This window comes from Lygodium microphyllum, chromosome 3 (genome assembly GCF_053477565.2).
Source record: "Lygodium microphyllum isolate KBCC chromosome 3, Lygodium_microphyllum_v1.1.10, whole genome shotgun sequence".
Taxonomy (NCBI): domain Eukaryota; kingdom Viridiplantae; phylum Streptophyta; class Polypodiopsida; order Schizaeales; family Lygodiaceae; genus Lygodium; species Lygodium microphyllum.
The window spans coordinates 128,408,234-128,480,322 of NC_141137.1; the positions used below are offsets into that span (position 1 = coordinate 128,408,234).

Sequence of the window (72,089 nt, forward strand, 5' to 3'; positions counted from 1 at the left end):
TTGGATTCCCAGTATAGCAGCAATGACGGGAGCTAGCTCCCACTAGCAGTTGGACCAAGTATGGATTACGCATGTATTATATCGAACCATTAACCGATCATAAAAAATATGAGCTCCTTCAGGTTGGAAAGAATTGTAGGGCAGCATGAACCTCTAGTCATGAATGCCCACCATTTCAATCAGCTGGATTCACTTGCTTGATTGAGGGGGCCATTGAAAATCTCAAGGCGTCAATTGCCAACGGAACTCTTGACCCTTGGGGAGACTTCTCTGACCTAGTACAACAATGTATTTAGTTGTTGCAAGGTATATGGCTTTGCAACCATGAGAAGCAGGAGCTTGATTGGGCAGAGAACATGATAAAGTTGTCCAATATAGCCACAGGTAGGAGGCATATTGGAGCGGAGATGCAACTAATGCAGAGAGCTTAGTCAATATGGCAAGGAGCGTTGCAAAAGGAGTGTGAGAAATTAAGCCTCCTATTCAATAAGAGGCTTACCCTAGATCCAAACTGCACTACACCTGAGCTCATTCAAGGTCTGAAAAGAAAACAGCTAAAAGAAAGCCTAGTTGCACTTAAGGCTCAAGATGGGAACTAGACCACTAGTTGCACTTAAGGCTCCCACTCATGTTAGGAGAAGAGGCTGAAGCACTGATATCAATGAAAGACAAGCTTCTTGAACCATTGTTTGTCAAAAGGGGGGTTAGATAGGGGTGTCCTGTGAGACCCCTGTCATTTGCATTAGCCACACACCTTTTATTCTGCCGAATAGATCATTGCACAAAGCAAAATTAGCTTCAAGAGATTAGAGACTGGAACAGGCAGCTAGCCATGCAAGGCTTTGCAGATGAGCTACTCATGATCAACTGGAAAAACATTGAATCTGTTCTGTGGATGCTAGAATAGTATAAAAAGGCTATAGGTCTAAAAATAAACATCCTCAAATCATCGTTACTTAGTGTGACTGAAGAACGCCTGGACAGATTAGGCTAGAAAGGCAAGATCATCCCAAGAGGCGTGGCATTCCAGTACCTTGGTTTCCCTGTTGGAACAGGGCTTGGTGAAGTTGAGAGAACAGATGATAGTGGAGAAAATAAGGAAAAAGATTAGTAGTTGGTCTACTATCACCTGGCCATTGCATGTAGGACTCAAAATACTGAGGCTTTTCATTTACCTAGCCATGAGATTTTATATACCTCTCATCTCCTGGAACTCCAGCCTGCAGAAAGTGTGGGATTCTATCATACATATTCCTTTGGAATAAGTTGAAGAAATACAAGTACATGGCTCCCATTTCCATGAACTCTCTGAAGAAAGAATTGGTATGTGGGGGATGGCATCTAATGGATATCAAGAAGGAATCCATGCTTTCCAAACCGAGGCTCTTGAAAATGTTCTACAATCAAAGGCCACCATAGGTGGAAATGTTGGTCGATTGGATCCATTGCAAGGACCGGAAACTGTGCTCCAATTGGAAATTTGGAGGGAGAGAAAGTCATTACTACTCACGCATTGGGAATTATTAAGTTGGATGGGGTATTTACCAGCATACTTGACGACTGGGCCCAAGCAGTGACTTTGATTGCAAAGGAGGTGGCCCATGTCAAACTTGAGCCTAAGAACAATATTTTTTTATCACAGTTGCACTCACTGCTACTTGCAATGATTTTAGGAAGGGGATCAATCTTGTTAAGGCTGGAGCTTACAAGTATAAACAGAGGCTTGATGGCATTGGACAAGTCAGAAATTTTGAGGAATTCAAGCATTAGGATGTTCTCGAGCATGCATTCAAACCTGCTTGGGAGTTCATTAAATCGGTTATAGTGAATGAACGGACTCGGGGCACATCAATGTACCCAACAGTCATGGAGCAAAAGCTTGCCAGGAAACGAATGAAGGCAACAGTGAGTATAGGGGAACATGAGCTTACTGGAGTCAATAAAGCATGGGAAATTAGCATCTCTATGAAACAACTCAAACAGATCCTAGCAGGCATGTGGTCACTAGAAGTCCCATTGAAAGATGGGATCTTTGCATGGAAGGATGTGCTAGGAGTTTTTGACTATGGATCAAAACTGAAGAAAAAGAGTATTTCCAATGGTTTATGCTCCTGTGGGGAGGAGGAATCTATCAGGCATGCTCTATGGGATGTCTGCATTGCCAAAAGCCTTTGGCTAGAAGTAGCCAGGGGGTGGACAATCAAGAATAGCACACAAGGCCCTTTTGTTCTGTATATTTGGGTTACAGTATCAGCTAACCCAAGTCAGAATCTCTTGGCCATCAACTCGCACACATCTTTGGTCTTCAAGTTATTCATCGAGCCAGATCGAAGCTAGTTTCAGAGGGACAAAGGTATATTTGGCTTATAGTATCAGCTAATCCAAGTCAGAATCGCTTGGCCATTAACTCACACACATCTTTGGCCTTCAAGTTATTTATCAAGCCAGATTGAAGCTAGTTTTAGAAGGACAAAGGTAGGAAGTCAAAAGGGATAATGTAGAGACAGAGAGAGATTCTGAGCAAGGCATTTGTACAGTGATGCGCTCCGCTCTTCTTCTGCTGTGTACAGTGAAAGTGACCTGTTTCTGACCTAGGACATGTGTACAGACAAGGTGTTACTCACAGTTTGACCTTCAGATTTGAGCTCCAATACAGTGCAGATCTGCAGTTATTACCTCAAACAGTGCTTGCCATGTCTGCTATTCTGTACAGCACTCGCAAAGATTGGGCTTTTATTATGGCTAATATGTAGGTGTTAAGTGGTATTGATGTGGCTTTTCTTGACCAGCATATTGGGTATGGGGATGAGAAAGAATTAGTTGAGTTGGATCATGACTCTTTGGCTAAGGATTCTGGTCAGCTGTTGATGGAAGGGGATGAGATGGGAAAACGTCATAAGATGATGGTTGATGAACCAGTTTTGTGTGCTCCGGATTTGCCTCAACAAAGTGTTCATGTTTCTTCTTCACAAGCTGATGAGTTTTTCCAATTCATGTTTGCCATTGCCAACAATCTTATGTTTCATTATGTTCATGCTAATGAGGGTAAAGCGAGCTCTTTACCAAAAGGAGATCATGTGATTGCTGTCATGGGAATTGACCTAGTTTTATAGCAGATTGCTACCTCTCATGAGAGGGCAGCCATCCTTTATTTTATGGGCAGGACTCCTTTGATTGCTTGGATTTGCGCTTGGCTGCAGTCCATGCTTGTAAGTGATGATGCACGTCATGATGATGCTCTTGGGCAAGTGCAGGCTCCTCTCATGGAAGAGATTTATGATGGACCGAAGGGGTTTTTTGAGATCCTTTTTCATACTCTAGATGTGTGTGCTCGTATTATGCAACATATTCCTTTGTTTTTGGATGGTCAGCTGGTCCATATGGTCCTATGGAGGCCTATGGCTGAGTTTAAAGAGGTTCTTAGATAGGCATGCCCAATCTGGATAGAGGTAGTTAATTTTCCTACACATCTTTGGAGACTTCTTCATTTGGTTTTGAGATCCCTTGGCGAGGTGTTGGTAGAGCTCCGTTGGGTCTCCCGTAATAGGAATAGGGCTTATATGCTTTGGGACGCTGGGAAACCTCAACCTACTAAAATTCATTTTGAGATCCCCAGGTTGCAAACGTTAATTTTTTAGCTCAAATGGGGGACATTTGCTAGACACTACTTTTGATATGGCAAGAGCATGATCCCCAGCCTTTGACTCAGCAGCAAGATGTTGCTCCTTTTGTGCCTCTTGCCCTGCATGAACATGATAATGGAAATAAGGATGTTTCCCAGGTTGGCATTGAGCGTGAGTCGCATTGAGCTTGTCGGGATCTACCTTCTCAAGATGATTCCTAGATCAATGTGATTAGACGAATGCTCCACAGGAATCTCATTCGACTCCTGCTCACCCATCTCCTTATCCTGTTACTCAGACTTTTCAACGTAGAGGTAAGGGTTTTTACATCAAACCTTAATCTTTGTGTGTATCTACACTGCAGTTGGTGTGGTTGATAAAAGTGCTTCTGATTCTACTTTGTGCTTTGATGCTCGTGGGAGACTTTTGCCTCCTTGAGATGTTTTCTGTTCTTAGCAATAGCAATTTCCTTCTCGTGCTTTGATTGGTAGTTTGCAAAGGGTGGATCTTATGGATGTGATCCGTAGTGAGATGGAGAGATTTGATACTGCTAAAGCTATTGATGTTAAAGGGAAAGTGGTGATTCAATAGTTCCCTCTCTTTTTGTTTATCATGAGACTTGCTTTATGAAATGTTAAAGGCATTTCTTTTGGCAGTAAGCAGTATTGATTGTGGAGAATTGTTTTTTCTGGTAATTGGAATGTTTTTTGTGCCGTGGATCACAATCAACATGCTTTAGCAGGTTCTTATGTATATAAGGATTATACAATGTTCTTTAATGGACAGGTTTCACATAAATCTAGAGTTATGTTGGTTGTTCCTTGCAACCATCCTTTTTTTCTCGAGATGTTTACGGTAGATTTCTCATGCTGGAAATCATATATGAGGGTGAGTTTTGTGGTTGGTGGGTGTGTATGTTGCTTCTACTGCTCGGGAACGTCGTCAACTTTGGGATGAATTGCACTGCCTTTCCATGGCTCGTCAAGGTTTTGTTATGGGTGATTTTAATGCAAGCATATCTACGGATCAGGTGACTTCACCTCACTCGATCATGGATGGTCCTAAGCGCAAAGCTTGGGATGCACTAGCAGTTGTGTCTTTGAAACAAAGCATGGTCTTGGACGCATCCTTCATAGTCTCGATATACTTATTGCTCTCTTTAGAATCCAGATGCTTGGGCCAAACTTGATAGGATATACATTTGTCAAAGCGATTCCTTTCTTCCAGCAATGATTGATATGTGGATGGAGCAACACCATGTCTTGTTAGATCACTATCCCTTGGCTTTGGAATTGATTCATAGGCCAGTTCATGCCTTCTAAGGCTCTACTTGCTCATTTGCCTCTACGTTTCAATCAATCTTTTTTACTGCAAGATCGGTTTTTGGAGTGTATCCAGCAATTGATTGCTTCTTTTAGCTAGAGGGTTCTATCTCAAGGTATAGAAGCATGGACTATTTTTAGCGATAATACACGTGCGTTGATTGCTTCTTTTAGCTAGAGGGTTCTATCTTGAGGTATAGAAGCATGGACTATTTTTAGGGATAATACACGTGCGTTGTCCCGATAATATAGTATTCATCATGTTTCTTTTTTAGCTAAATTGCAGCATTCACAACCTTTGTTGGCTCACTCGCCTCTATATCAATCAAGAGATACTATTAATGACTTACTTACAGACATTGTATGGTTGAAATGTAGAGTTCAATCTCTTCAAGAGGAGGAATATGCTAAATACAAATTGTTGGCCCGAGCAAAAGCTTTGCATGATAATAACTCTGTCAATTTCATTAGTTCTTTGCTTGTTTATGCCAAAAATATGCTCGAGAAAATATAATGCGTTTGTTGAATGAGCAAGTGATATGGTTACTGAATTTGTCTCCATCATTCATATGTGCATCGACTGTTACAAATCTTTGTTGGGTTCACATGAGATTTTTTTTATGTTCTCTCTGCTTGTTGATACATTTGTGACTTGGTTAGTAATTAGGTTATGCATGAACAGGTTGATTTGATGGAGGTTGATATCTCAAAGGCTGAACTAGAGGATGTGTTGTCCCATTTACCACATAGGAAAAGCCCTAGCTGGGATGGGCTTCCTAATGAGCTGTTTTTAGCCCATGAGCAACAGATTCAGGACCCATTAATTCGCCTGTGTCAACAAGTCTAAAATTCTAGTTTAATGCCTCCAAATTGAAAGATTGCAATGATTCAGTTGTTGCCCAAGGTTCCTCCTCTGACTTCCTTGAAACAATGAAGATCCATTTCTATTTTGGGTTCTTTGTATAAAATCTTTTCTAAAATCATTGCCAATAGATTACAGAATGTATTCCGGCACTTGGAGATCCATTTCTATTTTGGGTTCTTTGTATAAAATCTTTTCTAAAATCATTGCCAATAGATTACAGAATGTATTCCGGCACTTGGTTTATCCATGTCAATATGGTTTCATTAAGGGATGGAATCTCATGCATAATGTTTTGAATGTTCAATTGGGGATTGATTATGCCAAAGTCTCTTCCCAGCAGGTTGTTATGCTTCACCTTGATCTTGAAAAGACATTTGATCATGTCAGTTGGTCTTTCTTACGACAACTAATGTCTACCATGGACTTTGGTCCTTGCATGACTTCTCTTGTTGATACCATTAGTCAGGGTGATGTGGCACGTATTGTACTTAATGGGGGAATCACTGATGCAATTGCCTTGTCTCATTCTCTTCAGCAAGGTTGCCCTCTCAATCCTTTGCTATTTGCCTTAGTCACTCACCCAATGCTCTCTTTGTTGGATAAGTTGGCTTATGGATGTGAGATTGTTGGTTTGTCTCTTCCAAGTGGTGCACAACTTTTGGGTCAATCTTTGGATGATGATTCCTTTATGTTTCTCAAGACTGATCGAACTAATGTAAATCGGGCAATGGTTACATGGAATCTCTTTGCTTTAGCTTCGAGACTTCACATTAATGCTAAAAAATTTACACTAATTTCTTATACGAAGAGTGATTTGCAAGCTTTGGGTTAGCAAGGAGTTGTGATTTCTAAAGGAGATGTTACCCAACACTTGGGTTATCCTATCGGTGTGCATGTAGCTCCTCGTACCTGTTGAGAAACCCTTTACCCGTAATTTGCGTTTTGCATTTAGGGTTTGCAGCCCCAAAAAGGCACGCTATCCTAGACTGACTATGCATATTTATAGGTCACTCTCTCATTCATTCCTAACGGCTGATTCATTCAATCCGTCACCTCTTCTCTCCAGCCTCTCAACTACCCTCACACCCCTTCAAGAGGACATTGCGGTTCGTGGTTCGTGGTTGTCTTCATTATCTTCCTTATGTTACGGCATCCTTATTTCCTTGTATCACATTCACTCCATGATTCAAATCTTCATCATTCCATTCATCAGAATTTCTTCTCTCTTCTCTTCTGTTCTCCATGTTTACCAAGTTCACTCCGTGTTCCTCTCCGCAAACCCTACTATCTCACTAGTACGTCATCTTTTGACATGGTATCAGAGTTGGATCTGCTCACCTAGCAGCAAAGATCCTCCACTCCAGTGAAGGCAAAGACCAGTGGCGGGTTCGGTATCCACTTCTCTTCTTCTTCCGCTGCATCAAAATCTCGTTTTTGCAGGTTTCAGGTGTTTTCAGCTTGCTGTCCACACCCTTTCGAGGAGGACATCGCACTCTCAGCTGTCCCTGCTATCATCTACAGTCTGGCACCTGTTTCCAACCTTCCACCCACAGTTCGCAACTGTTTATAGCAGAACGACTGTTGTTGATCACTCTCCATTCAGAAAACAAGCTCGTTTTTACATATTTCAGGTATTTCAGCTTGCTGCCCACACCCCAAACGTGAAGGACATCACGGTCCAAGCTGGCCATTGCTGTCTACAACAATCTGACGCTTGTTTCCAGCCTATCACTCACTATTCAAAGCTAATTCAGCATATTGACTGCTGCTGTTGTTTTTTCCTGCGTTTTTAGTCTCTCTCTCTCCTGCAGCCTAGGTTTTGTCTTAAAACTCTCCTCACCTGCGTTTTTTATCTTTCTCTCTCCTCACCTACGTTTTTCTACTGGTTGCAACCTCTTACTGCTGGCCGCATCCTCCTCCCACTGGCAGCTCACATCCAACCCTTCCACTGCCCTCCCACCCCTTGAGGCGCACATTGCTATTCGTGCTTCACACTGCCCTCACACCCCTTGAGGCGAACATTGCGGTTCGTGGTTCATTGTGGCTGACCTCTTCCTTCTTCGACAAGGCACACTAGTATTCATGGCTTCTTTACCAACAGATGTCCAGACTAATGGGTGCTCCTACTGTGGCATCACCGGACACACCACCGAGGCTTGCCAACTTCGACCTTTGCTCCCCACCCCCTGGAGTATATGCATTTTCCACCAAGCATTCCTTGTGCCACCTCTCCTTTCTAGGCCACAGAGAACGTTCTGCATCGGCTATCAAAGTACTATGCTCAAGGCAATAAGACGCATCTGATGCCCACTAAGTCCTTTCGAGCACATGGAGGATAGATTGGCGCTATGACCTCCTGGAGATCGTCGCAATGCCAACTGCAATCTTCTTCCACTTATTTTTAGGTACAGTGGCTTCCACGACCTATGGATCTACAGTCCGCTCCATCGAGAGACAGTGATTGTTTGATACCGTCTCCTCGTCAGTCTGCTCCTTCGAGAGACTAGCTGCTCCACTCCTTCCTCTTCTTCGGCTACCCATTCTTCAGCATGTAGCATTGCATCTCCACCTCACTCTTCTCTTGTTCCCCTTTTTGGGCTTGAGAGGGAGTGTTGAGAAACCCTTCACCCGCAGTTTCTGCGTTTTTTGCGTTTCTGCGTTTTGCATTTAGGGTTTGCAGTCCTAAAAAGGCGCGCCATCCTAGACTGACTATGCCTATTTATAGGCCACTCTCTCATTCATTCCTCACGGTTGATTCATTCAATCCGTCGCCTCTTCTCTCCAGTCTCTCCACTACCCTCACACCCCTTCAGGAGGACATTGCGGTTCGTGGTTCGTGGTTCGTGGTTGTCTTTATCATCTTCCTTGTGCTACACCACCCTTATTCCCTTGTATCACATTCACTCCATGATTCAAATGTTCATCATTCCAATCATCAAAATTTCTTCTCTCTTCTCTTCCGTTCTCCATGTTTGCGGAGTTCACTCCGTTTTCCTCCCCACAAACCCTACTGTCTCGCTGATACGTCATCTTTTGACAGCGCCTTGCTTGATTGGATGTCATCCCATACACATGATCGGTTTATGTACTAGAAATCTTAAGGTTGGCCTCTTCATGTGAGACTTAAAGTTATTCAATGCGCCATGATCAGTATGGTCTCATTTTTTCTGCCCTTACTTCCTTGGACAAAGAATTCTCTTTTGGAACTGGTTCAATCTATCCGCTTCATGTTGTGGAAAAAGAAAGGAAATCGTTTGGGCCGGGTGGATTTCTTGGTAGCATGTGACTACTCCTAAAAGAATGGGGGGAGCAACTTTATTGGATATTAATTTCCATATGGTTGTTTTGAGATTGGCAATTTTGCAAGCTTTATGTGTGCAGAGTCATCCCTAGACAGATATTGCAAAATTTTTCATTGAAAGGATTGGTATCTCGCATGGTCGCACGGTTATTCAAGTTTCTTAGTGGCATGTGTTGAATTTCACGAGGTCTATTAACGTCTCCTAATCTTTTCTCCTTTCTCACTTGATTGCATCTTGGCAAGAGATTTTGTGTTATGCAGTTTAGCACTCTCTTGATCTTCGTAAGGAGAAGAATTCGTTACAAGGAGAAGTATTGACTACCTTCAAGTTGTTGGACTCGCCTGATAAAGACTTGCAATGAGATAAGTTTAATTGGATGGCTCGCTTGGGGTTGCAGACAATCCATGACGATGTCATTCTTGGGCAGCCCCGTCTTTATTCTTTCTGGTGCATTTTTCAGTATTTTCAAGTGCCTCGTGGCTATCAAGACATTTGGTCATCCTTGCAAGAGCAGCTTCTGAGGTACTCTCCATTGCTTGCTTTACAACCCTCGTCTCCTTAGCATGATTGGATGTTTGTGCTATCTAATGATTTCGAGAACAGGTAAGCTAATCACATTTATCATGAGATGGATCACTAAAAATGCCAATAAATATGCCATATTCAGAATAGCAAAAAAAAGTGGCAAGAAATATTTCTCCAACTCTAGAAGTTTCCTTATTAGGATAAAGTTTTCATATGGAGGTTGCTTATTGGGGGTCTTCCAATTGGAGATGTGTTGTATCTTGCAAGATCTCCCGTGGTTGCTATATATTTTGCACTACATGCGATGAGACATTGCTTCATCTCTTCGTCTCTTGCCTTGTTGCCCGATAGATTTGGAGTTTTGTTTCTTGTGTGGTCCTCAATGACTCAACAGCAGATATCAGCTTGTTCATAAATCATTCCTTCTTTTTCCATTTCCTTAGTTGGACAGCTCTATAGCATATTTGGCGTACTCGAAATGCCTTCATTTTTTATTCTACCTCAAGTAACCATGGTCATGAGACCCGTGTTCGTGGTTTATTGTTATGGCATATCTCCTTTATGCTTTCAACCGACCTAGTTCTTCCTGGCATTGCTGCTCCTTGGTTGGATATTGTTTACTCCACTCTGACTATCCTTTCTATGTGATATTTGTGTGTTATGTTTTTAGAGACCTTTCGGTTTGATTTGTGTTTGTTTTGTTTTTCTTAGCTAACTTGATGGTTTGATGTAAATATTTCCATTTAATTCAATTATCTTTACAAAAAAAAAAAATGTAATATCAAAAGTCAAATGCTTTCTTAGCATGTCTTGTTCACTAGGGAAACTAGAAAGGGAAAAAATGGCCAAAATCTTAGCTTCACTTGGCTAGACCCACATACTTTGTAAAAAGTAATCTTTATTATTCATATATAGACTGTCTGTGCGCATCTAATAACTACACATCAGCTAACATATTAATTGAACTACATAACTATATATTAGCTAAACTATTAATTAGACTGCCTTATCATGAGCAATGTTGTGCCTGTGGTGCTCATTATCCTCTTGGGAAGTCAAAGGCTCCTTGGGCACTAGTGGACCTTGTGCATGCTCGACAGTTACCTCTGATATCTACTTGCTAAGCACGCTAGGCTGAGGATCTAATTTTTGATAGGTCATGTTTGGTTTCTTGATTTCAATCGTGAGGGGCTCAATCACTCCAATATTTTTGGTTCGAGACTTGGATTTTCGTTTAGGTTTCCTTCTACGCCTCTTTAATTTTGACATAATTTGGGCTTCTGACAGAGGTGGTTTAGCAGGGGGTTTTGGTTTTTTAAATAAGCTTACTATTAACTACAATTAAACTAGTATATGTCAGTTAATTAACTGTTAGCTATATGTCAACAAAACTATCAAGTAAATTATATACTGTATTATTAATAATTTTAACTAAGCCAACTATTAGTTACAAGCTAATTTGACTATGCTGTTAAACCTAGTTGTGTCCTACTCGTAAAGATCGAGTAAATTAATTTCACTTTCACCAAGCATACCATTAGTTACTAGCTAAAAAAGTTTGATTACTTAATAAACATTAATTTAAAGGTTAAATAAAATTATTTAACTATACTGTTAAACCTAATCAATCATGAAATAAAAATTCTAGTAGTTAATTAATTGTCACTTGGACACGTTGCAGCACATTTTGGATGCAACATGCCCCACAACACACCGTTTAACTATAACTAACCTATTAACTATATGACACTGCAACTATGAAGTAAAAACTGATGACTTTAACTAAGCTTACTATTAATCACTAGCTAATGAATGGTAATTACTCATATACATTAATTAACTATTAACCATCAGTTACTAGCTAATAAACGTTTATCTATAATTTACTATCAACTGTAACTGAACCATTAACTAGATGTCAAGCTAGACTATTAAGTAAACTATATACATTCAGTGTTAATTAAACTAATTTAACTACATTATTAAACCTAGTTCATTATGAAATAAATGTTAATCAAATACTAATAAACATTAGTTACACACACGTCATTTTGGTAAAAGTCTTCTTCTAAATAGCTTCGCACAGCATGCAGCTACAAATAAAAGTATGAAGAAGAGAGAACAGAACACAACTCTCAACATAAAGAACTCTCTGCATTTATCAAAGCATATGCCATATTTATGCAGGACCAAAGTATCAGAAAGAGCACCCAAGGGAGGGGGACTCTGTGAATTATCGTTGTTGAATTATTATTTTACCTACATCAGAGTTGGCAACAAAACTTTGGTAAGGCAAATCTGGCTGGTCCTGAGATGAAAACTGTACTGGTCCCCGGTAGGAAAGGGGCTGGGCTCTCTGCTTGGGGTTGTGCTCTCGTATCTACAATGAACGGTGGTGTTGGCAAAATCCCTGGGGTGGTCAAGCAGATACAAGACTTTCAAGCCTCATCAAGAGCTGCCACACCAGGAAGAGTCTTTCCTTCCAACAGCTCCAAGCTTGCACCACCTCCAGTTGAAATGTGGCTCATTTTGTCTGCCACCCCAACTTTCTCCACAGCAGCAACAGAGTCACCCCCACCAATTATTGTAGTGACTCCTTTCCCACTCAAGTCAGCTAGCTTCTTTGCAATAGCCTATTAAAGTAGAAGTTAAAGTAAATTGAGCAAGGTCAGAACAAGGCAAAGGCCAGAAACAGGCCACAAGCTGACTTGGAAATCAATCACTAATATCTAGTTCTAGACATACCTCAGTTCCAGTAGCAAACTTTTCGAATTCAAACACGCCCATGGGACCATTCCAAATTACAGTCTTGGTGTGTTCCAAAGCCTCACTAAAGGTTTTAATGGAGTCAGGACCAACGTCCAAACCCATCCAACCATCAGGAATAGCAGATGCAGGAACTACCTGCAGTTCCAAAACCAATATTGCATCAATAAAGTGCCAACTTGCACCCACTTAACAGCACAGGTGCAACTTGACAGCCAATGCACCTTACTGTTGGCATCCGGGGCAAATTTATCAGCAATCACTACATCAGTTGGAAGTAGGAGGGACACCCCCTTCAACTTGGCTTTCTCCATGAGACTAGCAGCAAGTTCCAGCTTATCTTCCTCTACTAGAGAAGAACCAACCGACAAACCTTGTGCTTTGTAGAATGTGAAGATCATCCCACCACCAAGTAAAAGGATGTCACATTTTTCCAGCAGAGATTCAATGACACCAATCTTAGAAGACACTTTTGACCCTCCAACAATAGCCGCAAAAGGTCGGGTAGGGTTGGATATGGCACCTACCAAGTAGTCAAGCTCCTGCAATCAGAAAACAGATATGGGCAATTATCTTAAAGCTGGCACAATTTCAGAGAAAACTGAAAGGAACCATCAGCAGCAAACCTACAAAGGAAAATATTTTATCTATGAACAAATCTCAATATTGAATAAGTTTGTGTACCTTCTGTAAAAGGAAACCAGCCACTGCTGGTCTCAAATACTTTGTGACCCCCTCTGTTGATGCGTGCGCTCGATGAGCAGTACCAAAAGCATCATTTACATACAGATCTGCCAGTGATGCTAGCTTCTTTGCATACTCTGGATCATTTTTCTCCTCTTCCTTGTAAAACCTCACATTTTCTAAAAGCAGAACCCCACCATTAGGCAGAGCAGCTACCTTCTTTTCTACCTCTTCACCAATAGAATCATCTGCTTTCTCAACCTATCCATAAAGAATAAAATGTAAACTCTTCTCCAGAATAGTAATCTTATTTTGGGATCTGCAAGGATTGAGAGAGAGAACCTTAACACCAAGGAGTTCCGAGAGCCTGGGGACTAAAGGTGTTAGTCGATACTTCTCAGTAACACCTTTCGGTCGGCCCTGAGAAAAATCCAATGATGCATTACATTTACAAAGCCAGATTCACAGAGCCCAATTGACAAAAGAAAAATCAACAAATTGTGGTATGAAGATCAACCACAAACAGGCCCTGCAGGCCTGGTTCCAATCAAGCCCAAAATAAATCTAATTTACGTAAACTCACCTCCAGACATGTTAATTTAATGGATTACAACCTCAAGAAACCAGAGAAGATATAGAGTATGACACACTAAATTTTAGACTGCTCATTTCACACGCTTCATATATAAGAAAGCCAACTGAACGAAGCACAAAGAGGCTAAATCAGGAAGGTCATATATTAGCAGACACCACTGGGATAAGTTACATTGGTTTGTTCATTTAATCAATCAAAAGTTTTGGCACTCTGCCCTCCTTCACACACTTGCTCATCTTTACTGCGACTCAATTCATATTTCATGACTTCAGTTGGGGACGCATGCTTAGATATTGCATGCAACATTTTCAGCTAGCTAACAAGGAAATAGATGCAGCCATTTTGAGATCTCCTGCTCTTGGGCAGCCCTATGAAAAAGTACATAAAAAGTTCTGGCACATGCAAAAGACACAACCTCAAGGTGACTTCGTTTTATCAGCACAGCACAGTGCCAAGTGCTTCGTGTACTTCTACTTCATTTTCTACCGGTTTGGTTAACTTTTTAATAAGCTTTCCACAAAATACTGTGTTTAAGAGTAAATGGTCTGGGTGCACAATGGAGAGCCTCTCTTTTTCTCGATTTGTGTGTCATCCTTGCACAGCGGCCATGCCAATCTTCTCCATGTCATTCCAATTTTACCAGAATGGAGAGGCCCTCTGTCTTTTTCTCTCTCTCAAGTGGCTACCCTAGTGGTAAGCCACTTGTTTTATCAACCTGCTGACCTGGGTTCAAACCTCCTGTGTTCTAAAATTGCTATTCTAAATAACTGTGCAGATGTTGGAATTGAACTCATGACCATCTGGTCACCATGTGTTCCACTTAACCAACTGAGCTACACCCATTTGGTTGAGCCTCTCTCTCTTTTTTTTTTGTAAAAGGTAATTGTATTAATTACGAAAAAAAGGTACAAGTTTGCATGATTACAAGATACACGATGCCTCTAAGCCACCGTGTGTAAACCGTCAGTACAAAACGCGGACAGAGATACACAAGTCATGGCAAAGACACAAAGGAAATTGCCATATGCCAGGGAAGTAAGTCTTCCCGAGGGAGCAAGTCAGAGTGCCGAATGAGATCTATCTGCCAAAGCAAGAGGCCTTTAAGCCTGGCAATGTGTCCCGGAACATTAGAGGCCAAATCAAAAAGAAAGGCATTCCGAGTGGTCCAATTGTGCCAGCATCCCCAGTATCTAAGAAAATGGAACAAGATCTTCATATGCAATTGTGCCGATGTGGGGTATTTTGGGCGTACAAAAACCCAATCGAAAAGGCTCATCGAGAAACCAACCACAGCTTGCCAAACCACTGACAAAAGTGACCAGATTTTCTTAGCGAGAGGGCAAGAGATAAATCGATGACACGCCAATTCCACAGTAGTGGTGCAGAAGAAACAATTGCCGTTAGAGATTCGACGCTTGGAAAGGGCCGAGGCAAGAGGAAGACCACCAATCATTACCCTCCAAAGAAAGACCTTGCATTTGAAAGGTGTCTTGTTCACCCAGCCCTCCATCACAGTTGCCTTCCACCATGACTGAGATTTCCACAACCCCCATACAATATTAGCTTTAGTAACCAGCCATTGATGATCTTTAATCAGAAGATGGTACACCTGGTTAGCCGAGGCCTTTTCCAAATTCAACCGACCTACAAGGACCCAATCCTGCCAAGGGCAATCCACAGCAAGGGCAAGAAAGGGTTGCCTGCTCTGGAGCACTAACAAAAGTTGTTCCCATAAATCATGGTATCCACGAGGGATTCGGAAAAGCCTCCTGGTAGTACGAAACGATATGAAGACATTACGACTGGCAAGGGTGGCATCTACAACTGAAGTCAAGCCCAAACGCGCCATGCGGTTAAATTTTGGTCTGAGCTCATGTTTGCCTTCCCATGAAAGTAATCTCGAGGCTACCAACAATTCCAGTTAAAAAGAGTTAGTATGTAAGCGGTCCTCCGCTGGATACCAACGCGTCTTCTGGAGAACCAATTGCCAAGAGCCGACCAAATGAACAAGCAGGGATGAGGAAGGACTCGAAAACCAAGAGTCTGCATTACGAACATGCCACCAGGAGCTTCGAATTTGTGTATTCCCATGTAGAGCGCGCGGTCCTCAAGAAAATAATGGGCTATAACGCCCCACGGGTGATGCTCCACACACATGGCACGAAAAAGAGACCAACGAAGTGCCAGCATGAGTTTCAGCATCCAAAATAGCCCCACCACCCAGGCGTTTAGGGGTACATGTATGCGACCACGAAATCCACGAAATACTTGCATGCAATGAATCCTTCTTCCATAACATGAAACAAATGGGCCAAGTGAGAGCATTCAAAGTAGTAGGAGTCCAAGGCAGCAATGGCAAGAAATATGGGAGCATTGGCAACATAATTGTTTGAGCCACTTTGAGGAGAACATGGAAGGGCCAAGCTTGCGACTTCCAATATAGAAACTTCGCTGCCAGTTTCTGTGAAATCCACTGTAGTAGTTGTTTTGGCCGAACATCAACACCCAAAGGGTACCCAAGATTCCTGACAATGGAACCACGGGGAACAACCTGTCCCTGCCAACCCAATGACTGTAAATCGAACTCCGTGCAACTGAGAATGGCTGATTTGAAAGTATTGATACGAATACCAGAAGCATGACCAAAGAGCGTCCAAACATCTAATGCCTTGCGAATATTGACCTTGTCCGCACGTAAAATCATAAAGCTGTCATCAGCCAAAGATTGACTAATGAAGTGCTGACCAAAAGGAAGAGACAATCCGGCCAACTGGGCAGAAGCTGCCATGGAAGATAACATCGAAAGAACCGGATGAGTCGCCAGGGCAAAGAAGAGAGGACTCAAAGGACAACCCTATCTCATAGAGCGTGCAAGGACAAAGGGCTCTGTACACCACCATTTAGCATAACTCGCAAAGAAGCCGCTGCACTAATGGTGTAGATCAAGCGGGACATCCAAGTGCCAAAGCCCATAGTAGACATATGTTCTGCAATGAAAGACCACTCTAAATAGTCAAAAGCCTTTTCCAGATCCAATTGGATCAATACCACTTCCTGACTAGAGTGCCTTGCATAGTCAATAGCCATTTGCACATTTAAGATATTATGCAGAATGTTGCGGCTCTTAATGAAACCATATCGAAGAGGATGCACAATGGCCGGGAGATGTTTGTGGAGCCGATTCGCCAGCACTTTGGAAAAGATTTTATACATCGAACCCATCAAAGAGATTGGTCTCCAATATTGCAACATTGACGGCGAAGGAACCTTTGGAAGCAATTTGATAAGCCCTTCTTTCCATGAGGAAGGCACGAACCCTGTTTCCCAAACCTGCTGAAACATAGCCGTCAATGGCTTCACCAGTTGGGTAGCAGAACTCTCAAAGAATTCATTGGTGAGACCATCCCAACCGGGACTTTTATCCTTAGGCAGACGCAACAAAACATCCATAACCTCCTCCTCACAAATATCTGTCTCCAAAGTAGTTTGCATATCAAGTGGAACCTGATGTCAGACCAGATCATAGAAGACTGAACGTGCATGCGTAACCTGGTCAAAAGGTGACTGAGAAGAACCAAGAAGATCTAGAAAATAATTCCTGCACATATTAACAATAGTCTGAGGGTTAGTGACCATTTGACCCTTTGAATTCTGGAGTCTAGTCATATTTTCTCAAGCAAGAGAGGCATGCAAAGCACGAAAGAACTTATGAGTTTGACAAGCACTATCTTGCAAATTCTCAGTCAAATTTTGCAATTTGGCCTGCTGATAAGATTTCAACTGAAACTCTTTAATAAGATCAGCCAAACCCATCGCCAATGATAGCAGAAATTCATCATCCGGAGTGTCTACCAACAGAGAACGAACCAAAGCCAATAAGTCCTCTGCTGCGTATCGACGCCGCCGACAAAGAGAGGCATGGTGGATCCCATACTGCCGAGCAATCCGCTGCACATTAGAGAGCAATCGTTCAAAGGAAGCAGTGCCCTCAGAGGCAAAGTCCAATAAAAATCTATCAATCAATTGCTGCATATAGCCCCAAAAGAGTGAATGCTTCAAATAAAAGGAGTTGAAACGTAAAGGGAGCCTATCCAGCAATTGCATAAAAGGTGCAATGGGTTGTGCAAGTATCTCAAGCTGGAGAGGGAAATGGTCCGACAAGGCATATTGCTGCAAGACTGTCATTTCCAGCATCTCAGGAAGAAAATCATCATCCTGCATGATGTACATTCGGTCCAACCGCGACCATGTAGTTGCATACTGCGCCGAATGGAAAGTAAACCCTGTAGAAGAAGGATGTAGCCAGGACCATAGATCTTGCTTAAGTACAACAAGAGCAAACACATTCCACACCCGACTTTCCGAAGCGTCCATCACCGAATGCCCTGAAGTGGACTGTGAAGAATCAACACACATATTATAATCCCCCATCAAAAAACCCCGTCTGCCAAGTGACAAGGAGGTCTTCAAGGTATTCCAAAGATCCCGATGGGATAAAGGGTCATTCGGATCATATAGGCCCAGCAACCATAAGATCTCTCCTTCAAATAAAACTTCCACCACCACAAAGCAGCCATGTACATCATTTTTAATAAGAACTAGATGATATTTCTCATGTACAATCATAAGCACACCAGAATAATGTCTGGCGTGTGTCCCTGCATAAAACAAGCGAAACCCATGGCAATCCATAACTTTTCCTGCTTCACCGTGACTCTTGTGCTCTACCACACACAAGACATCCCACCGATTCTCATGCAATACAGTCCACATGGTATGTTGCTTATGGCGAGAACAAATGCCTCACACATTCCACATGGCTATCTTCATGTGTATTTAAAAAGAAAATCAAGAACGAGGCACCACTTGCCTCGATTTAACCTTTTCTGCTAGAATATCAAGGACACCCTCATCCAAAAAATCAGCTAACACGGCAAAAGAGTTCTGACGGCCAACTTTAGAGGTAGATGGAATATCCACTGTCTTGGGGATGGAACGGGGATAACGACGATCCCATGGTGTAATCACATTCCCTCAAGTATCAAAAGCCAACTTAGCGGGTGGGCCCTTTGGACCGTCGGTATATACTTTCCGTGTAGACTGATTACGAGGAGCAGAAGGAACCATAGTACGCGCAACGTGCTCTGAAGACAACATTTCTTTCCTGCGCATATACGTGCGCATGGAATCTTGTGAAACATTATGCCCAGTAACCGCCAGGCCAGCATCAACCTTTTTACCTTTTTTGGGACATGCCTCTACCTAGTCATTGCCACGGGAATCCAAACCCAAAACAGGTTGTTTACCTTTATCCAGAACTTTAGGTGGCTGGGTTGTGACGGAGCATCAAGCACCATGTCTTCCATAGGCAGCACAACATGCTCATCATCTGAAGATGGTTGCTTCTCTCGGCATTCTGCCATAAAATGCCCCAATTTTCCACACGAAAAGTAGTGTCCTGCAAAGTTGCCCCATTTCAAACGAAAGTGCAAAGGATGCATGCCAAAGCAATTAATACGAAGCCATGAAGGCCTTTTCCTAGCAGTGTCCCATAACATACACAAACGGTTGCGATTCATGGCCCTTAGGCTCGGGGGGACCAGAACAGTTCCCACAACGGCCATGGCATCCTTTAACAAAAGCCAATAGACAGCCAGGCAATTTTCCACTTCAACCCACACCGGGCATTCACATTGAAGCAGGCGCTAAAAGTCTACCATAGAGCGCCATGGCACAACATGGACCAAACGGCGATCAAAGAACAATGGCAATTTAGACAGAAGATCAGCCCGATGCTTCTCAGATTTCAACAGCACCTCATAGAAGCTTCGGGGCCCAACAAAAATCTCCTCAACACACTCTCCCTGTAGTAAATAGTGCAGCCACTGGCAAATATGGGAAAGCACTGGAATCCTGCCAGTGAAGAAGAGTATAACTGCACGGTCATAAAACATCGAAAAAGAGCGCAAGACATTTTTCGATCCACCGTGGCTTCCAGAACATCTTCAGTTTCAGAGTCAAAAAAAGCTTCATGATTATGTTGGACATACTCGCCAAGCAGAGTGTTGGCAAACTCCAGTAAATGCTCCCAGTCAATATCCTGAGAATCCACAGAGTCAGAGGCAACCTGAGCATAAGAACGTTCCTGATGGCCCATTGTCTCTTCTGACATATGCTTGGAGCGTTTGCCCGCAAGCTGGAAGTCCGGACCAGGGAGCATCTCCTCCGTACAAGGAACCATATCCTTTGGCTCCTCTGTATCAGAATCCGGACCAAGGGCTGCCACCGTTTGGTCGACAAAAGCCATATCCACGCCAGCCATATTGTATCACTACTTGTGCAGGTCGGATGCAACGCCCGGAGCTCACGGAAGATAGATCTCCCTCCCTCCCTCCCTCCCTCCCTCCCTCCCTCTCTCTCTCTCTCTCTCTCTCTCTCTCTCTCTCTCTCTCTCTCTCTCTCTCTCTCTCTCTCTCTCTCTCTCTCTCTCTCTCTCTCTCTCTCTCAACAGGGTATTTACAGGTAGGCAGGTGCGGGGATCACTGATATGCGTGGACAGAACGGACCTAGCACCTCTCGCACAAAACAGGGCACCAGTGGACGGAAGGTCACAGCCAGCAAGCACCACGGGTCGACAGGTATTTACAGGTAGGCAGAAGCGAGGATCACTGATACGCGTGGGCAAAATGGACCCGGCACAAGTCTAAGGGGCAAACTCAGGCAGGGCGCAGGGCAAGGAAAAACGTCTTGTAGATTAGCACTCTACAAGTTGGCTCCTGCAAGAACTAATCCTCAGAGGCTTGCTCTTGTAAACACACACCTGGGGCGAGCAGAACGTCGGCTAACAAGCGACGGCGGGCAGGTCGGACAGCGGGCGGGTCTGATGGTGAGAAGGACCGATGAGCAGGTCTGATGGCGGGCAGGTTTGACGGCGGGCAGGTCTAACGGGCACCGACGGCGAGCAAGACCCGCAGGTCTGACGGCCGACGGCGAGCAGGAGCGATGGCGGGCAGGGCCAACAGGTCAGACGACCAACAGCAGGGCGGAACACACACACACACTCTCTCTCTCTCTCTCTCTCTCTCTCTCTCTCTCTAGGTAGGCAGGTGCGGGGATCACTGATATGCGTGGGCAGAACGGACCTAGCACCTCTCGCACAAAACAGGGCACCAGTGTGGACGGAAGGTCACGGCCAGCAAGCACCACGGGTCGACAGGGTATTTACAGGTAGGCAGAAGCGAGGATCACTGATACGCGTGGGCAAAATGGACCCGGCACAAGTCTAAGGGGCGAACTCAGGCAGGGCGCAGGGCAAGGAAAAACGTCTTGTAGATTAGCACTCTACAAGTTGGCTCCTGCAAGAACTAATCCTCGGAGGCTTGCTCTTGTAAACACACACCTAGGGCGAGCAGAACGTCGGCTGACAAGCGACGAAGGGCAGGTCGGACAGCGGGCGGATCTGATGGTGAGAAGGACCGACGAGCAGGTCTGATGGCGGGCAAGTTTGACGGCGGGCAGGTCTAACGGGCACCGACGGCGAGCAAGACCCGCAGGTCTGATGGCCGACGGCGAGCAGGAGCGATGGCGGGCAGGGCCAACAGGTCAGACGACCAACGGCAGGGCGGAACTCTCTCTCTCTCTCTCTCTCTCTCTCTCTCTCTCTCTCTCTCTCTGTGCACGCACACGTGCACGTGTGAGTGTGTTCTTATGATATTTGATCTAAAAACACCTCATTTGTTCATAATCAAAGAAAGCAACAATTTGTTTGCATACAGCATATTGTAAAAGAACCAAGCATACATGAGGCCATCAAGCCCACTTGTAAGTACCATCATGTAAGTACCATCATTAAACCTCAACAAACCTGAATGAAAAAAAGCAACACAATGTGGTCATCTAGCAATTGTAGTTTAGAGCCTCTCCATTGTGACAAGAATAAAAATTCAGAGCTTAGAGCCATCATTGAAAAGGAGTTATCATCATAATACACTGGAATTTCCAAAAGATAGAAAAACTGTTACAATTCCAAGTAAACAAGATGTATCAAACTCTCCTTGGATCTATTCTCTTGAGTTACAAAACCTACAGACAAACATGCTTGTGAGGTATATATGATTTAGTGTTTGCCTCTACATCATAATTTTTATTTTTCCAAAGCAGATCAAAAAAAATTTTATTCTTGTGAATATGTTGTGAATAATGAATTATGTGCATTGTTAAATAAATATAAAGATATCTTTCCTGTTGGGTATGGAGCTCATGCGTAACCAGTAGGCTATGGCAGATGGAACTCCATGGAGATGTCTGTGAGAGAGAGAGAATGCTCTTGCACATACACAAACTAGAAGAAACAGATTGATAATGATAGATGAGATATATGGGGATGAAAGAACGAGTGATAGGGCCTGAATATATAAGCTAAGGTATCCACATCTTGCACCTTTGATCCTTATTTAATGCTAAGTAATGTAAAAGGTGTTCACACCTAAATATGCACTTTTACACAATGTGTGTTCACACATGAGGATAAACAAAGCTAACAGAACCCCCCTTCGGGTCATGGTGACTGAACCCGCCACACTAAGTATATGAAAAAGGAAAAGGAAAGGTCTTACCTCAAAGAGCCAATGTCTAGTCTTGTACAATGATTATAAAAAGGAGATACATAAATAACAAAGATGCAACATGAGGTAGGTCATGGCATGGTCTACTGACAAGCCCAAGGACCCGATGTAAGACAAGGTTCAAAGGTGCGTGTGCATGGCTTAGAGACTGATCAAAAGCCAACATGGCTCAAAGGCACTAGACACATGACTAGAGGCCAAATACGTGGGTATAGATTTCGAATCAACTCAGAGCAAAGTGGTTAGAGTTAGAGTCCCCCTTTAAATATAACTCCTTAGTGAATCGGAAGGAAAGCAAATAGAAAGAAATACAACTCATTTTGGATTAAAAACAAGACAAAGAACCCCACACAATTATATAACAAATGATGGAAAGGTCTTAGTGCATGTGTGACCATGCCTAATGTCTAATTCCAACCACATTTTTATTTTTATTTTTCATAATTAAAAAATAATTTTTAAAAAAGTTATCGATATAAAAAACCCCCTCATGTGAGGAACAACGCGATCAATGTCAATAGCTTGCAATGGAATCGCCAAGCACTGGATGCTTGGCAAATCATTTTGCCCACGATGTCGAAAGCGAGCACTCAAGTGGTCTTCAACATGTTGATGGAAGTTTTGATTTGATGGCTCAGCACTTAAACATGAAAAGCCCCAATGTTTGATGATGAAATTTGAAGAAATTTCACTTCAAGTTGAAAATCCCCGAATTGCATGTGAACTGCCCCTTAGAACCCAATATTTGAACTTAACTAATTAAAGTTTAATTGATTAAACTTTAATTTTGGGCTTATGTGGTCAATGATCAACCGGCAAACAGTCTGACGAGCAGCACACATGGCTAGGTTACAAGTAGGATTAGGCACATGGAAGTCAATGGGCAAACAGCAATCATGTAAGGCTAGTGGTTATAGGAAGATGTGTCATTGCGCAAGCACGGCAAGTCAATTGGCAAGAGCAAGACAACTGGCGACAAAGGCAAGTTGATTAGCAAGAAATGGAGAGCAAGTACATGTTTTTCTTTTAATTTTAAAAGGCAAATAATAGTTACCTTAAGTGCCGCTTCATTAAATTTGGATGACATGGCTTGCAAGTGTAGGCACCAATGATCGGATGCAAGATAGGATTTGGCACGACAAGATACATCTTACGTCAGGTGACCTGATAAGGACCTGATAAGGAGTGCATAGGTCCGACAAGTCATGGGACATGGTACAAGGCACGCAAACAAACAAGAAGCGCAACACTTTCTTGAATTGGAGATGGCAACTATCAACTCAACACACACAGTGTAGACAGTAGAGAGGGTGAGAGTGTAGACATTGTACGACTTGATTAGTTCCAAAGTGTGTAAGACCAAGTACAAAAGTACAATCCTTAGACTTTAGGGTTATGTAAGAGCCTTAAGGTGCATTCACACACAAAAGTTTGTAATTTGTGATAAGTGACTGAACTAGGTAACATAAATACACAAATAAAGAGTAATATGATTTAGGGAAAAAACCTCTCTTATGAAGAGTAAAAAGTGCCCAAGTGTCCTACTGCGGATCATTGACACTCCTATGTGAGCATAGGCGTGAGTAAAACCCATGTAAGAGCCTTAAGGTGCGTTCACACACAAAAGTGTATAATGTGTGATAAGTGACTAAATTGTGTAATGTGAATACACAAATAAAGAGTAATATGATTGGGGGAAAAAACCTCTGTTACGGAGAGTAAAAAGTGCCCAAGTGTCCTACTGTGGATCACCAACACTCCTATGTGAGCATAGCCGTGAGTAAAACCCATGTTTGATTTATGATAGAATCAAATTCAGCTAGCATTGATGCCATCCAATGCACACTTTGTTGTGCATCCTAAAAAGAATCACGCTCATCATCATCAAGTATATTTGCTTCCATAACAAACTCCATAGCATTAGCATGATCATGCAAACATGTTTGTCTTCGAGTACGACCAGCAAGAGAAGCATCCAAATGATTGTCTTGTAGAGTCTGCAAGTACCATCTAGGTATTTATATATCTAGCCTCCTAATTATATGCATACTCTTGATGAACTTCAAGTTCAGCATCTTGCTAAATATTCAGATCAGTCATACGCTGGATTTTTGCATTATTTAATGGAGCATAGCGGAACATTTTATTCGTTTAATGAAGCTCCAACTATAACACCAAAAGATATAGGCAGCAGCCCTTCAAACACATCATTTGCAGCCTGATATATATCATAACCAGCAAGAGATAATTCCGATTTTTCATCAAAAATCACGTCTCTACTTACGAAAACTTTCTTGGAAACAAGATCATACAATCCATACCCTTTGCTTTCACTATTGTATCCCACAAATATACACTTGATAGCCTTATGGTCCAACTTGTTTCTCAATACTTTGGGAATATGAACATAAGCAAAACACCCAAAAGCATGAAAGTGACAAACTCAAGGTTTACGGCTATTCCAAGCCTCAAAAGGCATTATATTTTTCAATGCCTTAGTAGGACACCTATTCAAAACGTGACAAGCACACGTTACTGCTTCCATCCAAAATCCATGTGGTAATTTTTTAGCTTTCAGCATACATCTGGCCATCTCCATGAGTAATCAATTCTTCCTTTCTGCAACCCCATTCTTTTGTGGAATATATGCAATAGTTTACTGATGTGCAATACCTTTTTGCTTCAAAATTTTATTTAGCAAGGAAAGCATGTATACCCCCCTTCGCCTTGCCTAACTTACCTATTACATTTTGCTTCTAGATCCGAACGGAGAGTCTTAATCTAACAACCATATTGATTTTCCACAAGTGTAGTAAAAGCCAAAAATGCATCACACACTTTTGACTTTTTCACCAATGAATAAACCCAACAAAAATGAGTAAAGTCATCAATGAAGGTGACGAAATAATAACATCCACCCAAAGACTTTGTCTACATGGATCCACACACATCTGAATGCACAATTTGCAACCTGGCCATAGCTCTAAAAGCAACATCACGAGGAAAAGAAAATCAATGCATTTTTCCCAACATGCATCCCTCACAAATGTGCTCAAGCGGTCTCTCCAAGACAGGTAAGCCTTGCAACAACTGAGTACGTTGCATAAGCATCAAACTATCATAGTTCACATGCCCCATACAAGCATGCCACAACTCTTATGACATAGCAAGAGTAATAGTAGATGCCAAGTAAACTGACCGATCAATTGAATGAGCACCTAACTCACAAAGTCCATGATATAATGTGTCAGTAAGTACCAAAGTCCAAAATTCCTTATCCCTAACCATGCATTTATCATCATCAAATGTGACTTGTATTTCACACTTGGCTAAAGAAGAAACGGATAGCAAATTCTTCTTTATTCCTAGCACATATAATGCATCCTACAGACTGAGAGTAGAGCCATCAATGGCTTTCAAGACAATCTCTCCGACACCTCTAACAAGATAAGATGCATTGTTAGTACATTGCACTAATTTGCCAACACGAGCTGTAACAACAAAGGTAAACAAATCCCTACGAGATATAATGTGCTTAGAAGCACCACTGTCAAAGAATCAAGTATTGGCATCCTCTGTAGAGCTCAATGCTCTATCTACCCAAGAAGAATCATAACTATAAGTGTAAAAACAATACTCACGGTCAATGACGAACCATGCGAACTTTGTAGCAGTAACAAGTGCATCTAAAATAGACATCCCAAACTTCTTTTTTCCTCAGTAATGTGTTTCTTGCATTTTGTGATGTAATGACCTAGTTTTTTATACAATGGCATTTGCCCTTCTTGGCTTGTGTGTCCCCCTACTTCTTGTTGTCTCTGTGAAGTTCCTGGACTTCCAAAACTCTGCAGAGCATTCCTAGACTGACTGCCCTTGCCTTTCTATCTTTGCCATAAAAGCCTGTTCAAAGACTACAACATCCATCCCACTATTCTTCCTTGTTTGATTTTCTTTCAACAACAAACTAACCAACTGAAGAAAGGGAAGTGGCTGCGGAGAAATTCGCATTGTGAGATTCAATGCCGTGTGAAAGGCCAAATAAAAAGGTGGCAAAGAATTCATAGTAGAGATCATCTGAACATCAGAATAATACTCATCTACATTCATCAACTGCTCGCACAAGTCCTAAATTTTATTAAGATAATCGTACATAGCATCGCCTTCTTCCATCTTTACATTTTCAAGCTCCTTTAAGAAAGAAATGTGAGTATCATTTTTTCCAACAAGCATATGCTCAAGTGCAAGCCATGCTACTCATGAAGTAGCCGCAGACTGAATATGCAAGATTGTTGATTATTGATTGCTGAACTGCCAATGCAATGAGTGACAATGCTTGGACATCCCTAGTGTCCCAAGCCTTCTGTGCAACTATTCTTTGGTGTGGTGGTTGAACCAGAGCTTTCCTTTGACCACGACCTTGTGGAGGAGTAGTAGGAGCCATATCTCCAAGACGAACTTCTTCCCCACTAACGTAATTCCAAAGATTTTTGCAACAAGTACATTCTTCATCATCAAAGACCATAGAGAATAGGTATTGCCATTCAATCTATCCTCTTTAGATACATAAGTGAAGACATCACTCTGTCCTTGATTGGCCATGATAAATGTCACTCTTCCAAAAGGCGCAAGAGCAATAACCAAAGCTGGCTTAACATGCAAATCTGCAAATTTCCAGAAATTACAGAAAATGCCAAGCTGTAATTAACTAAATTGTGTCATACTTGACCACTGCTGTCTCAATGTGCTGAATTTTTTACAGATCTCAGCAAGTAGCACGTTGTCCAATGCAGGAACATGTTAGCAAATATATCAGCTCATATATGAGTCTATGCATGTAGAGGCTGGGCACATTATTTAGGATATTTTAGGCATTTTTTATGGTCTTTATTTTGGTCATATTTAGCATTTAGTGCTGGCCGACCTGATCATATTGAGGACATATTTTTGTCCTAAATATTCAAACTCCTCCTCACTCAGTCATTCATCTGCCATCACAAGTGTGAAGACTCCGTGAGAGAGGAGGGAGTGCCGGTGCCCACGTAGCCAGTGACTCACTGTTATATGTGACTGTCTCGTGTTGGATATATGGATTCCATTTCCGAAGCATACATCTAAGTTCTCGTCTGTATTGTGTTCTTCGATGTTCTTTCTTTCCCTTTCTCTTTTGTCTTGTGTTTCAACAATTTATTACAACATATGTTTACGCTTCCATTGTTGCTCCACTTTTGACAGAATAGTGCTCAACAGCACTAAAAACACAAAAGCCCCAAAAATTGCCCGTCCAATGTGCACAATTTCAGTCAATTTCACACTGAAACTTCAATACATATGCCAATGTCTATCAAACATGCAAAAGCCCTAAATTTTCTGAACCAAATTCCAACAAATTTCTGCAATTTTTGCACAAAAGCACCTACTATAGCAAAAATAGACCTTTCCCAGTAGAAGCCCATTGCTGCTCCACTTCTGACAAAATAGTGCTCAACAACACTAAAAACACAAAATCCCCAAAATTTGCCCGTCCAATGTGCACAATTTCAATCAATTTCACACTGAAACTTCAATACATATGCCAATGTCTATCAAACATGCAAAAGCCCTACATATTCTGACCCAAATTCCAACAAATTTCTGCAATTTTTGCACAAAAGCACCTACTATAGCAGAAATAGACCTTTCCCAGTAGAAGCCCCTTGATGTGGGCTCTGATATTTTGAATAAAATGATAAGATGTACCTACGACAAACGAGAACAAGCCGAGCACAAGCTGTGGGCCTTGGGAGTGCAGGCAAGACCACCCATGCTGGCAGGCAATGTCAAAAGATGGCGTACCAACGAGACAATAGGGTTTGCAGGAAGGAACACGGAGTGAACTTGGCAAACATGGAGAAGAGAAGAAAAGAGAAGAGAGAAGAAACTCTGATGAATGGAATGATGAAGATCGGAATCATGGAGTGAATGTGATACAACCACGAACCACGAACCGCAATGTCCCCCTGAAGGGGTGTGAGGGTAGTGGAGAGGCTGGAGAGAAGAGGTAAGGAGAGAGAGAGACTAAAAACGTAGGCAAGTCAGCCTGCAAGAGAGAGAAAAAGTAAAAACGCAAGCAGCAGGAGAGAGAAATACTAAAAACACAAGCAGGATAGCTTGCAAGAGAGAGAAAGACTAAAAACGCAGGCAAGACAGCCTGCAAGAGAGAAAGACTGAAAACGTAGGCAGCAAGACTATGATGACATGGCAGACTGTACGACAGCAGGTCTACACAGGAACAGAAGTTGCCTGATTGAAATCAGCTCCAAGCTGTGTGAAGAGGGCTGGAAATCAGGTGCCAACTGATGGAGACAGCAATGGACAGCTTCGGCTGAGATGTCCTCCACGAACAGGGTGTGGACAGCAAGCTGAAACACCTGAAATCTACAAAAACGAGATGTTGATGCAGCAGAAGAAGAAGAGAAGTGGATGCCGAACCCGCCACCGGTCTTTGCCTTCACTGGAGTGGAGGATCTTTGCCGCTAGGTGAGTAGATCCAGCTCTAATACCATGTCAAAAGATGACGTACCATCAAGACAGTAGGGTTTGCGGAGAGGAACATGGAGTGAACTCGGCAAACATAGAGAACAGAAAAGAAAAGAGAAGAAACTCTGATGAATGGAATGATGAAGATCTGAATCATGGAGTGAATGTGATACAACCACGAACCACGAACCGCAATGTCCTCCTGAAGGGGTGCGAGGGTAGTGGAGAGGCTGGAGAGAAGAGGTGACGAACTGAATGAATCAACCGTAAGGAATGAATGAGAGAGTGGCCTATAAATAGGCATAGTTAGTCTAGGATGGCTCCTCTTTTTGGGGTTGCAAACTCTAAACGCAAAACGCAAAAACGCAAAAACGCAAACTGCAGATGAAGGGTGAAGGGTTTCTCAACAGGTAACGTTGTTCGTATGCAGGTAGACCTGGCGGAGCTAAACACAACCAAGAGGTGTGGACAAGCTGGAGCAGTTGGTGGCCCGAGCGATGGGCAAGCATCAAAACTAGGAGAACTAGAGTAGCTGGTGGCAGCTGCTAGGACAATCAGGCAATGCAAGCTGCACAGCCTGAGCAAGTGACAAATTGGGGGGTGGCAGCAGCACTACAAGACAGGTCAAGATGGCGGCGGCGGCGGCTGCCTGAATAGGGCGGTTGGTGCTACAACTAGCATGGGAGCTATCTGTTTGAACCTTGAGCTCTAATACCAAATGTTGAATCGGAGATGGCAACTATCAGTTCAGCACAGTGTAGACAGTAGAGAGAGTGAAAGTGTAGACAATGCAAGACTTGATTAGTTCCAAAGTGTGTAAGACCAAGTACAAAAGTACAACCCTTAGACTTTAGGGTTGTGTAAGTGCCTTAAGGTGCATTCACACACCAAAGAGTATAATGTGTAATAAGTGACTACACTGTGTAACACAAAAACGCAAATAAAGAGTGGTATGACTGGGGGAAAAAACCTCTCTTACGAGAGAGTAAAAAGTGTCCCCATGTCCTACTACAGATCACCGACACTCCTATATAAGTGTAGGCATGAGTAAAACCCAACACACTTCACTTCCTTCTTCTTCTTCTTCTGTTGCTACTCTTCTTCTTTAATAGTGGTGGGTGAACATGACGAACACACAAGATGGATACGCGAAGAGAATCAACAAAAGATTAGGCAGCCATAGGCAAAGTTGAAGTCAAGCCCACTCTGATACCACTGTTGGGTATGGAGCTCACGTGTGATCAGTAGGCTATGGTGGATGGAACTCCATAGAGGAGAGAGAAAGAGAGAGAGAGAGAGAGAGAGAGAGAGTATAATCTTGCACGTACACAAACTGAAAGAAATAGATTGACAATGATAGATGAGATATGTGGGGATGAAAGTACAAGTAATAAGACTTGAATATATAGGCTAAGGTATCCACCTACACCTTTGGCCCTTACTTAATGTTAAGTGGTATAAAAGGTGTTTACACCTAAACGTGCACTTTTACACACAATAATGTGTGTTCACTCACGAGGATAAATAAAGCTAACATTTCCATTTGATTTATCATATGGCCTACTACCAAAGAGAGGGGATGTTGACAATCCCATAGAACTAGTTAAAGATGCACACCCAATTTCAAAACCTCCATACAGGCCCAATGAATCCCAACACTAAGAAGTGTACAAGCAAATTAAAGAATATTTGGTTAAAGGATTCATTAAATGCAATAATTCCCTATGGGCTTCGTTGATTTTATTGGTAAAGAAAAAAGATGGCTCTATTCGGCTCTGTCAATAATAGAGCACTAAATAAGATTTCAATACAAATAAGTTCCCAAGGCCAAGGATTAAGAATCTTTTTGAACAATTCAAGGGAGCTCAATTACAAAAATAGAATTGAGATCTAGCTATCGTCAAATTAGAATCAAGGCTAAAGATGTTTCCAAAGTAACATTTAAAACCAAGTATAGATACTGTGATTTTTTTTATAATGCATTTTGGCCTTACTAATGCTCTAGCCACTTTAATGAAGCACATGGAATAGAATTTTACAGCCTTACTTGGGTCACTTTGTTGTGGTCTTTCTTTCTGATATCCTTTTTTTTAAACTTGTCCTAGGCAAGGGTGGTGAATGACCTAATGTACCAAAAATTACAATAAGCAATAAATGCACAAATCTGAAAACACAAACTACACCACTCAATCTTGGATAACCGACACCCAATTGACCCCAACAATTGGCACCCCTTCTAATATTTCTTGAACTTTATTGCTCTAGTTTGAAGTACAAAGAGATGCAGGCTGATCCCTCTTCAAATTCAATACAATGGACTTTCATAAATGACAAACTGCCTTGGAATCAATTTGCTCCTTACTCCTTGGTTCAATCACTAATTGGGCACAAATTGGTCTTCAAGTTCTTGCATGCAAGCCACAATAAATTGAAAATAGGCTACCTTTCAAATCAGCTACAAATTTCTTGCCTTAAGCTGCTACACTTAGTATGAGATCTTCAATAATTGGGCACGGATCTTGAGGTGGCTGTGGAAACCCTGGCTTGCTACTGTAAATTAGGGTTTCATCAACAATTTCTGCAATTGCTCTTCACCCAAGCTGATTAAGAACTATCAAGGGAACATGAGAGGATGAGGGGAAATACAACTAAAAGGAGCATCTTTTAAATGGTAGCTCTAATGGTAATTTTGACGGTGCCAACAGCTTCAAAAGGAGGGGTGAACCCTACTACAATTGACGAACATTCCTCTTCTACCGCCACTTTACATTGAGGCAGAGAAGGAAACCTAGTGTCCTTGCCCTGTTGTACTGCGCTATCAAATTCAGCAACTCCTCCTTCCTATCTTAGCCTCTAAATTTTGGAATGACCCTCAATGTTACATTTATGGTGTAATACTTTGGGGAACAAGTGCGAGAGAAGACCGTCTAGGGGCCTTGGGCACCCGAATGGGGTCAAGGGGAGCCTAGGAAGTGAGTGAGTGCAAAAATAATAACTCACTTTAAGGAGACGGCTAGCGAGAGAGACACGAGGAGTGAGAAGTCTAGCCAGCACTTCCTAGACATGGCTGGGAGGAGAAACAGAGAATAGTCTCTCGTGCTTTTAAGACGGAACTCAGGGGGGGGCACTTATGAGAAGTCTCCCGCATCTATTACGGACCGGCATCAAAAGTAACTGCACTTAATACTGGTATCAGAGCGGGTCACGTCAATCATCGTCTTTTCGAAAAGAGCCGTCAGGTCCCGTCTTAGACGTTTCCGTGTTGGCGGACGCTTTCATGTTGGCAACAGCTGTAGGATTGGCGTGGACGGCAAGATTCGAACCTGTGCGGGCGTCACCTGAGAGATTACTTTCGTGTTGGCGTCACGGGCAGAGCCCATGTACTTGGCGTGGACGGCAAGATGGCGCAAGTCGGGCGAAGTCCCATTTTAAATTACAATTGTGGTCACAGCTTGTTCGCACGTGACCTGGTAGGGGGGTGTTTAATCCCCTCCTTATCTTGTGTTCCTGCCCGACATGCCTTATTCCCACGCGACCTGCACAAATTGGAGGTTAGCCACACTGTTCCTCACGTCTTTTGCTATCATTGAGTTGGAAAGGCCATCGACATCTGCCCTATTATTGTAATCAGGGAAGTACCTCATCTTGTATGGAAATTTCTTATATTTGCTTTCTAATTCCATTGTATTAATGGAGGGGAAAAAGAAAGAGGGGGTAACCGAAGGCTCTAGTTCCGAGGACCATCCTATGGTGGATCCCCATGAAACAGAAATTCAAGAAGAACAATAGGAAGAATTTTTTGCTACATGAGAACAATTTGATGATCTAACTGCTCGTGTGCAAGTACAGGGGGTTCAAATGGAGTTGCTAAGTCAAGCACTCACAGAAATAAAATCTCAATTAGCCTTATTACTAGAAAGGGATAAAGGTAAGGTACAGACCTCAAATATTCCATCTTCATCGAAAGATCTTGATGTGACTATGCGAGACCCTAGAGAACCCCACCAAAAGCTGAGGGATAACCTAGTGTTAAAAGATATGAAACCTCCTCAGTTTCATGGGGAGAAAAATGATAGAAATAAAGATACTATCTTTAATTTCCTCCAAAAATGGAAAGATTTGCATAAATTAAAGAATACTCTACCACATCTTCAGGTGCTAGAGGCTAGTTTAACCCAAAGGCATATAAATGGTGGAGAACTTTAAAGGAGGCAAATAAAATACCTGAAAATTGGGCTCAATTTGAATCGGTCTTTTTGAAAGAATTTCTTCTTGAAAATGAAATGGAAAGAAATTGGGAAGATTGGGATTTTGTCAGACAAAAGGGAAGACCTTTGCTAGCATATCTCAAGGAGTATCGTGAGATAATCCTAAAATTGGAGGAAATATATGAATTTCAAAAGACAAGAGGATTCATAAGGAAACTAGATAAGGCCTGTAAAAAGGAAGTGAAAAAGAGTTCACCTAAGACGCTTGAAGAGGCAATTAAATTTGCATTAATCAATGAAGATAATACACGCCCAGGTGCACTCACTAGTCTCACTGATACAGAGCCCAAGGCTAAGAAATTTGAAGCCTCGAAATTTTGTAGACAAATTTAAAAGGAAAATGCCATTCCTTAAGGGTAAGAAACAACCCTTTGAAAAGAAACAATATGTAAGACCGAAGTTAAGTCAAGATGATTTTGATAAGGCTAAAAAAGAAAGGTTGTGTTTCAATTGCCTATCCCCTAACCATGCTGCCTGGAATCGCCCTCGAAGGAAAAAGGGGGAAAATAAAGGAACGGATAAGGACAAGAGCAAGGGAAAAGACAAACAAATCCATGTAGTGCAGACCCTGGAATTAAAGGGACATGAAAAGTATAAATCTTTAGAGGTCTCGCACAAGGATGTACAACACAGGTGTTGTATGTCAACTTCTATGTGGCAGCCTACTTTCAGGGCACAAGATTTAGTTAGAGTGCATGGATTGATAGCTGGAGCCTGGAAAGAGGGTTAGAGTCATGATTGATGACTCTGCCACCCACAACATCATAAATTATGGACTTTCAAAAAATTGAAACTTGCCTAACAAAAGAGTGGGCATCAATATGTTGTTCGTATGATACAAGGTCAGGATAATAAAATATGGGATACAATGGTATCCAATTTGGAAATTGGGATCCAAGGATATAAAGATAAACTTGATTTCCAAATTATGAATATGGAAAGAGCTAATATCGCTTTAGGGAGGGAGTGGCTATGGGGATTGGAACCATCCTTAAAGCGTAATTATCATCATAATACACTGGAATTTGAAAGGGATGGTAAGACTTTTGTGATTCAAGGTGAATATGAAGTATCTGATAACCCTTTGATATGTTCCATTGAAGTTCAGAAGCTGATAAAGAAGGAAGCTTGTGAGGTATATACGTTATGGTTCCTTCCTGTACAGGACACTTTTACTTTTTGTAATATAAAGCAACAATTTTATTATGTTTGTGAGTTGAATGTAAGTAATGAATTAAGCAGTTTGTTAGATGAATGAATAAATTTCCTGTGCCCAGAATGGAAGATCTTTTTTATCAATTACAAGGGGCAAAATTCTTCACAAAGATTGACTTAAGATCAGGCTATTACCAAGTAAGAATTAAGGCACAAGATGTTCCTAAGACAGCATTTCGTACTAGATATGGCATTATGATTTTTTGGTGATGCCTTTTGGCCTCCCTAATGCACCAGCTACTTTTATGAAGCTAATGAATAGTGTATTACGGCCCTATTTAGGACACTTTATGTAGTCTTCTTGGATGATATCTTGATCTTTAGTAAATCAAGAGAAGAACTTTTGAAACACTTACGATTAGTATTCCACTTGGTAAGAACATATTCTCTTTATGCGAAGAAAACTAAATGCGAACTCTTCGCACGAGAGATCAAATATTTGGGGCATATTATCTCAAAAGAGGGAATCAAGATGGATTCAAAAAAAGTAAGGGCAATTATTGAATGGCCATCCAAGGAACCTAGAAGAGCTACAGATCTTCCTAGATTTATCTAGATTTTATCGAAGATTCATTCGAGATTATGCCAAGATGGTTGTTCCAATGACGGACCAACTTAAAGGGAAAGGAAAGCGCTTTAATTGGGGAGCAAACCAAAATGAAAGTTTTCAAAAACTTAAGGTAGCTATTGCTACAGCCCCATTACTATTAATTATGGATCCCAATAAACCATTCGCGGTTAAAGTTGATGCCAATGATAGGGCAGTAGGCGCAATCTTATTACAAAAAGGTCGACCAATTGCTTTTGAAAGCAAGAAATTAGACCGTGCAAAACGGAATTATTCTGTTTATGAGAGGGAGTTGTATACAATAGTACATGCAATGAAGAAATGGAGGCACTATCTGTACGGTGCCAAACTTTTGATCTTGTCGGATCATGAAAGCATTAAGTGGCTTAATGACCAACCGGATCTACAAGGGCGTAAAGCCAGATGGGCCGAACTCCTCCAAGAGTTTGACTACGAAATAGGGTATAGAAAGGGAAAGTACAATATAGTGGCTAATGCACTCAGCAGAATGTCCATCATAAATGAACTGATTTTACTATTATTAAGTGCAGTTACTTTTGATGCCAGTCCGTAATAGATGCGTGAGACTTCTCATAAGTGCCCCCCCCTGAATTCTGTCTTAAAAGCATGAGAGACTATTCTCTGTTTCTCCTCCCAGCCACGTCTAGGAAGTGCTGGCTAGACTTCTCACTCCTTGTGTCTCTCTCGCCAATCGTCTCCTTAAAGTGAGTTATACTATTTTTGCACTCACTCACTTCCTAGGCTCCCCCTTAAACCCATTCGGGTGGCCAAGGCCCCCGGACGGTCTTCTCTCGCACTTGTTCCCCAAAGTAATACACCATAAATGTAACATTTTCTTCCCCCTTAAGAATCGGTTTCGTCCTCGAAAACGATACTTGGAAGGTCCAACTATAAATTGGGAAACCTTTTCCTTAAAGCACTTACTCACTCTCATGTTGAGCTTTCTTCCGAACAATCTTTGCATTTGACCATATATTCTTGATAAATAGTATTCCTTGTTCATCTGTTACAAACGTTTAAAATTCCTTATGATTCATGTGGATTAGATTGGTTACCTAATAGCTCCTCAATATTATCATTTAAGATTAGATTATCTATATCACCCAACTTCTTTCTTAGCTTACTTACATGAAAAATTGGATGTGTCTTACTGCCAACAAGCAGTTGGAGCTTGTAAGCCTTTTCCCCCACTCTCTTAAGTATTGTGAAAGGACCACAATACCTAGGCGAAAGCTTTGGACATCGTCTCGTTTTCATGGTTTTAGTTTGTTCAGGCACCTTAAGATAGACCAATTCTCCTTCCTCAAAGGAGATGTCTCTTCGATGAGGATCTGTATAAGCTCTTGCTCGATTTTGAGCTTTCTTAATATTTTCTTGAGCAAATGTTAACATATTATTCATATCCTCCAAAAAGTCCTTGGCTGCCTGAACCTTTTTCTTATCCAATCCTACTACATGAGGAGCTCTAGGCTAACACCCATACATTAGCATAAATGGACTATATCCAGTGGAAGAGTGCTTGGCACTATTATATACAAACTCTGCTATCGGTAGATACTCTTCCCAATTAGTTTGCACTTACATATACTTTGAGCATATCTTCAAGGATTTGGTTAACCCTTTCAGTTTGCCCATCAGTTTACGGGTGCTCCACCGTACTCATGCTAAGTTTAGTATTCAACTTCCTAAATACAACACGCCAAAATTGACTATCAAATTTTCTATCTCGATCCAAAACTATATTTGCCGGAAGACCATACAATCGGTATATGTTCTCTATGAACAATCTAGCCAATTCTGGTGTTTTAATATCAGTTGAAGTTGGAATAAACCTAGCCATTTTGGTTAACCTATCCACAATCACCCACACAGAGTCATGCCCCCTCTGTGTTCTGGGTAACGCGACAATAAAGTCCATGGAGATACTCTCCCATTTTCCCAAAGGAATCTCTAATGGGTGTGGAGAAGTCCTCCCATTTTCAATCTTTCAGCTTTATTAACCTGGCATTTATTGCATTTGACTACATAGTCAAGGGCGTCCTTATTCATTCCAGGCCAAACTTTTGATCTTCTTAGATCATGAAAGCATTAAGTGGCTTAATGACCAACCAGATCTACAAGGGCGTAAAGCCAGATGGGCTGAACTCCTCCAAGAGTTTGACTACGAAATAAGGTATAGAAAGGGAAAGTACAATATAGTGGCTGATGCACTCAGAAGAATGCCCATCATAAATGAATTGAGTTTTACTCAGTTCACTTCCAATTTACTTGAATCCTTAAAAGGGAAATGCTAGGTTGATCTGGCATATTCCAACATATGGGAACCAATAGAAAATGGGAATCCAAATGGAAAAGCCGCCACTGAGGAAGGAATATCTAAGGCTGTTCAACAAGAAAATGGAGCATCAAGGGTTGCTCAAATGGGATTCAAGTGGAAGAATTTTACCATTGATAATGGTTATTTACTCTACAAGGGTAGGGTATGTGTCCCGAAAGATGAAGAAATAAGGTGCCAGATACTCTTTGAGTGTCATGATACCCCTAGTGCCGGCCATCTAGGAGTTAATAAGACTTATAGTCTTATTAAAAGGCAGTTCTATTGGCCTGGAATGAATAAGGACGTTCTTGACTATGTGGTCAAATGTAATAAATGCTAGGTTAATAAAGCTAAAAGATTGAAATTGGGAGGACTTCTCTACCCATTAGAGATTCCTTCGGGAAAATGGGAGAGCATCTCCATGGACTTTATTGTCGCGTTACCCAAAACACAGAGGGGGCACGACTCTGTGTGGGTGATTGTGAATAGGTTAACCAAAATGGCTAGGTTTATTCCAACTTCAACTTATGTTAAAACACCAGAATTGGCTAGATTGTTTATAGAGAACATATACCGATTGTATGGCCTTCCGGCAAATATAGTTTCTGATTGAGATAGAAAATTTGATAGTCAATTTTGGTGTACTATATATAGGAAGTTGGATACTAAACTTAGCATGAACATGGCAAAGCACCCGTAAACTGATGGGCAAACTGAAAGGGTTAACCAAATCCTTGAAGATATGCTCAAAGCATACGTAAGTAAAAGACAAACTAATTGGAGGTTCAAGCAACCAAGGACTTTTTGGAGGATATGAATAATATGTTAAAATTTGCTCAAGAAAATATTAAGAAAGCTCAAAATCGAGCAAGAGCTTATACAGATCCTAATCGAAGAGACATCTTCTTTGAGGAAGGAGAATTGGTCCACCTTAAGGTGCCTGAACAAACTAAAACCATGAAAACGAGACGATGTCCAAAGCTTTCGCCTAGGTATTGTGGTCCTTTCACAATACTTAAGAGAGTGGGGGAAAAGGCTTACAAGCTCCAACTACCTATTGGTAGTAAAACACATCCAATTTTTCATGTAAGTAAGCTAAAAAAGAAGCTAGGTGATATAGATAATCTAATCTTAAATGATAATATTGAGGAGCTATTAGATGACCAATCTAATCCACAAGAACCAGAAAGAATTTTAAATGTTCGTAACGGACGAACAAGGAATACTATTTATCAAGAATATCTGGTCAAATGGAAAGATTATTCGGAAGAAAGCTCAACATGGGAGCGAGTAAGTACTTTAAGGAAAAGGTTTCCCAATTTACAGTTGGACCTTCCAAGTATTGTTTTCGAGGACGAAACCGATTCTTAAGGGGAAGGAAATGTTACATTTATGGTGTATTACTTTGGGAAACAAGTGCGAGAGAAGACCGTCCGAGGGCCTTGGGCACGCAAATGAAGCCAAGGGGAGCCTAGGAAGTGAGTGAGTGCAAAAATAGTATAACTCACTTTAAGCAGACGGCTGGCGAGAGAGACACGAGGAGTGAGAAGTCTAGCCAGCACTTCCTAGACGTGGCTAGGAGGAGAAACAGAGAATAGTCTCTCATGCTTTTAAGACAGAACTCAAGGGGAGGCGCTTATGAAAAGTCTCCCGCATCTATTACAGACTGGCATCAAAAGTAACTGCATTTAATACTCAACCAACCCCCAAATAGCCTTCTCTCACCTTCCATTAATTTTGACAAGAGAATCTCTTTAGCCACTTGGCAGCCTTCTAATTGTAATTTCCAGCATTAATTAATTAATTTTCAAAAACAAATTAATTATTCATTTGTCCATACCCAAAAACTAGCTAGTGCCTATTCACAATTAATGTGCTAATCCCAATAGGACATCTAATTGCCCCAACATTAATTGGCCTTAGACTAGCATTAACTTATATATTAACACCTAGTCTCCCAATGTTACCCACTAGACATTTAATGGCCCAATTCATGGCCTAGACTCAAACTGACACCAAGCACCCACAAGTATGTAGCATCAATGTCTCTATATCCTACATACAATGGAGCATGACTCCATATCATCACTTTCAGCCTCAATCGCTTTGTAACACATAACCGCCCATGCATCATGAGAAAGCCATCTCTAAGCATAAAATGCAGCCATTCCAAAGTTGATCATACACATCAGCAAAGTCCTCAACAACATATTGATCTTTCATGGCATGCAACTCAATGTGATAGACCATGATAATAGTAGCTGAAATCTAGGGCTTCTTTCAATGCATAACCTAGAAGTGAAACGTAGATCAAAAGTTTGCCCATCTCATATACTTCTCAAATAACCTTGTTTGAGTAAGAAAGTAACGCAATGTCTGATGATCAGACACTACATAGTGAAATCAGCCCCCTCCCCCCAAAAGATAGTGTTTCCATGTGGAAAGTACATGAATTACAGCAAGTAATTCCTTCTTATAAACCTACAAATTCTTTTCAACACCATAGAGAACACAACTCTTATAGGCCACATGTAAGAAGCTAGGAATACATATGTTAGTGAGAGAGTTATTAATAATACCTTGTCACACTGACATAGGTATAAAAGGTATAAGACATGTATTTTTTGGCATCTTTAATCATAATACAATTATTGTCTCTCATCTCACATGCTTGCACTCAGCTTTCATGGCTTCTCTCTTCTTTTCTATCATTTGAGTCTTTCTCTCTCCTCGTCACTCTTTCTCTCCTCTTTTATCTCTCTTCTACTCCTTTCTCTCATCTCTCAACCCTCTCCTTGACAAGTGGTACCAGAGCATTGGTCTTTCATTCATTTGGTATAATCCTTTCTTGGATTTCCTTCTTTGTCTTGTTACTTCTTGGTTACTCAAGGACAGAGTGTTAGTTTAGGAAAATGGATAAGTGTAATGACCAAGGAGACCAAGGACAACTAGTCAGAGCTAACCGAAGTACTTAAAGGCAAAGTTGGAGGCATCTTGGACAAAGTGACAAGTTGTGAATCCATAATAGCCTATTTTGGAGGTAAAATGATTAAAGACAAGGTGAAGACTTAGCTTGGTTAAAAGCCCATTTATTTTTCAAGACAAGGCTTTCTCTTTCCTCTCTCTTTCAAGCTTTTGGCTGAAGCTTTTGTTGGGAATAAAGACCCTCGTGCCTTTTAATGTGCTCAAGGGTGAACACACCCTTAGCACTTATACTTACACATATATATCTATCTAAAAAACCTAAAGAGGTACACTCATCATTATACCCAAAAATTGTGCACACTCTCTACTCTGCTCTCTCTCACTCTCTTTGTCTCTCCGCGCATAAGGAACACCGACTGTCTCAATTTTCGTGCATCCCAGACACTACAAACTAGTATCAAAGGTGCGGTTGAGGCATTTTGTACTTTTCAGAGTTCGTGCAAGTCAACAGGTCACGTCTCTGTTAGACGACAGTTCCAAGGTGCAAGCACAAGACAAAAACGTCATCTCTAGACAGACGACAGGTCATGAGCTACAGAAGGCCGGCCGTGGAGAGTGTGCGACTGGGCCGAGCTCCAACGAGGAGATTGTGCTACAGAGCCAAGCTCCAACGAGGAGACGGGACTAGCAGGGCACTGGGCGCGCAACAACTGACGTGATGCACACGCGACAAGCCTCCACACACAACGGGATGGTGTCAAGCGAGCTATACACGTAATGTAACTGCAGATCTTCCGCGTGACAGGCGTCTAGCTAAGGACAACAACCTTTTTTTTTGTTTACTTCTTCTTCTTTATCCCTTTTGCCGGGTGTTCACACCTACAAGCACAAATAAAAATCTCTCTTAAAAATTGGGGGTTTTTCCAAATTTGTGCCTGACACACATTGCAGTGTTCTCTAGACCAGAAATTGCACACATTGAATGCGCAGACCTCAAAAAAATTTTGGGGATTCTCAAGTGCAAGTGAGATTTTTTTCTTGGATGAGTCAATTTCACTGAAATCTGTGCAATCTTGGCCCGAAAATTTAGGCCTTTTCCCAGACTTGGGGATTGTGCTGCAAGATAAGACAATCTGTCTTAGAAATTGCAAAAATTTTGTGACATCTTGCCTCCAACATTTGGGGCTTTTCATGTACATGCACAAATTGGGCTGAAATATACCCAATTTCTCGACATTGATGCACATTGGACCCCGTGCAATTTGGGGCTTTTGCAATTTGGGTAAAATTTGTGCACCATTTGGTCATTTTATGTGCATGCAAGTCCAATTCCATGTAATTTGGACACCCAAATTTGGAAAATTTGGGGGTTTTGCTGAAATTGGTCTATTTTGGCAAAATTGGCATGTTCTATGCATGATAGAGAAAATGCAAATGTGTGGTTGATGCTTTGATCCAAAAATTTTGGGGCTTTTGACTATGCGTGTCAAATTTTATGCCCATGGGTACATGTACAACAGAAATTGCAGCTAAAATTTGGGATTTCTCATGTAATGTGATGTATATGCCCTTGGAACAGTTGTAATCAATTGTGGAATGCTGTAGCACATGGTTTGGTGCTTCTGAAAATTTAATTACAGATCTGAAATCTCCGCTTCTACGTAGTCATTTATTGCTGGTTGTTACTTGTTTGTACCTCGGTCACTTGTGTGATAGTTTACGCCTGCATTTGCTGATTTTTTTGTCACATTTGGGCTGAAAATCATGGTTGGCAGCAATGACAGCAGTAATCTCATACACATAAAGAAGCTTGAAGGAGCAGATAACTTTGCAGTTTGGCAAAAACAGTGCTACAATATCCTTTTGCAAAAGAAGCAGGCAAAGCCAATTAAAACCTAAGGGGCAAAGCCCGTAGACATGGAACAAGAAGATTGGGATGAGTTAAATGAGCTTGCATGCTCAACCATCGAGCTATCGATTTCTAATGCCTTGCTGTTTAACATTGAAGATTTGGATTCTGCATATGCTATATGGACTCGGCTGGAAGAACTGTATGCATAGAAGAGTGCTGCAACCAAAGTGTATTGGCTGAAAAAGCTTATGGATTTACGTATGAAAGAGGGTACAACAATGTCTACTCACTTGAGTGAGTTTAACTCTATTTTCAGCCAGCTGGTTCCCTTGAAGTTCTTGATTGATGAAGAATTTAAGGCTACGTTCTTGTTTTGCACTCTTCCAGAGAGTTGGGATACATTCAAGCTGCTATGAGCAATTCCAATGCAATTCTTTTGTATGTTGATGTAGAGAGTGCTCTACTCATGGAAGAAATGAATCAGCAAAACAATGCATCCAATAAGTCTTCTAGTGCTTTGCATACTAGGGGCAAATCACAGCAGAAAGACAAATCTAATAGCAAGGGACGCAGTAAATCATGTGGCCAAGATGTTGAATACCATCGTTGTGGCAAGAAGGGTCACTTTAAACGTGATTGCTACAAATGGAAGAAAGAGAAAGGAAAGGGCAAGAAGACAAATGATAGCAAGGAAGACAAGAAAGAGGATCGACCCAAGAAGAGCAGTGTCAAAATTGAAGAGGTGAATGTAGTCACTCATGATAGTCGGGACAATGGGAATGACGTACTTTTGGTTTCTTCACACTTTTGTGCATATGCTTTACTTGCAGATACAGATGAGGACATGCATACTTGGATTCTTGATTTAGGTGCTTCCTTTCATGTCACCCCTCATCGAGAGTGATTCTCCACCTATACAGGGGGTCGACATGGTGATGGCATGTGACATTGTAGGTATTAGTAGTGTGCAGTAACTGTTTCAGCATGGCTCTGTCTTCACACTTCAGCATGTACGGTATGTACCTCAGCTCAATAAGAGCTTGATTATTACAAGATAGCTACATGATGATGGTTTTCATACCACCTTTGGTGATGGAAAATGGAAGATCTGTAAGAGATCTAGAGTGATTGCTAGAGGTTGTAATTTGTAAAAGTAATACTTTGTATCCTCTCCATGTATCTAGTGTAAGGATCATGTTGTTGCCATGACCGAGCAACCAAGCGTTTCTTTGCGGCATGGCCGGTTGGAACACATGAGCCAAACAAGAATGAAAGTGCTTTCTCGTTTGGGTTACTTGCCTTGTCTTCATTATGCTGATTTTGAGCATTGTGATCATTGTATTTATGGTAAACATGCACAAACGTCTCACAAAAAGTCTCTTTCGTTGAAATCTTCTCCTCTAGAGTTAGTATATTCAGATGTATGTCAGATGCCAAGATTATCTTTAGGGGAAAAGAAATATTTTGTCACCTTTGTTGATGATGCTACACTAAAGATATGGGTTTATCCTATTCATAGCAAGGATGAAGTGCTTGACAAGCTTAAAAGATTCTTGGCATTGGTTGAAAATGAAACTGACAAGACACTCAAGTGTCTTCGCTTTGATAATGGTGGGGAATATGTATCCAAGGCCTTTCAGGCATTTTGTGACAGCAAAGGGATAAAGAGGAAGCTCACTGCCCCTCATAATCCACCCCAAAATGGAATTTCAAAGCATATGAATCGGACCATACAAGATAAGGTCTATACGATGCTGTCTCATGCTGCATTACCCCATGGTTTTTGGACAAAGGCTGTTATAACAGCCGTGCACTTGATTAATCAGTCACCAAATAGGTCTTTGGGAGAGAGAGTTCCCTAAGAAACATTGTCGGGCAAGCCACCTTTATATGCTCACTTGAAAGTGTTTGGCTACAAGGCTTTCGTACACATTCGTAAAGAAAAACGCAGCAAACTTGAGCCAAAGTCCTGTAAATGCATTTTCCTAAGACATGGTGATGAGAGTGAAATGGGATATACACTGTGGGATCCCGAGAAAAGAAAAGTAGTACACAACAATGATGTTATCTTCTGGGAAGATTGCATGCATAAACAGCCCGAAAAGACTGAGGAGGTCCGTAGGGTTGTATTCTAGGAAAAAATACCTTGTGGACAGTAAAATGTGCCCGTTGTACAGCAACAAATACATGTTGTAAATGAACCTGTAAATGCAGAAAATAATACTGGAAATGATCAGCCAGCTATTGCCCATGATAATGAGCCACTACATGTGCAGGAACAGCCAGGACACCAAGCTGTTAATGCTGATTTGCAGGCTGAAATGCCAGGACAGCATACTGAAAATGGAAATTTGCAAGAACAGCCAACAAACAATGATCATTGGGTTAGGAGATCGTCTAGGGCTACTAGACAACCTAATAGATTCATTCCTAGTGCAAATAATGTAGCTGATTATTATGTCATGTTGACAGACTGTGGTGCACCGTCTTGCTTCAAGGAAGCAATGGACAGACAGGACAGCAAGAAATGGTATAAAGCCATGTTGTCAAACATAGAATCTCTTCAGAAAAATGGCACTTGGGACTTGGTGCAATTGCCTAAAAGGCAAAAAACACTTCCATGCAAATGGGTTTACAAGATGGTCACTCTTGGTTCCTCACCAAAGTACAAAGCAAGATTGGTTGCAAAGGGGTACAAGCAAGAGCATGGAATTGACTTTGATGAGATTTTCTCTCCTGTAGTCAAGATGACTACATTGAGAACCATTTTGGGCTTGGTTGCAGTTGAAGATATGGATGTAAAGACTGCATTCTTACATGGTGATCTACATAAAGACATATATATGCAGCAGCCTGAAGGGTTTGTTGAAAAAGGTAAAGAAAAGGGTTTGTATGGACTGAAACAAGCACCAAGAGAATGATATCATAAGTTTGATACATTCATGCAGTCTCAAGGTTTCCACAGAAGTCAAGTGGATCACTACTTGTACACTAAGAAGGCAGCAAATACCAACCTAATTATCTTGGTTCTATATGTTGATGACATGCTAATTGCTGACAAGGATACTCATGCCTTGGACTCACTGAAGCAAAGTCTTAATGGCAGCTTTGACATGAAGGATCTTGGTGATGCAAATCACATTCTTGGCATGTGGATACTCAGAGATAGGTCAAAAGGATTACTCTATCTATCTCAACAGGAGTATATCTCCAAAGTTTTGTAGTGTTTCAATATGGAGGGGGGGGAAACAATTGGGGTTCCATTGCCTCCATATGTGAAACTCAATGTAGAGGATAGCCTTATATCTGATGATGAGAAGGCTGAAATGACCAAGATACCATATGATGATGAGAAGGCTGAAATGACCAAGATACCATATGCTTCAGTTGTTGGCAGTTTGATGTATGCCACGGTTGCTACACGTCCTAACATTGCCTTTGCAGCGGGAGTGGTTAGCAGATACATAGCAAACCCTAGCAAAAAGCATTGGGAAGCAGTGAAAGGTATTATGAGATAACTCAAAGGCACAAAGGAGTTGTGCATCTGCCTTGGAAAGCAAAAGGCATCTGTTGTTGACTTTACAGATGCAGACTATGCTGGTCATGTGGATTGCAGAAAGTCCGCTTCTGGGTATGTGTTTACTTTCACAGGAGGAGCCGTCTCTTGGATCTCCAAGCTACAAAAGTGTGTTGCATTGTCTACTACAGAGGCAGAGTATGTAGCTGCCACTTATTGAGTTAAACTATGCATTACTTGATGATTAGCCTCTTAAACAGCCCCAAAACACACTAAAAATGCTCCTTTAGTGTAAAACCCTAAAACGGGGGGCAATTTGAGAGAATTCAGTGGAAACCCTAAAACAGGGAGCGGTTCGAGAGAGTTTAGTAGAAACCCTAATTTTTGGGACGCCCTTCCACATCTATAAATAGACAGGCTGCCCCCATTTAGCCATCGTCCTTGTTTGTAGGTTACACCGGCCCACACACCCTTTGCTGCTGTTGGCGCCCAGTTTCCAGCCTACAGCCCGCCTCCATCTGTTGTCCAACCATCATCGACTGCAGCCTGTTCGCGACTGCTTCAGACTGTTTCAGCTGCTTGCGACTGCTTCAGACTGTTCTAGACTATTGTTCAGCCTGCTATCCATCGTCTCCAAGATTAGCCAGCCTGCGTTTTCAGCATTGCAGGCCCTAACACTCTCAGACATTGTTTCAGCCTGCTGTTTACAACAGACTAGTTTCCAGCCTCCAATCGGTGGTACATTGCTGTGTTTACCAGTTTCCAACCTCCAATCAGTGGTACATTGCTGCGTTTACCAGTTTCCAGCCTCCAAACTGCTGCGATTTGGTGACCAGCCTGCTGTCATTCACTATTCAGCACTCCTACACTCTGACTGGTGGTCACAGACTTGGGATCCATCTTCGGTGGACGTCACACTCCGACATTGCTCTGCCCTTGAGCACATTCTACACTCTTACATTCATTTACAGCATTCATTCACTTCAAAGTTGTGTTCTCTCTCTCCCTTCTTCTGTTTGTGTTTGAGTTTTTGTGTTTGAGTTTTGAGTTTTGTGTTTAGGGTTTGAGTTTTTCCCTCCGTGTCTGTCTCTTTATGTTTTTGTCGTGGTCATACACTCTGTGTGTCCTCAATGCAAACCCTAGCAGTTTCCTTCACACCACTAAGGCATGCAAGGAGGCTTTATGCCTTTCACGTCTGATAGGAGAGCCTGGCATCACAAAGTTACCTCTTCTCCATTGTGATAGTCAAAGTGCTATCATGCTAGCACGGAATCTCGTCTTTCATGCAAAGACGAAGCATATAAAGGTGAAGTACCACTTCATTAGAGATGTACTTGACAGCAAGAGCATTGAGCTTGTCAAAGTGCATACATATGATAATCCTACACACCTTCTCACGAAGGGTCTTCCAACAGAGCAGTTTGCTCATTGCCAACAAATGATGGAGGTTGGATAGATACATGTATTTCGACTTTGTATATACCTAGACTTAGCTAATTTTTTTCTCCTCTTAAGGCACATTGCCTTTAGGTGAAAGATGGTTGGGAATAAAGACCCTCGTGCCTTGTAATGTGCTTGGGTGTGAACACACCCTTAGCACTTGTACTTACACATATATATCTATCTAAAAAAACCTAAAGAGGTACACTCATCATTGTACCCAAAAATCGTGTACACTCTACTTTGCTCTCTCTCACTCTGTCTCTCCGCACGTAAGGAACCCCGACTATCTCGATTTTCATGCCTCTCAGTCACTTTAGCTTTCATGGTGGCTACCAAGAAATCCAATATCTTGCTCTCCAGTGATCTCTTCTCATTCTCTCATCATAGGGCAAGGATCCTGCACCTCCTAACCAGCAAGTAGAGCACCAAAAAAGTAACATTCAGCTATTGACCCAAGATCAAGCCCGCAATTTGCGGCACAAAATGCATTGCCAGGCTTAATCTCCACACCATGGAGAACACGAATCTTATAAACCTACAAATTCTTTTCAGCACTATGGAGAACACGACTCTTATAAGTAATTCCTTCTGATAAACCTACAATTCTTTTCAACACCATGGAGGACACGACTCTTATAGGCCACATGTAAGAAGCTAGGAATACATATGTTAGCAAGAGAGAGTTATTAATAATACCTTGTCACACTGACATAGGTATAAAAGGTGTAAGACATGTATTTTTAGGCATCTTTAATCATAACACAATTACTGTCTCTCATCTCACATGCTTGCACTCAGCTTTCATGGCTTCTCTCTCTTCTTTTCTATCATTCGAGTCTTTCTCTCTCCTCGTCACTCTCTCTCTCTTCTACTCTTCTTTCTCTCATCTCTCAAGCCTCTCCTTGATAAGTGGTATCAAAGCATTGGTCTTTCATTCATTTGGTGTAATCCTTGGGATAGGGTGTTGCAAAATGACATCCAGGCGTCAGTGTTACCTTCCCAAATGCGTCTCCTCCACTTCGGTTGACACTCATAGTCCTTTACTATTTTAGGCACTTTATAGACTTTGTTTTCCCAGTAGTCTGGAGCCTTTGTTCCCCATTGGGTAGGATCACTCACTCTTAAAGGTCCACCTATCTCCCAACCTCCTTCCGACATCAATCACCTCTTCCACCACCTTGGTTGATAATACCTTGCTCAATTCGGTGGGGATTTGAAAATCAAAGTCATCAAATGGCTCACGGTTATTCTCTCTCTGCTCCCAGAATATAAGTTCAACGTTATAGTTTACTGGGAAGCAATCTTCTCTCGATGGGATTCTTTTGCTCAAGAACCTCTGAAAATCCTAAAACACTGCAGGGCAATCATAGCCACAGACTTGGAAGCTTCAATTTCTTCAATATTTGGCTCTTCTCGACCTTTAAGGCTTCTCTACTATCATTTTAAAGTAGGATTAGCTTCAAGATTGAAGACAATTTAAAGATTTCAGCATATTGAGCCTCTTGAAGCTCATATTGGAGTTATATTTTGAGGCTTTTCTTCAAGAAACTTAAATCTTCAACATTCAAGTATTCAAGCAAGCTCAAGCCATTGATTCTTCGCGAATTCAATCTTCTTCAAGTATGCATGGATTGATTTTATGAATTCTTGGGGCTTCATGATAGATTTATGGTAGATTATGAAAGTTTCTTCAAATATTGGACTAAAGCTTGCATCAATTATCTTCTTCAAGCTTGATCAAGATATTTCACTTGCTTAATCTCTAGAATCCCTAAAGATCCACTTGCTTTTAAGCTTTTCCACTTGTTGATGGGAGATTATTGATCAACTACTTCTCTGAATTGATCAATAGATCAGAGATGAGTGCTCTTCTCATTGATCAAAGCCTATTTCATTGAATTTTGACATTTATTTCAATCCTATTCCATCATGGGTATCATTTACATTGTCTTGATGCATAACCCTGATTTAGTTGTATGATTTTATTTCCCTAAAACTAAAATATTGTAAAGGATAAGTACTAGCAATAAGTGAGTCACCGAATTGCATTGGTAAAACCCTCAACCAACACTTATTTTTTCATTCCAATCTTTTATTTATCAATCATGCATATCATTGAAAACTAAAAGAAATTTTCAGTTATGCATTTCATCCTTGGTTGATTAACTAGAATGCTCCTACCATGTTGAAATTCCCACCAAAGAAAAAGGCAAATGTTGAAGGAGATGGTGGGACAATAGAGAAGTGACCCTCCCCCACTATTAAAGATCCTAAAGAGATACAACCAACCGACCCGGGGAAACCTTTGCCCACCTCCCAATGATTCAGAGCCCGTATAGGAAGCTTATCATGCCATTATATCTCTCACCACAAGTACCGTGAGTAGATTCATTGAAGATCTAAAGATTTCAATTGGATAGCATTGTCTAGGACTCCATTGATCAGTTACGGGGATTATATAGGTTATTACAAGTTTGCTACAAGAGGAATTTCAGCCATTTTACTTCCTAAAGCAAGGGTTAGATGCATTTATTGAAAACAAGACATTTGGGCCTTCATTTTGAATTTCCAATCATCTACAAGTATTACAAGTCATTCCAAATTGATTACAAGTCTTACATAAAGTATTGCACTTAAACAATAAATTAAAACCACTCTTGAAAGGCTTTTTACTTGGTTACAAGTATCATAGAGGAATTCAAAGAATTTTCAAGACCTCTACAAGGCATTGCACGTTGTATTCAGCCCTTACAAATCATACATAGGGTACCATCGGGTTGGAAGACCTCATCTTGAACTTAGGGAGGTGGACACACTAAAAATGCTTTTATAGGGTGCAAGATTGTTTTGGACAACAATAAAAGAATATTCCCAAAATATTTTCTTTTAATTTTGAACTTGTTATAGCTCATCCTAAAGAGCTATTCATGGACTTCGATTTCCATCAAAAAATTCTTGATTCCGATATTGGGGTCAAAAGTTATAACCATTGTTGTAACAAGGAATCTACTAGGACTACATTGTACTAGTGAGAAAAAATGGCTAGAAACAAGAAAAAGAACAAGTAGCAACAAACTAGGGAAGCATGTGAGGCAATACCTGAGGCACATCAAGATGATGAAGATTCACAAAAATATGGCACATATAGTACTCTTAATGCCACTCTTTGTAACCATGACTAGGCATTCTATCAGACACATGGACTTGGTTTCTAAATTGGATCAGGTGATTGAACAATTGGTTTAATCAAATATGTAGACCAAGGAAGTTATGGAACACATGGCTCAATCTACCAAGGATTCTTTGGAGAAGTTTGCTTCTTCTACTAGGGATTCTTTGGACAAACTTAGCACTCAGATTTTTATACTTGTGGCAACATAATTGGCAAACAAAGAGAGTAGAGATAAATAGTCCTTTCAACCATCAAACAATAATCCTCAACCAGGTATTATTGGAAAGAAAGAGATACCACACAGCACTTATGAGATAAGGAAAACTTCTTTTAGAGCTGATGAGTCTATTTTAAGCATTCATGGGTCAAATCCTCCTCAAACCACTAGAATCCAGCCACCTATTCCTCCAAGCAGATTTCAAACCAACTATCATAGGAGTGCTTCTAATCTTTCAAACCCCAATGGTAGTTACATGGATATGCAACCCCAAGAAGTAGCGGATCTTATGAGTTGGATTTACCTTCGGAAATCCAAGTTCATCCTGTGTTCCATATGAGTCATTTAAAAGAATAATTGGGGCAAGGTGAATTGATTGTTCCGATTGAGAGAGTCCTATGGCTTGAGGATACTACTCGTTATATTCCACTCGAATCTAAATTGGCTCTTCTCTTGACCATAGGACTTAAAAATCCCATCAAACTATTTATCCCAAGTATTTCATCAAGTGGAAAAATGAGCCAAAGGGAGAGGCTACGTGCGAGTTGGTACGTTCATTGCAGAGTCGTTTTCCTTGCTTTGTCCCTGAGAATATCGCTGAGGACAATAATCATTCGTAAGGGGAAAGTGTTGCATCCCTAGACATCCAGATGGGCACTAGTAGCATTAGTCACGGTGGTAACGAAGTGACATAGTGCGATGCACCAAGGACACTTCAGGGTTAGAGCAATCGAGTTCTATCTATAGAACTAAAGGTCCTATTGTGCACATTCATTGTGTGATCACCACTCTTGAACTCTTGGCTTGTTGGTTGATGCATCCATACATCAAGATGGTGTGGACTGGAGGTATGAGACACCAACCCTTGGGCTGGTCATGACCCGGAGTACCACTAGCTCCTAGGCTTAAGGGTGAGTCCGTATAAATTTATGGCTAGGAAGTGAGTTTGTGTCCAGTCCCTTTCATTGTGTATATGGCTTGTGCCATGTCTCGTGCGCGTTGGATCCTATGGGGATATATCAAGGAGCATCCGAAGAAATGCTATCAAAAGGAGACACAACCTTCCTTCACACATGGACATTCTAAATACAAAAATCTCTTCTATGCAAGGAACTATTTCCTCTCTTCTTTGTCAGCCTCTGAGTCCGCACCAAGGGCTACCACTGTTTGATCGATGAATGCAATATCAAGACCCATTTCAAAGTGACAACCAAAAATTGGAATAGGAATGAACACTTGGACATTCTAAAAACAAAAAAGGATTTGGCAATCCGCATACCTTCTTTCAAGACCCAACTATGCATTTTTTACTCATTGGTCAAGTGTTACTTGCCTAAACTTTAAAACTAAGACTGTCTGAATCAATGAATGATGCCTTAGGTTGACTGTCCTTTGTGGCTTAGCATGTCCTTGCTCATCCTTACTCACATCATTAAGTATAGTGCAAGGTTGTGAGCAAATTTGTCTTTGGCATCAGTTCTTGCTTCCCTTTGAGCTGGCAAGTTTTTTCTTCTTAAAAGCAGCTTGTAATGAACTTGCTTTGTGTGATACAAGCCAGATCGAATTTTGTTTACCCGAATGCAAAAATAGAATAGTAACCGTAGATCACAACACTTCAAAACAGAGCCGATATAGGTAGAATGATTAAGAGGCTTAATACGCTACCAGATGACTCGAAAGAATGACCTTTGCACCATTGTCGATAAGGTATTTGATAGTGGGCACAGCAGCCCTGATCCTGGTATCATCGGTGATATTAAATTTATCATCCAAAGGGACATTTAGATCAGCCCTCACAAAGACCCTTTTGCCCTTCAGATCTGCTTCGTTTAGGTCTCCCACACTCCTCTTCGCCATACATACCACGTTCCTCCTGCATCCTCTGCCCTTCGCCACGCCGACGTAGCTCGAGACAACAGCAAGAAAATCCCGATCTGAGCTGAAGGCATTGCTGAATCTTACTTGCCTGTGTTTGGTAGCCGCTACGAGCCCGTTGAAGGAGGTGCGCAGGCGAGCAACGGATACGGCTGATCGAGAGACAGCTCGCGTGGCTGAATGAGAAGAAGACGGAGAAGAAGGTGATGAGGTGAGCTTGGACAGAGCGGCCGCCTGGCTGAGCGAAGCTATAGTCGAAGCCATGTCTCAACGCGAGGCAAGCAAGTAGACGGGGAGAAGCGGGAATAGAGAAAGACACACTCGAGAGAAGCAGCCGCAAATCAACATAGGAAATACGGTGGGCGCATGGTCTTAAAACCAGCAGCATGTCGATGGATTCCGTGTACTTTTTGCATACATGACTCGCTCTATGTATGCATCATACTAGTATTGACATCCACCTTGCTTGATTCTAAAGGATTTAGAAGTAACACCTTGTGTGAGATCATGTGTAGACCTTCACATCAACTACATCCTATAGTCTCCACCACGGTTTTTATACATAGTTTTCTTAGATTTGGTTTTCCTTCTTTTTGTTGGGGATAAAGGTGCATGTACCTAGCCGCCCATGTATTATTACATTAACAGTATTCGCACTTACACACTACAGGCAGTGAGCGCCCATTACTGTCACTTCATTCTTTATTCTTTCAGTGGCATTTGAATAAAGGGAAGGCATGTTACATATTGTAAATGTTGAAGTTCCCATATCTTGAGTCTCTCTCTCTCATTATCTTGTTCCATCCGCCATAGCTGACACCTCTCTTGCTTCCGCTTGCTTGGGTTTCTCCCTTCAATTGGTGAGCTTGAGCTCAATCTGACATTGCTTTAGCTCTCATTCGAGTTACCTACAGCAAGGTTTCACCATTGGTAACCATAGCTCCACCTCTTTAAATTCATATTAAGCTCTCATTACTCTAGGACTTCTCAAGACCTATCGAGGCTATCTCAAGGCATTTTTGAGCCTACATTGGGCTTATTTCAAGGAGTATATAGCTTTATGTTTAAGACTGAAAATATTAAAATATATTTTCTAGCTATGGCCATTTTCAAGCACTTGTGCTTGCTCAACCACTCCCTGGCATTGGACAAAGGCTTTGGTATTGTTTACCACTCCTCCCAACATTGAGCATTGGTTTTGAGTCATTGAGCTTCAACTATTAACTGTACAAATAGAGTAGCATATTGTCATAAAATAGGAACAGCCATATCTTCAGTGTTTGCGGTTCATATATGCTTCCCAAGATGCCCATATACCTATGTTTTAAGGTCGGATACTTCGGGGATCATATATCATTGGTTTGAGATGCTATTGGACTGATTTGAGCACTTTTTTTGTTCAATTTCTCATAGATATCAATATTGTCATAACAAGACTGAATGCTTTTTGTCTAGGAAATGTCATGCTCTTGACTTATGTGATACTTCCCTGATGCTCATTTGATGTTGGACACTTGGATAATGTTTGGCCAATGTATTAGAATGCTTTTGAACTGATTTGAACCCATATTTGACTCGGTTTTACCATCATTTTTACTGTTATAATAAGCAGAACTGAGGGCTATTTTATCAGTGAAAGCATATGCATATTGCTTGTTGTTGATGCTTCACAGCTACTTGGAATGATACATTGATGTCTATGGTTGATGCCACATGCTTGGCCATGCTCTTGGAATTCTTTTGGGCTTCGATTGAGCTCACTTTTGCTCAATCTTGACTGTCATTTTACTACTACACATACAGTGGACAGCAAGCTTTTAACAGGGACAATCTATGTCTAATGCTCTTTCATTTTATTTGGGCATTTTATCGAATGTATTGGTATATGGCATTGAAGCTCTATGCTTGGTTATGCTATTGAGTGCATTTGAGCTTTGATTTGAGCTTAGAACATTTGACATTGGTTGTCATCTACTTCATTGGATACTTCAGAGGTCTATGACCTTAAGAGCTTGAAGCTTTTATTGGGTCTTATGCTCTCGGCTATGTGCTTGATATATTTTGGATGCTTAGATGTTAATTACATGAGGATTTGAGGATTTGAGCGTTGTTTGCTCATTTGGTATTTGACTTTTGTTCTAGTGGGAGTCGCTTACTTAACACTTGGATGTTATATTGAGCTTTGGATTTTATTTGCTATTGGACTTGAGCTATGTCAACTTCTGCTCACATGCTGCAAGTTATTTTGTATTAGTGATTGCCCCTATTTGGCATTTATTTCTTATTGTTGTACACAATTGTCATGGTAGAGACTCGCAAAAGTCTCATCCTAAGTCCCGTGGACAATCTATAATAAGTCCCGTGGTGGACATAAGTCTGATTTGATATCCCATTATTGTAGGAAAGCAAGGCATGTCAAGATGCACTGCCATGAAATGAACGATGATAAGCACAAGGAAAAGTGCAGGACAAGTCTAATTATTGTATCAGTATCCTTGCCAAGTCCAGTGTTAAGATCGAAGAGACCAATGTAGTGTAGCAACTTGGCTCTAATTATGATTACATACTTGCAACTTCTTCTTTGGATGAGTCACAACAACTAATTGATGCCTCGCTCGTCTTACTCAATTTTGGTTGATGGATTTAGGAACTTCCTTTCATGTGACCCCTCATAGAGAGTGGTTCCACTCCTATCACAGTCTGACTGGATCTATCCATTTGGGGAATGACTTGGCATTGCAGATAGTTGGTATTAGTGCTATTTGGCTATAGTTTGGTAAAAGAAATATATTTACCTCACATAATGTTCGACATATACCGACTCTCATGAAGAGTCTTATCTTTATTGGCACACTGGATGATGAGGGTTACTTTATTTTCTTTGGGGATTCTTCTTGGAAGATCACACGTGGAAACCTTGTTCTGGCACATGGTGCCAAGTCTCGCACTTTATATCCCTTAGTTGTATCTAGATCCATAGATCATATTTTGTACGTGGCTATAATTCCACATATATCTCTTTGGTATCGTCACCTTGAGCACATGTCCCTAAAGGGAAAGAAAATGCTTTTTCGTTTGTTGCAGTATCTTTCGCCCCTTGACTATAAGTGTTTTGAGTCACATGATAATTGTTTGTATGATAGACAAACACATAGTATGCATAAGAAGTCTAGTACTCTACGCATGGGTGAGCCTTTGGCTCTTGTTCATTCTTATGTCTATGGACCTATGCCTTGTCAGATGTTAGGAGGCACAAAGTGCTTTGTCACATTCATTGATGATTACTCACATAAGGTCTAGGCATATCCCATAAAGTTGAAATATGATATTTTGGCTACCTTTTAGCATTGCCTTGCATTGGTTGAGAACTAGTTTGGGTATAGGCTGAAATGCCTATGGTCAGATAATGGGGGTGAGTATGTCTCTAAAGCCTTTGAGTAATTGTGTGATGTGTTAGGGCATAAATCCTTAGGGCTCGAATTCCAATATTCATATGCATATAGTTACTTGAGATCAGCCTATGTAAAAGTGACCTTAAATGTAATGTGGTATGTTACTTATATTATAGATGCCTCTGTCTTGATATTTGGGCACTTGTATTTATTGAGATTAGATGAATGAAACCGAATGTAGAGAATGACAACGCCATGTTTTGTTGGTCCTTGTTGGTTAATCTTTATTTCTATGATTCGTTTCCTAATTATCAAAGTCATTGTTTACGAGTTACATGTTCATAAATATTCTCGAGTATGGCTGTTGAAATTTGTGCAAGAATTATGTCAGTGATGAAGTCTAGTATTTCATCATATTTGTGTCTTCTTGTATTTTTTGTTATGGATCTAAATACCCATAACACTTTGGCGATCTTGCCAGTTTTATGGGAAGCTCTTAGCAATCCTGCCAATTTCATGGGAAGTCTCCTTATGATTTATGCATCAGGCTTGGAATTGATTTTCTAAAAGATCATGGTGTGGGTTTCCAAAATGCTAATGCCATTGAAGGTTTACAAGGCACTTTTTATGGACAACATATATGTCAAACAATTATCCATATTTGTTAAACCCAATTTTAACAAGAAGCATATCTCGAGAGATAAGGGAGGCATTAGCAAGACAACACTAGTAGTAAGTTTTGTTGAATGATGCAAGAGCAGTAGGAGGACTAAGCAGGCTACTCGATGAAGAATAGTTTGCAATTAATAGACAGGGTTATCAAGATGTGGGTCCCTCTAGGGGTACCGCAATGGTGTATAATTCTCATGTTGGTTTTGAAGAATCTCCTCCATCTCCTGCAAGTTCACCAAATGTTTCAGAGGATGATGAACCATTATTAACACCTAAGGATCATGATACTCCTCCTAAGTAGGTATTTGAGATATTGCAGCATATAGTGCTTGGGAGAATAGTTTTGTTGAGAAGTACAACACTTCAATCAAAGAAGTCTTTGAAATTTATTCATTTACTACCATTGCGGAGGTCTCAAAAGCAAAATATAATGAATCCAAATCAGTTTGTTAACCCAAAAGCAAGAGCTTCTAAGTTTTTTTGAAAGAAGAAGGAAGACCCTAATTATCATGTGGCTCAGTTTAAGACAAGGTAGATAGCTAGTGGATTCAACCTAATGTATGGTGATCATGTCAAGAAGTAGTAGTTTGTAGCCACACTGCAAGGAAAAGCCATGGTTTGGTTTAGTAGTTATGGTATGGGAGCATTTAACACACATGATGCATTGAAAGCTGTATTTTTAAGCAAGTTTAGAAAGGATAAACCCTTGGAGATATTCTAAGGAAGATCAAGAAAATCAAACAAAATAATATGTTGGTTGAAGATTATTCTTAGAAGTTAAGAACTTACTTAATAGGTTGGATGCTGCAGATGCACCATCAATAGAAATGCGGATTACTTATTTTATTAAGGATCTTCGAAGTCAGGTTAGGAATCCTATTGTTAATGTGGAGCTTAATCAGAATGACACCTTAGATACCATGATAAGAGTTGCTATGGGGGTTGAAAGGAGGTTAGCTACTTCTAGGTCAAAGACCCGAAAGGATGACGACTCTTCAGATTCAGATTCAGGATCAAAAAGTGATACTAAAGAGGAGGAAAGTGACCACAGTTTAGAATCAAAGGATGATTTCAGTGACTTAGATGATGATGAGTCTAGAAAGAAGAAGCACAAGAAGAAGAAAAAGAAATCACTTTCAATCAAGAGAAAAAGTAAGAAGGCAAAAGATAAAACTAAGGAAAAGACTGTGGAAAGTGAACTAGATAAGAACATTAAGTAGAAGTTGAAAGATTTAGGTCTTTCTGACACTAAGAAGAAAGAAAAATATCGTGAAATTGCCAAAGGAATGGCCATGGGACTCAAAATTGTTGGTACAATCCTAATGTCAGGATGGGAACAGTTAATCAGGTTATGTCTAATTCAATACCTTAGAGGCCCTTTAGGGGACTGAGAAGAATGCATACAAGACAGCTTTGGGGAAAATTTCAGGCACAGCAACAAACTACTCAAATGAGAGCATGCCATTATTGTGGAGGTCAATGGCATTTTGTTGGACGAAATTGTGAGCTTTGGGCAAGGCATAGGACTAAGAGAGGAATGCCAGTGGCAAGGTCTCGCAATGACGGAAGACTTGTAGGAGCTTCTCATCCATAGCAATCACGTGCCTCTATTATAGCGGTCATCATAGAGCTTCCTAAACAAAATGAGCAAAGGTAGTCTCTGGAAGGTTCAAGCATTGTTGGCTATGGGAAAACATATCCCGAAACAGTTCCCAAATGGGCAGAGTATCAAGAAATTTAAGTGTTGTAAGTTTGCATATTGAATGTGATTGTTCTAATTGTATTAAGGTTGAAGACTGTCCTAATGAAACATTGGTATTAACTGTTACTCTCTCGGAGTCAAGTAGGTCCAAAGCTTGATTGATAGGAACAAGAGAGGACAAGGAAAAAGGCCACAAGGCAAGTAAAGAAGTTGCAAAAACTTGCTAAAAAACAAGAATTTGAATAATTTGATTATAAAAGGGATTTAGAAATTTAGATTCTTGAACAATAGGAGCATTTTTCTAAATAGCAGGAGTATTCTCTTGAATAGCAGGATTAGTTTCCTGATCAATAGGAATAGTTTTCTGAAAGTATAGTTTTTGGAAAGTTACAGCAAGGAGGTTCAAAAGAGCTATTTCAAGCTCTAGCAAAGTGTTATTTGGACTTAACTTTAGAACAGATTTTGGCTTTACTTCTAGGGTTTAAGAAAAAGTTACTCTTGAAGATTAGGCAAAAACAAAAGGAAGTGTTTAATAACAGTTCAGGATCAGGTAGTTTCTGACTATCAAGCAGTTATCCCAACTCAGCAAGAGGTGGTGGATTATTAAGTCCCTACAATTCAAGTGGAATATGTTGGAAGGAATCATGATGATGTATTTATTGTTGGATGGTGGGTCTAGGGTTAACATACTGCTTGAGCATACATATTTGGCAACAAAGTAAGAGGAATTGTTACTAGCCCCATTTCAAATTAGGATGGTAGATTAGACAAGATTACAGTCTTTGGGTATTCTACGGAACCAATTGATTAAAGCGGCAATTTTGAAGTTTAGGGTAAGTTTTGTGGTTTTAAGGACGTTAGAAAAAATTGGTGATTCTTTGAAGTTTAGGGTAAGTTTTGTGGTTTTAAGGACGTTAGCAAAAAATTGGTGATTCTTAGAAGATGCTTTTGGTGGTCAAACCTTGGTTTAAGCTAGCCAAGTTGAAACATGATTGGGGAAATGATTATATATGTATTCCTTGAGGGCTTAAGGAGATTCAATTATACACAATCAATAAGGTCATGCTGAAAAGTTCAGCTAGACCTGTGGTGGCTCAGACTATTAATTTGGTTGATGAGGTGGAAGATGATAAAGAGGATATGCTTGTTTACTAAATTGATCTACTATAGTCCAAATCATACCATGATTAGCTTGTGTATTAGGCAAACCACTTATAAAATCCATTGAAATATGTTCCCATGGTCGGTCAGGAAGTGATAAAGGCATTAACAAACCATATTCTTACCATGGTGTCACTTGAATCATTGGCAAATTAAAAATGCAATCAAATCCCTCTATAGTTTGTGTCTTTGAGATTGATGTTGATGGCATCATTCAAGAATATCGAGCCTCCTATAATTGTGGGAAATGCAAATTTGGACCAACAAACTGGGCAATCTATAGTTTGGAATCTGTCTGGACAGCATTCATTCAATTTTCTTGAAGCTCAGAAGCAACCCGAATTTCAGGAGAGGTTAGGAAATAAGGAGAATAAATTAATTTAGGATTCCGGAATTAGTATTCTTGAAAATAAGTTGGGAAAAGAATTTAAAAATTAGCAATCTAAAGATGTTAAGGAGAAGGATGACCCTGATATGTAGGAAGAGGAAGGACAGAAGGCTATTCTTCAAGCTGCGTAGAGGTATGAGCATACTATGAGAAGATTTGCAAGGGTTGTTGGTGCGCAGATCGGTCGCAGATAGCTCACGTGGTGAATCCCGGAAGGTCCCCAAGAACAAAATACTCTACTTTTTAGCACAAAAACCCATGTAAAAGCAAGCACGACATGAAGCAAGAGACAAATTGGGTTCAATCTCCCCCATGCCTTGTGTGAGCGCTTCACAAAGCATGTATTTAATGTATATTTCCAATCTTCATGCTCAAAAATAGCCCAATTATAAAAATATGACAAGCTTTTAGCTTTTGAGTTTGCTTTCTACCAAAAATAAGAAAATAAAGCTAATGGACGGTGCCCATAGAGTCTGGCACGCCCAATCTCAATGTCCAAATAGAAATAACATATCCAGGCGCATAAGCGCATACAAAATAATAATAAATAATCAATGTCTCTATAGACATAACAAAATATAGGCGTGGCGCCTATCAAAATATAGTCCAAAGGTCGAAAACCCGCTAGACTCCAATGCTTTCCTCCGCCACTGCTGCTATCTCTACACATCAACTGAAGCATTCACAATCGTTAGTAAAATAACACAATTAAACCGACAAAAGTGAATACCTAGCAGTCTTCAGCTACATAAATAAATCAACTGGTTAGAAATAAATCCTAACCTTAATTTATTACGAGTGCGCACTCTAAACTCATAAACGTTTATTAATTTAATATGCATTTTGCGGAATCACCCGCTATGGAATCACCCATGTACACACTAAATTAATGAAACGCCCGAAAAGGACAGGCGTCCCCATCAACTTCTCGCACAAAGAATCCTCTTTGCGTATGAGCCCCGGTCATCTAAGTAAGTTTACGGAATCCACCGTAAAACCTCACAGAATCCACCGTGGAATATGCCTCCTGGCATCATACCCCTGGGGTGGGATAGCAATTGACCTCAATTGCTATTAGCTCAATGTGGAGCTAACAGAGTGGGGAAAGCATTTAAGTCTCTAGCGTGCATCCATTGTGCTTCCTCTACAGGATGGTTCTTAAATTTTACTAGATATCTAGAATACCTTCGGCCAGTTCTAGTGGTCATGTAGTCAGTGTCTATAATGGCTTCTGGTTCAAGTATTTCAGTCTCTTCTTCTAATAAAGGTGGGTTTTCATAGACAGGGTGGATAGGTAATTGTCCTCTAAATGGTCTCAATAAACTAATATGAAATGTATTATGAATTTTCCAATGGGATGGCAGTTCTAACTTGAATGCATTGTCATTAATCTTATGAATGATTCTAAATGGTCCGTAGAATCTAGGAGCTAATTTGACAACTGGATGTCTATCTACACTTTGCAGTCTACGCTTTTCTATTCTAAGCCAAACATAATCATCAACTTTGAAATTCATGGCTTGTCTTTTCTTGTTGGCTTGTTTGGTATATGATTGTTGGGCTTTAGCAATCATATCCTTTACTTCATCAAAAATAGTGTTATGCATAACAGCAATATCATCGGCACATTGTATTCTATTAGACAAAGAGGCGACATGTGTAGATAATCTATATCCATAAATAACTTCAAAAGGTGCTTTCTTTGTAGATGTGTGCGGTGTATTGTTATATGCAAACTGTAATAAATGTAAATGAGTATCCCATGTCTGAGGTTTAGAGATAGTGTATGCACGTAAAAGATCTAGAATGGTGCTATTTGTGGCTTCTGTTTGTCCATTTGTTTTTGGATGAAATGCAGATGAGAAATCAATCTTTGTGCCTAGATTTGCAAACAGTGTAATCCAAAAATTATTACAAAATCTAGAATCTCTATCTGAAATAATCACTTTCGGCAATCCATGGTTAGTAAAAACAGTTTTCAAAAATAACTGTGCTGCTTGTGATGCTGTTAAAGTTTTCTTACATGCAATGAAATATGCTTGCTTACTAAATCTATCTACAATTGTCCAAATCATGTCATGGTTAGATTTAGTATTTGGTAAGCCAGTAATGAAATCCATAGATATATGTTCCCAAGGTTTAGATGGAATAGATAAAGGCATTAATAACCCATACTGTTTACCATGATGTCTCTTTATTTTTTGACAAATCAAACATTCAAAAACAAAATTAGATACATCTGCATCCATATGCGGCCAATAAAAATCTTCAGTTAACATGCGTAATGTAGAAATGATACCTCTATGATCTTGATATGGGGGACAATGAATTTCATTCAAAACAAAAAATCGGAATGGAATAGTAACACACAGTCTCTTTTCAAAGAACATGAACCCATCATTATATGACAATGAATCAACAGGAATGAAATTATTTTGAACTAATTTTTGCCAATCAGAATGAAAAGTAATATCCTGGTGATATGTGTCTTTCATAGCAATTAAAGAATCAAAAGATATGATAGAAATGTTATGAATTGCAGGTCTTCTACTTAATGCATCAGCAACTACATTTTCTTTTCCAGGTTGGTATTGAATGATAGGATGGAAACTTTGAATGAATGAAGCCCATTTGATATGACGGTCAGAAATTTGGGGTTGGCTAAGTAGATGTCTAATGCTTTGCTGGTCGGTCTTTATCATGAATTCTGAACCCATTAAATAATGCTTCCATTGTTTTAATGCTTGTACAACTGCTAAGAGTTCCTTGTCATAAGTGGAATATTTAAGCTCAGAGGGTTTCAGCTTAGAATTAGAATATGCTATTGGATGGTTGCCTTGCATTAGCACGGCTCCTATTCCTGATCCGCTAGCATCGGTCACAACTAGAAAGAATGGTCTGTTAAAGTCAGGCAATTGTAGAACAGGGGCATTGGTCAATGCACGTTTGAGTAAATCAAAGGATTTCTGCTGGTTTTCAGTCCATTGATAAACAATGTCTTTCTTAAGAAGTTTGATCAGTGGTAAAGCAAGTAATGAGAAATTACGTACAAACTTCCTATAGAAACTAGCAAGACCAAGGAATGAGCGTAATTCATGTACATTTTTAGGAATAGGCCAATGCAATATTGCGTCAATTTTCTTAGGATCAACTTTAATTCCTTCTTTTGATACAATATGACCTAGATATTCTATTTCTGTCTTAAAGAATTCACTCTTGTCAGGATTTGCAAACAATTGATTTTCTTTCAGTAATTGAAAAACTAATGATAAATGCTCATAATGCTCTTTTTCACTTTGACTGAACACTAAAATATCATCAAAGAAAACAATCACACAATATTGATATTTTAGAAAAATACGGTTCATCATTCTACTGAAAGTAGCAGGTGCATTAGTTAATCCGAATGGCATGACTAAGAATTCGTAATGGCCAAACTGTGTCCTGAATGCAGTCTTAAATATGTCGGATCTATCAAGCCTCACCTGATGATATCCAGACTTAAGGTCAATTTTACTAAACATAGAAGATCCTTGCAGTTTGTCCATAAGGTCATCAACTCTAGGTATAGGATACCTATTCTTTACAGTGATCTTGTTTAATTCTCGGTAGTCAATACACATTCGATAAGTATTATTCTTTTTCTTGACTAGGAGCACAGGTGCACCGAATGGAGAACTGCTAGGTCGAATTAAGCCTCTATTTAGTAATTCTTCTACTTGACTCTGGATTTCTTTTTGCTCTATTTGATTGTGCCTATATGGGGCTTTGCAAGGTGGTTGTGTGCCAGGTATTAGGTCAATCTTATGGTCTTCTGGACGTGATGGAGGTAAACCTGGTGGTAGGTCTTCTGCAAAACAGTCCTTAAAATATGCAAGAAATTCCTTATGCTGAGGGTGCATATGAGTTTCTTTTGCATGCAATTCATTCACCCAAATGAGATATGATTTAGTGTTCTTGCGTAGTGCACGTTTTGCTTGAGTATGCGAAAGCAGTGGAAAAATATGAGATGCATGCATACCAAATAATGTAATAGATTTTCCTTGAAAATTAATATTCATTGTGTGTGTGGAATAATCTATATTGGGATTATGTTGGTGTCTCCATGGCATTCCTAGAATAATGTCGCTAGACTGTAATGGGACAACTAAGAAATTTCTTCTTTCAATATATGGACCAATTTGAACTTCTAAATCTTGAACTTCTTGTGTGCCATTGTACCTAGTGCCTAAAAATGCAGCTTTTATGCGATAGTGCGTAGGTACAGTATGCAGTTTCAATTCCTTTACCAATTTTGCTGAAATAAAGTCATGGGTACTACCGTCATCATGCAATATAGTTCTTTATTTTCCATGCACCATACATTTCATAGTCAACAATGAATGTGAAGTAGGCATACCTGGTAAAGTGTCGGAAGTAGTAGTAGGATCATCTTCTTCTTCAGTGAAATCTGGCATATCCTCATGCTCGTCTTCGTCCATAGCTCCAAGGTAGTTGATATGTGCTGATGATTTCTTTGAATGACAATTTGCTGCGAGATGCCCTGGCTGGTGACACTTGTAGCATACGATGGGCTTGGCTTTGGTCACATTATTTGCAATGGCTGGGAGTCTGGGTATATTTGGATTTGCTTGTGGAATAGGCTTAGGATTTGGATTGACAGTGGATGGTAATGCAGGTGGTTTAGGCCAATTCTTGCGGAAAGATGGTGATGAGAAACGACCTGGATTAAATCTTCTGAAATTGGAATTGAATTGTTTAGATCCATAATTACCGTTTGCTTGGAATGGTTGTGGTCGTCGATCTCTTCCGCGTAACTTATCTTCAGTGTCGTGAGCTAAGGAGATAGCGTCTTCAAGGGTAGCAGGCTTGAAGATATTCACCTCAGCGTAGTAATGTCCAAGAAGTCCAGACATGTACTTCCGCTTATGTGTCGTCTCTGGTACGTCTTCAAGCATGCGTAGCTGTAGGAGTGCATTCCAAAAACGCTCTGTATACTGTGGAATATGCTCACGATCGCGTTGTTGAAGTAAATCCCATTGCTTGATAGCCTTCTCATGAAATTGCGGTGGAAGGAAATTTTGCATGAACTTCTTCTTGAAATCTTCCCATGTAGCAGGACATTCTATGCTCTTGCGGACTACAGTCCACCAAAGTGATGCTCTATCTATCAGATGATTAGTAACACACTTGATTTTATCTTTCTCGGGATAAGTTTCCTCATGGAAATAGTCATCAAACTGGCTAATGAATGATAAAACAGTATTTTCTTCTCTTATGCCATTGAAAGTGCGAAACTTGAAACTTCGTTTACTTATCTTAGATTCCTTGCGAATGGTTTGTGCTTCAAGAGTGGCGTCGATGGTACGGCGAATCAAATCTTCAGCTTGAGGTTCTTCTTTGTCAGTGGACGCTCCTTGTAGCTTTGTCAATTGCGCTTGCAAGGCTTGCCTAGCTCTTCGCTCTTATTCCAATTGCAGTATGATAAGATCCAGTTTTTGTTCCATGGTAGGCTCGGGTAGATCGTCTTCAGCCATAGGATCATCCATATGTGGAGTAGTCATCCTGTAAAACTCAACAAACCTTTCTCACTCAAAATCAGTTAGCGGGATGAGCGTAGCTCAAATTTGGGGTTACAATGCTATGTATTTTTGGGTATTTTCTTCTTCAATTTTCAAAAATTCTGCAATATTTCTGTCTCCATTTGCTGAAAGTACTTCAAAGAACTTGTAGATAGGTAGAACAGCTTGCTGCGAACAACTTTCCAGTTCAGAGTTTTTGCATACGAACAAGTCTTCTATGAGTTTTAAGCACTAGTCAGTTCTGATTTAGTCTGACTTGCAGAGTTGCAGACTTAGCAGACTTGCAGGGTTGTTGACTTGCTGGACTTAGGCCGACTTGCAGAACTTGATTCCAAGTGACTTACTGAACTTGACTTCTGGAGTGAGAGACCCGGAGTATATCGACTTCTCTGCCCTGTATAACTTGCAAAGTATGGAGTGACTTAAGCTTAATGAATTAAGCTTAAGCTTAATAAGCTTAATAGCTTAAGCTTGTTAGGAAGGGAGAGGCGACTGAAAACGGCGTGATCCGTGGAGGACGAGAGGAGGTGTTTGATGACGTCACGGATTTCTCGGACATATTCAGATACCTCGTTGACAAGTTTTGTGGGTCTTCTCCAATTTCTTAAGCCTTTAAACTACAAGACTAAGCTTTTTGAAGCAAAAGATATGGCTTCTTACTGTTTTATCATGACTTGTTCATGGAGATGAGGGAGTGGTCCTCCGCCTGCAGAGATTGGTCCTTCGCGATCTGACAGTGGATATAGGGGTTCTTGATCGCCAGAAGTCTGCATGTATCGACGGTTCGCGACGAGATTGATTGTAGAGGCCGTTTGTTCCTGGAGCTCCGCCTTCGCCCGAGATTGGTAGCGATTGGAAGCCCTTGATCTCTGCTCCGCTCTGATACCACTGGTGCGCAGATCGGTCGCAGATAGCTCACGTGGTGAATCCCGGAAGGTCCCCAAGAACAAAATACTCTACTTTTTAGCACAAAAACCCATGTAAAAGCAAGCACGACATGAAGCAAGAGACAAATTGGGTTCAATCTCCCCCATGCCTTGTGTGAGCGCTTCACAAAGCATGTATTTAATGTATATTTCCAATCTTCATGCTAAAAAATAGCCCAATTACAAAAATATGACAAGCTTTTAGCTTTTGAGTTTGCTTTCTACCAAAAATAAGAAAATAAAGCTAATGGACGGTGCCCATAGAGTCTGGCACGCCCAATCTCAATGTCCAAATAGAAATAACATATCCAGGCGCATAAGCGCATACAAAATAATAATAAATAATCGATGTCTCTATAGACATAACAAAATATAGGCGTGGCGCCTATCAAAATATAGTCCAAAGGTCGAAAACCTGCTAGACTCCAATGCTTTCCTCCGCCACTGCTGCTATCTCTACACATCAACTGAAGCATTCACAATCGTTAGTAAAATAACACAATTAAACCGACAAAAGTGAATACCTAGCAGTCTTCAGCTACATAAATAAATCAACTGGTTAGAAATAAATCCTAACCTTAATTTATTACGAGTGCGCACTCTAAACTCATAAACGTTTATTAATTTAATATGCATTTTGCGGAATCACCCGCTATGGAATCACCCATGTACACACTAAATTAATGAAACGCCCGAAAAGGACAGGCGTCCCATCAACTTCTCGCACAAAGAATCCTCTTTGCGTATGAGCCCCGGTCATCTAAGTAAGTTTACGGAATCCACCGTAAAACCTCACGGAATCCACCGTGGAATATGCCTCCTGGCATCAGTTGTTGACGATGAGGTTCAAGAGGTTAATGTGAATGAGTAGGGGAAAGGAAAACCCATCAAAATGAGTATTTATGTGGAGGAATTGTTTAAATAGGACCTTATCAAATTATGTCAAGAGTTTCAAGATGTTTTTGCTTGGGATTATACAGACATGAAAGGGTTTGATCCGGTAGTGTGTTAGCACAGGATAAACTTGAAAAAGGATGATGAGCCTATTATTCAAAAGCATTATAGAATGAACCCCAATTATGCTAAGTAGGTTAAGGAGGAAATTGATAAGTTGTTGAGGGTTGGATTTATTAAGCCAAGTGTCTTGGTTGTCTCCCATTGTTGTAGTGCCTAAGAAGAATGTAAAGATCAGAGTTTGTGTGGATTACAAAAAGTTGAATGTAGCTACACTGACCCTTTTCCAATTCCTTGCTCAATGATATAACAGGACATGAAATGTATAGTTTCTTGGATGGGTTTTTAGGTTATAATCAAATTAGGATGCATCCAAATGATATGGATAAAACTGCTTTTATTACAGAATGGGGAGCTTATGTTAGTATAGTGATGAACTTTGGCTTGAAAAATGGTCCTCCTGAGTTTCAGGGGGCTGCTCACAAGACTTTTGAGCCCTATTTAACAACTTTTATGAGGGTCGTTATAGATGATTTCTGTGTATTTGGAATGAAAAGGGGTCGTTTAAAGCATCTTAGATTATGTTTTGAAAGGTGTAGAAAAATTGCCATGTCTTTGAATCCTTTCAAATTTGTTTTTGCTGCAAAGTGTGGTGTACTTTTGGGACATATTCTTTCTGAGGAAGGCACGGCTATAGACCCAAGGAAAATAGCTATGATTCAGAAGGCAAAAGCTCCAACCAATGTGCAGGAGGTCATGAGATTTGTGGGCCAAGTGAAATGGCATAGCAGGTATTTGAGATATTTGTCTCATATTTGTTTCCCTCTTACTACATTGACTAAGAAAGGTAGGCAATTTGTGTGGAGGGCAGATCGGGACAAGGCTTTCAATGTTCTTAAGAATATGCTAGTGGTGGCTCTGATATTGCAACCTCCTGTATGGGATTCACCTTTTCATGTATTTATTGATGCTTTTGATCTTGCAGTGGGGAGCAGTGCTTATGTAGGATAAGGTACCTGGATGGTTTAGACCAATTTATTATGCTAGCAGAAGATTGAGTGCTGTTGAAAGGAATTATTCAATTATAGAAAGAGAAGCACTTGGGATGGTTTTTTTTGTGTAGAAATTTAGACATTACTTGTTAGGAAATCAAATAATCTTTTATGTGAACCATTAGGCACTTTTGTTTTTTTATCAACAAACCTCAATGTAACAAGTAGGCTAACTCGATGGATGCTATTGTTGCAGGAGTTTGATTTCAAAGTTATTCATACTCTTGGTAAAGAGCATGTAGTGGCTAATTGTTTAAGTAGATTGGAGAATGATGACCTTGAAGTTGGAGTTTCTAATCAACTTCAGGATGCTGAACTTTTTGAAGTTCAAGTTCTTGATCGTGACTCGTATTATGATCAACTGTTGAATTTCTTGAAGGAAGGGGCTATGCTTGTACACCTTACAACTGATTAAAGACAAAGGTTGACATTAAAGAGTAGATCATTTCATGTCATTATGAATACTTTGTATAGAAGGGGAGTAGACAATGTTTTGAGAATATGTGTTCTTAAATACAAGCAGCCAGTAGTTCTTCATGAAGCTCACTCTAGATTGTATGACCCCTCATTTTTCTAGTGAAATTACATGCAAAAAAAATATGGCATGCAAGTTTGTGGTGGCCTACTGTCTTATGGGATGTTCATTAGTATGCCAAAGAATGTTTGCAATGTTTGAAGGAGGGTCAGGCTCTTGATAGGGATAAGATGCAATATCATCATGTATTGCCACTTGAGCCTTTTCAGAAGTGGGAAATTGATTTTGTTGGGCCAATTAAACCAGTAGCAAAAAGCATTGGTAATAGATATATTTTGGTTTGTACATACTATCGTACTAAATGGGTCGAAGCTCAAGTGCATTGAAGGATAATAAAGCAACTAGTGTGGCTAAGTTTTTATATTATAACATTATAACCAGGTTTGGCTATGCTATAGAGTTAATTAGTGATTGAGGAAAGCATTTCTTAAATCAGGTTACCCAAGAATTGATTATCAAGCATATGATTTTACATAAGAAATCTACCCCGTATCATCCTTAGGCTAATGGGCAAGTAGAAAGTTCTAATGAGATTTTACTTTAGATTTTGAAGAAGATTGTTGAGGATAATAGGAAAGATTGGGATGCTAAGCTTGATTTGGCATTGTGGGCATTTAGAACTGCATATAAGGTGACAATAGGACTCACACCCTTTAGACTGGTGTATGGATTAGAGGCTGTGGTACCTATGGAATTTGTGGTACCAAGTTTTAGAATTGCAATTACACATAAGTTGGATCATGAGGAGTCATTGCAGCATAGATTGGAACAACTCCTAAAGTTAGAGGAGAACAGGGTGTTAGTTGCCTACATTTCAGGAGTTACCCAGCAACGGAAGCAGGCTTGGGTAAACATACATATTAAGAAGAAAAAAATTCAGGAAGGTGATTGGGTTGCTGCTTATAATTTCCAGCTTGGTAAATTTCATGGCAAATTAAAGCTTCCTTATACAGGTCCATTTGTAATTTTTAAAGATCTTGGTCAGGGTACACTTTTATTAAAATATTTGCAAGGCAATGTGTTGAAGCATGTACTTAATGGGTTTAGGTTGAAAAGATCAGTGCAACTTTATTATTCAGAGATTAATTTAATTTTACCTTGGTGTACAAATTCAACATCAATATGCAGTGATGATAAAGAGTGGTCTTCTGTTCATCATGGTGATGGGACAAATAGCACAAAAAGTTCTCAACACTTAGAAGACTTGGACTTTGTGGGTTCAAATGGAGAAGATGACTCCTTCATTTTTGTCTACCTCCTTCTCACCATCGTCTTTGGTGAATAGGTCCGCAATCTATGCCATGACTCATACTTGACACGGTTGTCTATGTAGAAGCATGCTTGCAAGGATGATGTAGATTTTGACCCGGTTGAGGAGGAACGGTTTGAGCAACACCATGATGTCGAGGCAGCACCGAAAGCTCCACCCTAGGTGGCCAACCCTAGTGCTACACAAACACCGTTTTTAGATTCTACATTGGTCTTGGATGTTGATCATGCTCCCACCAAAGTGTGGTTGGAGAACATTGGGCTTTATGATTTTTCATGCTTGCCTTGGGCAACATGGGTAGCAAATGCACATGCTCTTGTTTAGCTTGACATTTTGAGGCAATCTCAAGGAAAGATTGTTGGTCACATTGATCTTACTATGGAAATGGCGAGTCATGTTTTTGCATTACCCATGAATGTTAATCCCACATTGCGGTGGTGCTCGAATGAGCAAATATTTCAAGCATTTGGGGATCCTGCATGCTCTTGTAATGTCTATGTTTTAAAGTGGATCGATGCAACCCGAAAGATGCATCTTTGAAGGTTTGTTGTGAAAATATTTATGATGTTCATTAAAATTGATTACATTGCTCGTGAGACATATGGTCTCATTTACTATGTTGAAAACATGGATACACCTAATTGGACCGGTGTGATGCATGATCGGCTTATGAGTAAATTAAAGTGCTCAAGACACAAAGAAAGTGTTCCATAAGTTTCAATGGGATACTTTTTGGCGGCTTTATATGAATATGCTCGTGTACTTTAGAATTTGGATGTTGATGTTGATGGATGTGTGGTATCGGAATATCAGGATATTCATGATGCCTTGGTTTTGAAGGTGAAGCAAGCATGGCAAAAGGTTGCCCAATGTTTGGATGTTTTGGTTTCTAGACCTTATACTATGTTTAAAGATGTTTTTGTTTCAAAGTAGCAGCATGTTGATTTTCACGAGAAAGAAGCATTGCGTGAGAAGCTATCTATGTTGGAAGAGAGGTGTCATGACTTGGAATTGAAGTTGCAGGATGCTTTGGAAGCTAAGAGAAATAGTGAATATTATATAGCCACTTTATTGTAGCACAAGCACTTTCATGTAGCTGATGGTAGTGATGTAGTTCAAGAAGTGGTTAATGAAGTTCCTAAGGAATTTCAAGAGATGGATGATGCTTTACCTATAGGACATGGTGGTCAGCATTCTCGAGTTCAAATATCTTCCTGCAGAGATATTATTGTCTATTGTCCTATTTTCTTTTAGTTAGTTATAGCTTGATGTTCTTACTTCTTTTTGGATTCTTTATGCTTCATAGATCATTTTGATAGGCACTTAGAACTGGTTATGCAATTGCACAAAGAGGAATATGAGTATCCTAGAGGGGCTCTACTCATGGTAGCTTACTGTGGCTTGTTAAGAGGTGCAAAGCCTCTCGCAAGGCATAACTATGTTCTTTGGGTCATCCAGCATTTCACTTCATGCTTGTGGGTTCAAGTCATGACTGTGCTAGTCATCCATTGGGCTGTGCTAGGTGTTAGGGCACAAATCCTTAGGGTTCAAATTCCAATAGTTGCTTGGTCTTTTTACTTTGATATATGCACATAGCTACTTGAGATCAACATGTGTAAAAGTGACCATAAATGTCATGTGGTATGTTACTTGTATTACATGTGCCTGTCTTGATAGTCAAGCAGTTGTATTTCTTGAGATTAGATGAATGAAACTGAATGCAAAGAATGACAATGCCATGTTTTGTTGGTCGTTGCTCTGCTGATTAATCTTTATTTCTGTGTTTGGTTTCCTAATTATCAAAGTCATTGTTTACGAGTTATGTGTTCATAAATATTCTCGGGTGTGGCTGTTGGAATGTGCGTAGGAATTATGTCAGTGATGAAGTCTAGCATTTCAACATATTTGTGTGTTCTTGTATTTTTTGTTATGGACACGAATGTCCAAAACATGATGAGAGGGGTATTAAGCATCAATTGACTGTCCCATACACTACTCCATCCTAGAATTGTATGGCTAAGTGCATGAATAGGATAATATAAGAAATCATATGTAGTATACTTAGCCAGGTAGGCTTACCATAGCAATTTTGGGCTAAGGCAGTGACTATTGCCGTACACTTGATCAATCAATCTCATTGTAGTACTATTAACTTTCAAGTAGTAGAGGAGGTGTGGTCTGAAAAACCTCCCTTGTATGCTCTTTTGCATGTCTTTGATTGTAAAGCTTTCTTCCATGTACCC

General features: G+C 40.5%; 1 protein-coding gene and 1 non-coding gene across 2 annotated transcripts; both read right to left on the minus strand.

The window, feature by feature from the left end:
* Window positions 1–11,756: 11,756 nt before the first annotated feature.
* Window positions 11,757–52,578, minus strand: LOC148038885 (phosphoglycerate kinase 3, cytosolic). The gene is made up of 6 exons (XM_087674775.1): window positions 52,003–52,578; window positions 13,430–13,507; window positions 13,088–13,348; window positions 12,628–12,945; window positions 12,383–12,541; window positions 11,757–12,270 (listed from the first exon to the last, which is right to left on the minus strand). Exons 1-6 carry the CDS (start codon window positions 52,474–52,476, stop codon window positions 12,076–12,078), a joined length of 1,485 nt encoding a protein of 494 aa, XP_087530901.1. The 5' UTR covers window positions 52,477–52,578; the 3' UTR covers window positions 11,757–12,075.
* LOC148038886 (U6 spliceosomal RNA) lies at window positions 14,239–14,342 on the minus strand. Its single transcript, XR_015690481.1, has one exon. It is a non-coding gene; the product is annotated as a U6 spliceosomal RNA (small nuclear RNA).
* Window positions 52,579–72,089: the final 19,511 nt, after the last annotated feature.

Bases quoted from the DNA above. Each gene is read 5' to 3' on its own strand.
- LOC148038885 (XM_087674775.1), bottom strand. From the start codon at position 52,476: ATGGCTTCGACTATAGCTTCGCTCAGCCAGGCGGCCGCTCTGTCCAAG. The intron at 13,349-13,429 runs GTTCTCTCTCTC...CTTTATGGATAG, and splicing joins CGGAACTCCTTGGTGTTAAG to GTTGAGAAAGCAGATGATTC. The intron at 12,542-12,627 runs GTGCATTGGCTG...TTGGAACTGCAG, and splicing joins CCCCGGATGCCAACAGTAAG to GTAGTTCCTGCATCTGCTAT.